Raw genomic sequence first — 72,089 nt, 5'->3', positions numbered from 1 at the left:
AGGAAAATATTTTCCAATTTTTCCATGTTTAGTTGGCTTAAATATTTTGAAAAATATTTCCCTCATCAACTCATTTTCTCCAAATTGGAGGAAAATATTTTTCCTATCAAGAGAAGAAAAAATATTTTTCAAATTGTATTTTCAACTTTCCCCACCCTATTCCCCATCCCCACCTACCCCCACCCCACCCCCTGCTCCCCTACCCTCGGACCCCATCCTAAATAGAAATATTATTAATAATACTTTATTTTCATGTTATAGAGAGATTTTTTTTATTTCAACAAATTAGTATTTTCTTTTCATGATATAAAAAAGTATTTTTTTATTTTAACAAAAAAAGTACTTTCTTTTCATGACGTAGAAAATGTATTTTTTTTTCATTTCAACAAAATGAGTATTTTCTTTTCATGATATAGAAAAAGTATTTTCTTTCGTTTCAACAAAAAAAGTATTTTCTTTTCATGACATAGAAAAATTATTTTTTTATTTCAACAAAATGAGTATTTTCTTTTCTTGATGTAAAAAAAGTATTTTTTTTATTTTAATAAAATGATTACTTTATTTTCATGTTGTATAAAGAGTACTTTCTTTTTCAACCAAAAAAAGAGTATTTTCTTTATAGTTATAAATTTTAACGTTGTTTTGCATAAAAAAAGTAAAACAACACATTAGTTCCTTTGGATTTTCGTAATTTTTTAATAGAATAATTAAATTGTTGAATAAAATAGAGTCTTGAAAACGTTGGATATTTGGGAGAGGAGGGGGGGAGCAAGGAAACATGGGGACTTAGGGGAAGGGGTGAGGAGAGTAGCATAAAAAATATTTTCTACTCTCTAACCAAACACTAGAAAATATTTTTCGGAAAACGTTTTTCACTCACCAACCAAACAAGGGAAAATAAGTGATAAAACAACTCACACTACAAGAAAAGTGCTAATTACATGGGGATTTTACCTGGGGATTTTATTCGCAGATACTACCTGTGAATTTTCATGGGGAATATTAAAATTTCTAAATTTAAAATATTTTACCTGCAAAAAATAATTTTCTAGGATAATCCGAAGATAACTTTGGCGCCATTATGCGCCAAAATATTTCCTGAGAAATTCACTGGGGATAGCATAAAAAAATATTTTCTACTCTCTAACCAAACACTAGAAAATATTTTTCGGAAAAAGCTTTTCACTCACCAACCAAACAAGAAAAAATAAGTGATAAAACTACTCACACTACAAGAAAAGTGCTAATTACATGGGGATTTTACCTGGGGATTTTATTCGCCGATACTACCTGCGGATTTTCATGGGGAATATTAAAATTCCTAAATTTAAAATATTTTACCTGCGAAAACTAATTTCATAGGATAATCCGAAGATAACTTTGGCGCCATTATGCGCCAAAATATTTCCTGAGAAATTCACTGGGGAAACAAATCGGCAAATACATTTCCGTAAAAAAGTAAAGCAGCACATTAGTTTCTTTGGGTTTTCGTAAATTTTTAATAGAATAATTAAATTGTTGAATAAAATAAAATCTTGAAAACGTTGGATAACTTGGAGAGGGGAAGGGGGAAGGAAACATGGGGACTTGGGGGAAGGGGGTGAGGAGAGTAGCATAAAAAAATATTTTCTACTCTCTAACCAAACACTAGAAAATATTTTTCGGAAAAAGTTTTCACTCACCAACCAAACAAGAAAAAATAAGTGATAAAACTACTCACACTACAAGAAAAGTGCTAATTACATGGGGATTTTACCTGGAGATTTTATTCGCCGATACTACCTGCGGATTTTTATGGGGAATATTAAAATTCCTAAATTTAAAATATTTTACCTGCGAAAACTAATTTCATAGGATAATCCGAAGATAACTTTGGCGCCATTATGCACCAAAATATTTCCTGAGAAATTCACTGGGGAAACAAATCGGCAAGTACATTTCCGTAAAAAAGTAAAGCAGCACATTAGTTTCTTTGAGTTTTTGTAAATTTTTAATAGAATAATTAAATTATTGAATAAAATAAAATCTTGAAAACGTTGGATGGGGGGGGGGGGGGAGAGAGCAAGGAAACATGGGGACTTGGGGGAAGGGGTGAGGAGAGTAGCTTAAAAAAATATTTTCTACTGTCTAACCAAACACTAGAAAATATTTTTCGGAAATTTTTTTCACTCACCAACCAAACAAAGAAAAATAAGTGATAAAACTACTCACACTACAAGAAAAGTGCTAATTACATGGGAATTTTACCTGGGGATTTTATTCGCAGATACTACCTGCGGATTTTCATGGGGAATATTAAAATTTCTAAATTTAAAATATTTTACCTGCGAAAACTAATTTCCTAATGATAATCCGTAGGTAACTTTGGAGCCATTATGCGCCAAAATATTTCCTGGGAAATCCACTGGAGAAACTAATCGGCAAGTATATTTCTGTAAGAAAATTCGTAGGTAAACAGATTAAGAAAATGGAAAAAAATCCTATGTTAATCTGTAGGAAAATCCCCAGGTGACTTTACATGCAATTTAGTTGAGGATATTTTCTTGGGGATTTACCTGGGGATATGCTTATTTGGGGAATTACTAGAGATATTGTTGTTGCGAATCTTAGTTGGGGGTATTTTCTTGGGAATTTACTTGGGGATTCTTTTAGCTATGGAATTACGTGGGAATGTTGTTGTTGTAGATTTAGTTAGGGATATTTTCTTGAGGATTTACTTAGGGATTCTCTTACCTGGGAAACTACCTAGAGATTATGTTGATGTGAATTTAGTTAGAATTATTTTGGGGGGATTTACTTATTTGGGGAAATTACATGATTTATCTTGTGCACTGTGTAATTTAATTAGAGTAAGTGTATAGTAGAGTCATAAGCAAGTGTCTAGTAGAGTCTTGCGGATCAGTATGATGACGTCCATACCTATCTTCGAAAGGCTACATGGCATTTAGGATAAACTTCTCGTCTTTCTTTCCTTATCGTGCGACATTGATTCAGCTTGAAGCGTAACTATTTGAATTATTTCCACGCATTCGTATGCGCATGCGAGCGCTCGGTATCGGCGGAGCATCGATGGCTTGTGAGTCCATGGATGAGATGCGAGATGTGATTCATGTGTGCTGATGATGGGTCAACCTGGAGGACTTGAGGCCGAGTTTTGACTGCAGCTTGAGCACGGGGATTTCGATTATGTGAGCATGTGCTTTTGGACTTATACGTCCGGTAGTGTCTCTATGAGTGGAATTTGTGGCAGACGAGTGGTTGGATGACTAAATGACGAGTAGGATGTGACTGCAGGCTATGTTCAGATGATTTGAAGGCGACGAGAAGAGTCTGCTTGAGGTGTAAAAAGGACTAATGGGTGCTTGATTTCTGTCTTGATGTGACGTATAGTCTCGAGTTATGAGTGTATTGAAATATTTTCATGTTGTTTAACTGTGGAACGAATTTGATTCACATGCCTCATTGATGAGTTCAGACTCAGGAAGATTAAGCGGTGGCATAGCAGTTGTGGCTAAAGTTTAAGATTTACATTGGATGGTGTCGAGACTCGCGGTATTTCTATATCATTGAGAATTATGAATTTCATTTACAGGAAGACTAAGTGGTGGAGGAAACGACCTTAGACTCACAGAAGGTCTCATCAGAGTGGGTGCCTCGGTTGTGGTACTTTAGGGTGCTAAGAGCAAATGCAGCAGCTTATGGGCCTTAGGGTGGTGTGGTTTTTATGTTAGAATCTCTTATGGCGAGCTTTGGGGGTAAGGATCATGGTGTTCTCGCAAGAAGGGGTATCAACTTAAGGGAAAATTGGAAGGAACTCGGAGGAAACATGACAGTTTGATAGTAACTTGGATCAACATGGTAATGATATGATCGGTTCTTTGGGTACTTACGATGTGGTGAGTCTCCACAGGTGTTTCGTGGCAATGCTCATGGGTTTTGGGCAACTGCGTGGCTTGGTTGAGTTATAGGGATTCAGTTCTGATAGCTTGGTTATGTGAAAATAGATTCCAAGGAGTTCTCGATAATTTTTATCACGGTTCGGGGTGAATATTTCTTACTGGTATAAGGAACATGTTGCGTATTGGGATTTCCTCCTGCATGAGATCAAATAGAAAGTTTTTGACTGATCGGGATTTAGTTTTGCATGTGCAAGGTCACGATTCAGTTTTGAAGGGAAGGTCATGAATTCTTAGACAACACGAACGGATTCAGATGTCTAGAGGGATGTTATTACTACTTTTTATTGCCTGAGAAGGGTGTACATTTCAGAAGGCACATCGTGTTTTGACTATAGGATGTGTCATTGATATTGCGGTGCACGCCTGGTTAGTCGACTGCTGAGAATCATATTTTGTTATGTGGCACAGAAGAGTTTTAAAAGTATTCCTCGTGGGATGATCGTGTTCGAGAGATGTGTTAGACATTTGGGCGGTGGAATTGGGATTAGATAGGGTGACTCGTGTGTTCTATGGATTAGATATTGGGAGTTCTCAAAAGCAGATTGATTCGTGGTTGTGGTTTGTGATATATGGCCAAAGTTAGCCAGATGATAATGTGTGTTATGGGTATGTCGTTGTGGACTTTTGGAGGGCTATTTGTCCGTTCGGGGATGACCGGAGTTGATTTGGGGACTCATTGGTAGGCCCAATAAGGATGTGTATTCTGTATCGGATCAAATTTGCTTGCTCCTGCGCAGCTGTTACTCAAGTATATCGTTGGGCGGAGTAGATGCTATTCGCGCGTTGGTCTATGTTATGTGTTCCTCTCTTATGCTATGACAGATTGTGAGGATTACATGGTTCTTCGCACGCATATTGTAATTTAGTTTAGGCTTCATGACACTATGGGCGAGATGGCCTTCGTGATGTTGATTTGCTTATTGCACCACAACTGTGCTTGTCCTTCTCAGTATTATTTGTTCCTAATAATTCTCCCACAGTTATATTTTGTGCACTTTATTGTGCTTGATACTGACGCACATGTGACCGGTGAGCCCGAGTATTATGGCTCGATGGGTACCCTATATGGATTGAAATGATGGGGTCGGGTTGCACGCCGCAACGGTACTGTGGTGAAATGTAGCTCCTGATGCTTACTTCGTGTATTTTGCTTTCACCTTGTTGAAAATAGTTCATAGGAAAATGCTAAAATTTCCCTGCCTGCTTAACTTGTTTAGTAGTCTTCTTATTTAACTCTCTTACTGTTATCTGTCATGTCTGAATTATTACTTGTTTGTGTTCGGGACCGTGTTGTGTGGGGCTCCATATGATCATTGTTGATACTTGTCGGTGGGGCTGCTTGTATTGGCTGAGATGAGGTTTCTAGGCTTGAGATTTTCACTATCGTATTGGGATGAGGAGCTTTGGGAGAATAACACTATATTTTGCTGAGGATTTGGGCAATGGCCCTGGTCAGACGAGTGGGTTTCTTAGTTTAGTGATCAGATGAGTGGTTAATAGGTTATGCTTGTTTCTTTCATCATCGACAGGGTATGAAGGTTTTGAACGAGGCTCTAATCGATACGAGGTTTGCTACCGGCACCGCATTTGTTTTCGGGCAGTAATGGTGGTCAGCAGTTCCTGCTTGTGAGCGTCTGAGTGATGGGTTGTATCATGTGATTTCATCTTGGGGCTATGGTTATGACCTAATACAGCTTGTTCAGGATTATACAATGTGTAGATGTGAGATTCGGGTTTTGTAATGAATTCTGGATGTTAGAGATTGGGTTCTAAGGTTTAAGGACCAAGGTTGAAGTAAGGATCTCTAGTTATGTTGTGTTGGCAGACTTATATGGAGCAGGGTGACGTGGGATCACCCCCGGGTATCTTCATAGTAAGGTTACACCGTGATTTGATAGCTTTGGAACGACTCCTGGCACGTTCGAGGACGAACGTATGTTTAAGTAGTGGAGGATGTAACGACTCGACTGGTCGTTTTGAGCACTTGCACTTTTCTCGGTAGTTTGAGGGCACGAGTATCCCCGCATGATGTATTATGTGATGAACCGATAGGTCATCTTATGTTTTAGAACCTAATTCTGTGTTTTGAAGCCTCAAATACCTCATTTTAGTTCTCCTCGATTTGCGTACATAGTCCGGGTATTTTTCCGGAAAGCTTTTATGTTAAAAACTAAAAAAATGAAATCTTTGCTTTAAAACCTATTTGAGTTGACTTTGGTCAACGTTTTGAGAAAACAGACTTGGATTCGTATTTTAACGGTCCCGATGGGTCCGTATCGTGATTTGGGACTTGGGCGTATGCCCGGAATCGAATTCGGAAGTCCCTAGCTCGAGTTACCACATTTTGTTGAAATTTGAAAGTTTAAAGGCTTAATGAATCTAAAGGTTTGATCGATGTTTGAAATTATTTATACCGGGTCTGTATTTTGGTTCCGGAACCCGGTATAGGTTCATTTCTATATTTATGACTTGTCTGTCAAATTTGGTGAGAAACAGAGTTGGTTTGACGTGATTCAGATGTCCGGTTGTTGCAATAGAAGTTTTAAAGTTTTCTTGAAAATTTCTTTTGATTTGGTGCTCAATTCGTAGTTTTAGGTGTTATCTTGGCGATTTGGTCACGCGAGCAAGTTCGTATAATATTTTTAGACTTGTGTGCACATTTGGTTTAGTGTCCCGAGGGCTCGGGTGAGTTTCGAATAGGCTACAGAATGGTTTAGACTTGGAAAAAATAGCTGGTGCATCAGGTCTGAAGATCTCGCATTTGCGAGGACTTGATTGCAAATGCGAGCCTCGCAAATGCGAAGTCAAGCTCGCATTTGCGAAGAGGGAGGGGGTTGGGTCAGCTTCGCTTTTGCGAAGAGAAGCCCGCAAATGCGATGGGGGCAGGGTTCGCATTGGGGGCAGGGTTCGCATTTGCGGGAATATTGTCGCATTTGCGACTGGAATCAGATCAAGGCAGACTCACAATTGCAAGTCAGAAGTTAGATTTTGCGAAGGACCTTGGCTCGCATTTGCGACATATGCGTCGCATTTGGAAGTTAGCAGGCTCAAATATTCTTCGCATTTGCGAGGAATTGAACGCAATTGCGAACCTTGTGTCGCAATTGCAATAACTGTAGCTGGGTAAAAGAAGGGAAAGACGAGATTTTTGTTCATTCTTCAAATTTTCAAAACTAGAAAACCCTAGATGCAATTTTTCAAAGAACTCTTCTCCCCCAATCCATTCATAAGTGATTCTAACCTATTTTCTTTCAATCTTTTATTACATTTCATTAGTTTTCAACCAAAATTCTAGTGTTTTCATGGTGGAAATTGGGGGTTTGGGTAGAATTAGGGCTTTTTGTAAAATTGGGATTTGGACCTCAAATTGAGGTCGGATTTCAAAATAAATTACATAACCGGGCTTGGGGTAAATGGGTACTCGGATTTTGGCCCGAATTTTGGGTTTGGACCAAGCGGGCCCGGGGTTTGACTTTTGTTGACTTTTTAGAAATTGAATAAAAATCACATCTTTATTAATTGAAATTATTTTCCCTTGCATTGTGTGGTGTATTTAAGCCGTCTTTGGCTAGATTTAACCGAGCGAAGGTGAATTTGTAAAGGAAAAAGCTAAATTGAGTATTGAGTTAGCCGAATTGAGGTAAGTGTCTTACCTAACTTTGTTGAGGGAATTTTTTCTACTATTTGACATTGTTTGCTATATGCGGGGGTGATACATATATGAGGTGACGAGCATATATGCATGTGCCAGGGTTAATCATGCTCGGGGGTAAATTATATTATAAATTGTGTCTTGTAGAATCATGTGACCTTCTTGCTTCATGCCTTACTTGACTCCTAGATACTAAGAACGTAGTATCAGACGTTAGAAACTAAGACTTAGCTTATTATAACTTGATCCAATTTGATGAGATTCTGAGAATACATTGATATGTCTAATTCGGTTATTACTATGCGTACTCATTAATACATTGCTACGGCCAATATCCTTGAGATACTAGATTTTATACTTATGTTGTAGATCATTTATGAGATTTGTTGAAATACTTGAATAATAAGGTTCTTGCGGGTTTATTGAACTATTGTTGACTTGGAAAGTTGTGATTGGGATTCATTTGGAATATTCGTTTAAACACTCTCCTTGATGTTATTTATGCTTCCTGCCTTATTTGTCATTGATATACATATGCCTGGTAAGGAAGAGTGTAAAGCACGAAGGGTGATGTCGTGCCATTGTTTATACATTATCATATAAGGGAGAATGTAAAGCACGAAGGGTGATATCGTGCCATATTATCTGAGAGTAAAAGCACGAAGGGTGATGCTGTGCTATATTATTGAGAGTAAAAGCACGAAAGGTGATGCTGTGCCATATCATTTGTGAGTAAAAGCACGAAGGGTGATGTCGTGCCATGTTATGTGAGTAAAAGCACGAAGGGTGATGTTGTGCCATTGCATTTATATTATCATGCTTTTGTGTTATTGCGAGTTCATGGCACGGAGGGTGTTTTCGTGCAAGTGAGGACGAGGGACATGCATTATGTTGTGATATCCTTTTCTTGCAGATATCTTCATGTCTTTACCTTGAATTGTTACTGACGTACTTACAGTTCTTATGTGACTTGTCCTCACTGTTCTGTCTTTATTCTCTATCTCAATTGTTATTGTGTTGCCCATGCCTTCTACTTGCTTAACTTGTTAATATCATGCCTACTTCCTGCTGTTATAATTGCATCCATGTTATATCTGTTTTGTTACACTTAGGTACATGACTTCTTCCATGTTAGTCATTCATGTCTCTACTTGTTAACCTATAAATATCATGTGTCTCCTTTCTTATTTTCTTGCCTCCACCATACTAGTTAGTTGAAGTTACATTCTTTTTCCTAATTATTGTCATTACCTTTATGCTTTCCGCGTAGTCTGTTACTGATGTCCTTATGTACATTCTCGTTCATTATTAGTACTTGCGTATTCCCTACTTTGTCATTTCTGTTATCAGTATTTCTGCCCTTCGGTTGGTACTGTTTTACGCATATTTAGTGAGGATGAGATAAATGCACGAAGGATGTTGCTGTGCTGTTGAATTGATGTCTTGAGTGTTTCTCTCACACTATGAAAGTTTTGAGGTGATTATTGTGGTTCATTGGGTTTCGCTCTAAGGAAAGGATTGGTCGAGATATTTGAAACTGTTGGATTGTGATATCTTCTAGTACTCTGTTATTGCTTTGTACATTCGTTCGTGTGCTTTATTTTGTTATACTGTAGTATAGTGCTATTGTTAGTTATATTACAAATTTTATCAGTGAGCATCTTTTAACTAAAAAGTATCGTCACTACTTCGACGAGGTTAGACAAATACTTACTAGGTACATGGGGTCGGTTGTACTCATACTATACTTCTGCACCTTGCGTGCAGACTTTTGGAGCGGAGCTGCTGGTGATGTCGAGAGCTGACCCTGAAGATGTTCGTGCATTCCGGATATAGCTACCACTTGTCCTTGGTAGTTTTAGATTTTGTTAATCTGTTTATGTAGCTTTCGAGCAGATCTTGTAATTATTTGTATCAGCTTTGTAAATTCTAAGTCTTAGAAGCTCATGATTCGTACTACTAATTCTTGGGTTAATTGTAAAAGTTCAGATAATTCTTCATTATTTTCTTACAATTTTATTTGGATTGTATTGACTGTTAGTTGGCTTACCTAGCGGGTCGAGTTAGGTGCCATCACGACTAGTGATTTTTGGGTCGTGACATCCTTATTACACCACACTAGAATAGAACTTATTATATTCGAATAAAAAATGTAAATATTACACTTAGATAAGGTCCCATTGCACTTATATCTGGCAACAAATTAACTCCTTGCTTCCAAGATTAAAAACAGCCTTTAATTGCTAAATTACTGCTCCTTGGCCTTTTTCCCCTCTAGGCACCAACTCAAACAATTATTTTTTTAAACAGTTGTATAACTTCTTCAAAAAAGAAAAAACCCCATTTTTTATTTCCGGGAATTTAAATAAGCAGCTCAGTTTTCGTTTTTTAAAACCTTTGTGAACTTTCTAAATACTAAATGGCTCATATTTTGAAGGAATATTTTCTAATGCGAGTAGTGATTTTCTATTTTAAGATTTAAAATTTCTTCTAATAATTAGACATAGATGCAGGGAAAAAACGTTAAATCTTCATTATACTTTTGGCCTAGTATTTTCAATTCATTAGGAAAAAGTTTTATTTTATTCTTGATCACTAACGTAACTCCAAGTAGAAGCGTAAATTTGAACTTTTCTTTACCTAGAAGTTCATGTTGGAGCTCCATTAATGGTAAGCAAATACAAGAGATGATTTACTATCAGCAAGTGTATGAATGACCAAAAGTAAAATTGAATAATTTTATTTGGACCTTTTTCCCAATTAAACTTAGCTTCTCATCAATTACATCACAGGGCGGCTGAACTATAAGGCAGCTAAAGCAATGGCCTGGGGCCCCAACTTTTTGGGGCTCCCATTTTTTTTCTAAAATTGTTTGTTATATATTATAAAAAAAAATAAAAAATCGTGCATATACTATTGGAAGCTAAGTTTTTTTGGAAGAAAGTAATTTTTTACTTTTTATGTGGGGTCCGTTGGTGTCTAATTTCTTACCTACTTATATCATACCACCTAACATAAGCCCACATGACTATTCATATATATTTTTGTCTCTTTCACTTATTCTTACTCTCTTATTAATTATTCCTATATTCCATTCCAGAAAATTTACCGTTGTGTGCTTACAAAAGATCAAAGTTTGCTTTTGGGTCTCTTCTTCAAAATTTCAAGCATTGCAACAAGACAAAAACAACATTTATTTTGAAGCAGTGCAATACTATTTCGATACCGTTATATCAACTTATCAAATTCTTGAGCCAGGTTTTATTATTCTAACCTTATATTATATTTTTTCATTGAAAATTTGTCATTATTGATATTATTACTTCCTAAGTATATATTCTTGTTTTAGTTATTATTAGATTTTATTCAATTTAAATATGTCAACTAGAAAATATGAATCCGGTTATGCAAAAAGAGAAAAACAAATGTGAAGAACTAATTAAATCCCAAAAGGGAGCCCTTGATAGATTTTTAACAAATAATAAAAAATTTGAATTAGAAAACATGGGAGGATGTTCTTCAAATGAACAAGTCACTGATAGAGTTGAGTTAGATGATAATAACATCCAAGAAGAAAATCTAGAAGAAGTTACTACGAAATCTGATATAGTTCCAGAAAATCAAGAACTCTTAAATGATTTGAATAACTGCATCTCTAAAAATATATATGACGATTTTTTTTTTTTAAATTAGGGCCTCTCTGTGAAGTTTGGCTTTAGGCCCCCAATCTTGTTGAGCCGGCCCTGTTACATCACAAGCAAATTCTTCAACTTCACAAACAATGCAAGCTAAAACGAGGTTAACGTAACTACTTTAGTGTATATATATTGGAAATCGCACAAGTGAATGAATGAATTGTTGAGTGAGAATAATAGCGCAAAACTTTTAAAATCTGCTTATTTTGATAAGTATTTTTTTCAAAAGTGATTTTCAAAAAATACTTTTGGTGAGAATCGGTTTGTGTTTGGCTAATTAATTTAAAAATTACTTTTGAGCAGCAATTAGTGTTTGACCAAGTTTTTAAAAGATGCTTCTAAGTGTATTTTTCTCAAAAGTGCTTATGGGGATAAACTATTTTTTTCTGCTTCTCAAAAACTACTTCTACTTCTGCTCAAAAGTACTTTTTTTTCTTCAAAAAGCTTGTCCAAATACCTTAACTTTGATAAATAAAAAAATACTTTCGACAAAAAAAATATACTTTTGGCATGCTATAAACCTACCTGCTAGTAGATTAGAGTCACAGGACAAATGGACAATTCCCTTCTAAAGAATTTACAAAAAGTTATTTTGTCTAAGGGTGTATTTGGTACGAAGGAAAGCATTTTTCGGAAAATGTTTTCCTCGTCAATTCATTTTCTCCCAATTGAAGGAAAATATTTTCCCTATCAAAAGAAGGAAAAATATTTTGCAAATTGTAGTTTCAACTTTCCCCACCCTATTCCCCATCCCCACCTACCCCGCCCCCTACTCCACCCCCATCCCCACCTACCCCCACCCTCTACTCCACCCCCATCCTCGCTCCCCATCCCCACCCTAAATAAAAATATTATTAATAGTACTTTCTTTTCATGTTATAGATAGATTTTTTTTTTCATTTCAACAAATGAGTATTTTCTTTTCATGATATATTTTTTTTTTAACAAAAAAATTACTTTCTTTTCATGATGTAGAAAAAATATTTTCTTTCATTTCAACAAAATGAGTATTTTCTTTTCATGATGTAAAAAAAAGTATTTTCTTTCGTTTCAACAAAAAAAATATTTTATTTTAATGACATAGAAGAAGTATTTTCTTATTTCAACAAAATGAGTATTTTCTTTTCTTGATGTAGAAAAAATATTTTTTTATTTAAATAAAATGATTACTTTATTTTCATGTTGTAGAAAGAGTACTTTTTGTTTCAACCAAAAAAGAGTATTTTCTTTATAGTTATAAATTTTAACGTTGTTTTGCGTAAAAAAGTAAAGCAACACATTAGTTCCTTTAGATTTGCGTAAATTTTTAATAGAATAATTAAATTATTGAATAAAATAGAGTTTTGAAAAAGTTGGATATTTGGGGGGAGGGGGAGCAAGGAAACATGGGGACTTGGGGGAAGGGGATGATGAGAGTAGCATAAATTTTTTTTTTTTACTCTCTAACCAAACACTAGAAAATATTTTCCGGAAAAAGTTTTTCACTCAGCAACCAAATAAGAGAAAATAAGTGATAAAACTACTCATTTTCCATGAAAACATTTTTCTTTGTACCAAACACACCCTAAATGTCATTTCACAAAATTTAAGAACCCAAATAGTAATTGGAAAAGGGGCCAAATATACCCCTCTACTTTCATATATTGTCTACATTTAACCCCCATTATACTATCAGACCAAATTTACTCCTACATTCAATAAACTTTTAAAAATACCCCTTGATCTGTTAAATAATCCAAAATCCCCCAAATTTCTTTTATTTAAATCACTTGTTGTTCTTCTTGGTCCACTATTTTTAAAAATTACTATTGATGTGAATGCTAAAGTTACTAGACTATACAAATTATTTATATTTTTTTTAAATTACCAATGCACCCATTTCTCTTTTTGTAATAAATAAAATTGGTTTAAAATTTTATTTATTTTCAATCATATACACACCGTAGAATTTAGTGGGTCTATTTATTGTGTATTATATGCAGCTAATCATCATGTATGTACAATATATTCAAATATATTTTGTCATTGCTTGGTTAGTATAGAGTTCGATCGACTAATTTAAGAGTGCACAATGTGTATGCATTTAATTAAAGCAAAGTTGAATTAGATAATGTAATGTAAAGTCTTTGGAACTTCAACTTCAATCACTAATACTTGCAAAGTCTCCATATATCTGGTGCAACAAATTTATTAAAATTGAGATGTTGTAAATACTTTTAGAATTTAGAAAAGCTACCTAATTTAGATTTTTCACTTTACTATACTTTGTTTATTCGGTTGTATTATTTAATATTTTTTCTCTTATTTTTTTTCTAATTCAGAAAGCGGGTAAATGCTAATTATTTTAAAAATAGTGGACCAAGAAGAACAATAAGTGATTTAAATAAAAAGAATTTGGAAGATTTTGGATTATTTAACAGATCAAGGGGTATTTTTAAAAGTTTGCTGATTGTAGGGGTAAATTTGGCCCGATAGTATAACGGTAGGGGTAAATTTGGCCTGATAGTATAACGGAGGTTAAGTGTAGACAATATATGAAAGTAGAATGGTATATTTGGCCCTTTTCCCTAATAGCTTGTTTGGATGGTTGTTACTCATTGTTTTATAATATATTGTATTGTGTTGTATTGTATTGTATCGTTTTATAAATACAATGTTTGGATAGATTGTATTATTTGTTGTTGTTAAATAACATTTTGCTGTTTGGTTTGACTGTATCGTACGGTACTGTAATTGATAAGTTTACTAAAATGGCCTCAATTATTTAAATATTAAATTAAACAAGAATTACACATAAAAATAATTTAAGAAAACCCATTTCTACTAATTTATAACCAAATATGTCTTATAAACAGATTAAACAATTAAATTCATATAAATTCTAACAAAATTAGTAATTTTACATTGGAGTTGGAAGCGACAGAAGTTACGGAAAAAAAAAGGGACGAAGACAAAGTAGATTATAGGTGTGAGATTTGGAGTTAAAATAAAAAAAAAGTAAAGGATAAAATAGAATTATAAAGTAATAAGTTAAGGCATAATTGGAAAGAAAAATAAAAAATAATCTCGCCACACCAAATCCATTGTTTCAAAAAATGAAACTTTTTATTGTTTCGTAACAATGAACTTAACAATAGATACAACCAATTTTAACGAAACAATCAAAAACACTTATTTTTTTGGAATACCAATACATACGGTACAAATAGTAACAACCATCCAAACAAGCTAAAGTAATTTCCAATTTATATCCCTTTCAGCTGATTGTTGAATCAAGAACCTTCCTTTTTCAGTTGAGGTTTAAGATCCCAAATTAGTAATTCCCAATATTTAGAAACTTTCATCAGAAAAACACGATTGTTGAATCAAGAACCAACCTTTTGCGGCTGGGGTGTTGAAATGGAGGTGGTACAACATAGGTGGAGGTTAAGGTGGTCATTCAAGAATGCTACAATAGTTGTCACTTTGTTCAATTTGATTGCTTCCCTTTTTCTACTTTACAGCTTTTTCTCTTCTTCATCTTCCAGCAAACCATCTTCAGGTTCCCTTCTCTTCTTGCCTTTTTCCTTTTAAATTTACTTCATTTTCAGTTCAAACAATTCTTGGAGTTTTTTTTTATTTTTTATTTTTTATATCTATAAATTTTGTTTTTTCTATTTTATTTTTGATGGGTTTGTGTTGAAATGAAGCAACATATGACAGATAATTGAAAAAGTTCCTAACTTTTATAAGACAGAGGTTTTGTTGTTTGATCAAGAACTGTAAATATGGTTGCTTTTCCTTTAAATTTGCTTCATTTTCAGTTCAATCAATTCTTCGATTTTTTTTAAAATCTAAAAATTGTGTTTTTTCTGGGTGTGTTGAAAGAAGCAACAAAACACAGAAAATTGAAAGTGCTTAATTTATTTAGGGTAGAGGTTTTGCTATTTGATCAAGAACTGGAAAAATGGTTACTTTGATTGGGAGTTGTTGCATTTGGTGTTCCAAATTTTCACTTTGGAACCATTTTCTGTGTAACTGAGAGCAAATGAGGCTAAAAAGTTACTGCCTTTCTCTTGTATTCCCTCTAATGTAAACTATTTAGTGGAATTTCTTGCTTAAATAGCACAAATAAGGAAATAGTGTCACATAAAAATGAAAAAGAGGGAGTAGTAGTAATTGCTGGCATGTAGCGAAATAAAAGGCGGAGGTGTAGATAGCCAGTTTTGCTCTTAAAAAGTTGTTTTAGGATATTTCATTTTCCTGTCAAATAACTATCACTAGATCTCCTAATCTTGGTGGCTAATATGGCATCTTGATGTTTGAACTGCAGTTGAAATGTATATAAAGGAAGCAGAAGAGATTCGCCGTGCTATGCTGCCTGTGGAGCTAATTAAAAGAGTGAGTACCGTCCTTTTTCTATGTTCTGCTGTAGCTGAATAGTTAGGACGTGTGCATCAATCGTACTAGAAATATCTAGTTTTCTATTTTGTGAGACTTCTGGAGAATACAAAATCTTCTGTCTTGATAGGTGAAGGAAATACGGAAAGAAGCATATGGCGAACCAGATCCTGTCCAACAGAAGGATGCAAAACAGACTGCTGCAGTAGACCTCATATCTAGACTGAACAATTATCGGTCATATTCTGATTCAGGCAGCGTGAAAGGTAAATATTCAACAACCCTCTGGACACTCTTCTTTCCTTCAGACACAAAAAGACCTCTATAACACTTAGCCATAAGTTGAGTCCATCAACTATGTCTTCTGCCATTACAGTCAGTCGTCAACTATGTCTTCTGCAGCTCTTGGTATCAGTAAAAGAGAAATTTTGGTGCTGATTGAAATGGCATAGCATGATTCAGTCAGTCGTATATCTTCTATGACTCACACTTATTGTTATATATTATATCAGTCATCTGATTTGGTTATGAATTGAGGCCATACAAAGGACAACTTAACATCAACTTTATCTGTTCTATTTCAATGCATGTTAGTCCTTGGAGAAGTAGTTTTAATCAGATGAGCTCACATATGTGTAGGACCCTAGCTTGATACTCTACTTCTACACTAGGTCTAACACAATATGATGAAATTGGTCGTGCCCAGAGAATATCCAACAATCTGAGTGACCTTCGTCTTTTTATATTGGAGCTCTTTTGATAACTGTGAATGTGGATTACTGAGTCTCAGTAACCTTTATATGGAGTTTGAAGAAACTGACCCTCTACACTTACTATAAATATTATCTGGTCATGTGATTGTGAAATAATTCAGTTTATCAATCAGTTTTCAAAATCTTCAGTCTTCCTGTGACTTCCCCTGGATTTGTTTCCTCTAGTGTGTCCGAAATAGACTTCCCTTGTAAGATGAGAATGTTTATCTTGGACTATGCTACCTCAATTCCCAAAAGGTACTTAATTTATTTTTTATTTTCCCATTCTTTGGCCTAAAGGTGGTTAAACAAATTCTGCTTGAGTTGAGATAAATACATTTATCATGACAATCACGAAGCAAGAAACTGAACGATCGGCTTCACTTCAAGCAGTGTTGTGAAGAGCGTGAAGCGAGGAAAAGCGACAACCCCCATTTCGCTTAAAGCGAGAAGCGAAGCACTCGCTTTTTTGAAGTGAAGCGGAATTTTAAAAAAAAAATTAAAATAAGGGGAAGGGCAGTATACCATTCTGTTAAAAACTAGGCAGCATAAAAACAATGATAGAAGAACTGGGCAACATTTCAACGGAGAGGAGAAGACTTAGAAAGAAGAACCGAAGGTAAAAAAAAAATATTCGCCAGCATTTCGTTGCTATTTGGATGCTTAAACAGTGAAAGGAGGAGGAGGAGGAGGATGAACACCCTTCTTTTTTAATTAAATAGGCCGGTAGCTCTTTAAAACAAAGAAGCACACGCTTCGCTCAATTCGCTTCGCTTCGTCGCTTCTCGCTTTTTAGTGGAAATCGCACGCTTTTGTCTACCTGAGTCGCTTCATATAGCAGAAGCAGGTAAGGGGTCGCTTCTCGCTTTAAGCGAGGAAGCGAGCGCTTTTCACAACCCTGATGTCAAGTCATCCCAAATTGTTGGACTGAACGACACAACTAGTCTTCGAGACCCCATAATATAAGAAAGTCGTGGAATGCATAAGCCTCTTTGGAGATAGGGGCGACTTTCTTTTATCCCATATAATGACCAAGCTCGCTTGCGCTCTCTCGTGCGTTATCCTATTCCGGTTCGATCAATGCCATTCTTCGTTGTATACCTGACAAATTTGGAGGTGTAGCCGCAATAGCATCAGTTTTTATGTCCGTTGGTCCACCAAAAAGCTGTGCGCCCCCTTCTGGATAATGAGCCAGAGTGAGAGCCCACAATAAGCTAATGGATGCTATCTCTGCGGGATAATTAATTCCCCCATTTTAATTCACGGATAGCACAGTTGAAAAGACGTAAAGGAATCTGCGAGCCTGCTTCAGTCCTTGCTACATTTCCCATCTCCTCTCTAGCCATCTCTACATCTGCCAGAATCAGAACATCGACCCAATTCTGGCATTTATGGTGGTGGACATACTCGATTGGAATGGGAAGAACTACTCATCCAACGAGTTGGCATACCTCTTAGCAATCCCTTAAAACCGAGCTTGCCAAGCGCAATGTTTAAAAAAGCGATCGCTTCGTCGCTTTAAGCGAGAAGCGAAGCGAAGCGACAACTCGTCGCTTTTATGAAGCTGAGGCGACTCGACCATCAAAAGCGATCGCTTCAACACCTGAAGCGAGAAGCGACGCAGAAGCGAGAAGCGAAAAAGCGACCGCTTCAGTCAAAAGGGGTCAATTTTTTTTTTAAAATAAAAGATTGGGTCTTTTCTATATTATACAAAACATAGACCCCAAAGTGAAGACATTTCTTCTCTTCTTCTATTCCATCGAGCATCGTTTCTGCTGCTAGGGTTCTAGAAGTCCGTCCAGCCTCCAGGTAATTTCTTCTTCTTTTTTTCTTCTTTCTTCTTCTCCTTTTTTCTTCTCCTTTTTTTCTCTCTTCTTTCTTACTCTTCCCGTCGACTGCTGCTAAGTGCTAGGGCAGGCAGCGATCCTTTTTTTTCCCTTTTATTCTTCTTATTTAGCCTTTATTTATTAATTTTTGTGTGTATTTCAGTTTATAAACTTAATTATTATATTTTGAAATGTTGCTGCTTTGCTGATTTTAGTATTTTAAACATAATTATAAAAAAAATCCAATTTTTTTCCTTTTTATTTGAAATGTTACTGATTTCAGTTGTTAAATTTAATTTAATTAAGGTGTTGCTGATTTCAGTTATATATATATGTTATATTTTCAGTTTATTTCATTATGTTTGTCTCTTTGCAAGGTTTACTTTATGTTCTTTAAGAATTGCGCTTCAATTCAATGAAGCGTGCGCTTCGTTTCGCGCTTCGCTTTTGAAGCGAGGCGAGCCCCTGTCGCTTTTTTGCGTTTCTCGCTCTCAAAAACACTGGCCAAGCGGTCAGTGATGCAGGTTGTTAATTGTTAGCTACCAAAGAGAATGTGTCACCCTAATCAAGGTCATAAATTTGAGTGTACCCTTTAACAATAGGCAAGCCTTCAGCCAATCAGTTTTGCATCTGGATCCACTTTCACAGAATAAATATAGTGGCACCTAGCAGCAAATTTGACCTACCGTCAATGGAATCAATTTCTAAGTGATATTGGCAAGGAAAGCAGTTATCTTCTCTGTGATGACATCTCGTTATCTTAGATATTCCAATGTCTCACTAATAGTCTTTTCTATAATAGCATTAGTCAAAGCTGATACAAATCAAAACATGAGGACATACAATGATAGTTCAGAAAGTTATAAATGTGATGTAAATAATGAGAAGAACAAAGACATTTGCGTATCACAATGGACAGAGTGGGGGTATCTGCTAATGTCGAGCGGGTGAGGGTTAAAGTACGAGTAATCAGGAGTTGCCAGCATACATGTTTCATGTGAAGAATTATCATGGGTGTTAGTAGGAGTACGAGAATGACATGAGTAGACTTGGAGAGGAGGAGGACTGACTTGTCATATAGGAAATATATGACTTAGTAGTTTGTCTTATCCAGTATTCTAAAAAGACACCAGCTTTTTAGTTTGTGATATATAAAATTCTGCATCTCTACTGTGAGCTTTTCGGTCCTCGTAAATGGAGCACCAACTGGTTTTTTCTTTCTCAGAGGGGTCTGAGACAGGGAGATCCCTTTTCTCCTTTCCTATTCATTATTGCTATGGAGGGATTGAATGATATGTTGAAAATATCTCAGACAAACAATTGGATAAGGGGCTTCAAGGTGAATTGCAGGGCTGATAGCAACATGATGATTTCCCACCTGCAGTATGCTGACGACACTCTGGTGTTTTGTGAAGCTGATAGAGAACAACTGAAAGTATTAAGGGTGATCTTCATTCTTTTTGAAGCCACATCTGGACTACACATAAACTGGCACAAAAGCTTCATTTATCCAGCCAATGAGGTAATGGAGTTACAAAGTCTTGCTGATATTCTTGGTGGGAATGTAGGTGAACTGCCTACTGTATATTTGGGGATGCCATTGGGAGCCAAGAGCAAGTCAAAAGGAATTTGGAATGGTGTGCTAGAGAAATGTGAAAAGAAGCTAGCAAATTGGAACAATCAATATCTATCTATGGGAGGTAGATTAATCTTGATCAACTCTGTACTTGATGCCATGCCTACTTATATGATGTCCCTATTCCCAATTCCTGCCGATGTAGTGAAGAGAATTGATGCGTTAAGAAGGAATTTTTTATGGGAAGGCAATAGTGAGAAGAAGTTCCATTTGGTTAAATGGAGTTCTCTTACTACTAGCAAGAAGACAGGGGGACTGGGAATTAAAAACCTGAGAGTTCAGAATCATAGTCTGATGATGAAGTGGCTATGAAAATTTGCAGCAGATGAACAATCACTGTGGAGAAAGGTCGTGAGGGAGAAGTATGGTGTGGAAGGAAGATGGACAACCAAACTTGTGAGAAGTCCATATAGTGTTAGTTTGTGGAAGTCAATTAGGAATTTGTGGCCAAAAGTTATTAACAAGTCCAAATTCAAAGTAGGAAATGGTATGAAGATTTCTTTGTGGGATGACAATTGGCTAGGCCAAGGACCCCTGAAGCTACTTTTTCCTGGCATATATATTTTGAATCAACAACAACAAGCATCATTAGATGAGGCATGGACTAATCAAGGTTGGAATCTTACATTCAGAAGACTACTAAATGACTGGGAGATTGACAGAGTAATAGAGTTTTACAATACTTTGGAGCTATTCAGTGGAATCAACTCTACTCAAGATCACATGATATGGCAAGGGAATAGGCATGAGAAGTTCTCTGTTAAGTCTACTTATAAGGAATTCAACCTTTCTAATTATCAGGTTGGATGTTGGCCATGGAAGATGATATGGAAAGTAAAAATCCCCTACAAAGTTGCTTGCTTCACACGGTTACTAGCAAAAGAAGCGGTTCTAACACAAGATAATTTAATCAAGAGAGGTTACCACTTGTGCTCTAGATGTTACTTATGTGGAGAGGAGGCAGAGACAATTAGTCATCTCTTTTTGCATTGCAAGTTCACTGTAGAAATATGGAGAATCCTCATCAGCTTAAGGGGAATTTTATGGGCAATGACGAGAAGATTACTTGATGTTCTAGCTTGCTGGAATAAAGAGGGCAATCTTTCTAATCATAAAGAGAGATGGAGAATTGTCCCAACCTGCATATGGTGGACAGTTTGGGAAGAGAAAAATCAGAGATGTTGACAAGTCCAGTAACATCCAGAAGATGAAGATGAAATGTCTAGCTCTTTTCTATTTTTGGTGTAAAGGAAAGTTTTTGCAGGATCATGAATCCATTTTTGATGTGCTAGATTCCTTGTGAGAAGACCAAGGATTATAAATGTTTTCTTTTTTTTTGGGCACTCCCTTTGTCATTATGGGTGATTTCACAATTTTAGTGAAGTCTATATTCTGATATACAAATATGTTACCTTGTCAAAAAAAAAAGTATTCTAAAAAGACACACTAGGAAGAATAAGGAAAGGATGATTGAGAGAATTGTTTAAGTTTGATTACTCCCTCAAGTTTGAATGGGCATTTATACTAAGTACTTAGATTATTGTGTCGGTAATTTACATATTTTTGGCAAAATTACATCTCCTAACCTAGGTAAAATTGCGTTGGTAATTTACAAGTTAGTTCTCATAAAAACTCAGGACTAATAGGAATGTATCAACTGGTCGCCATAAGCATCTTAGACCAGGGAAATCCATGAAGACATTGTTGTTTGTTTCTCACACGTGCTTGGAGCATGCAATAGAGTGACAGACGGTTTTCCAGGGGCTTCTCCAGTCCTGTATATTCTCCTTCATGAGTTATCCATCGTGCGGACGAGAACCAATAGTTATGAGAAATAAGCATGGCCAAGAAAATGGGTATGAGCTGACAATGTATCTATAACATAGATAATTTATTCATCTACTTCTTGCCAATGTTTCTGGCCCACAAACCCTCAGATCCCTCAAAACCTACTTTTCAGAAGAGGACTCTGGGCTCTTTTTTAAATGAGGAGGCCCAATTTCTTTTTTCGGCCCAGATTACTACACCTCACTAGAAAATAGCAGACCCATTAGTCGATGAAATAGAGGCAATCTCTCTCTCCCCTCTTAACAGTGCTCTATCTTCTGAAGTAAAAAAGAACGAAGAAAGAGAAATCCCTCTCTCACTCACACAGAAGGCTGAGCAGCATGCACATCACGAAGATGGTGATAATTATGTGGATGCCATGACTAATATTGACGGCGAGGGTATTCTAATTGATGGGGTGGGAGGCAGAAACGACATGCAAGTGACAGTGCAAATTGAACCTTAAAACTGGGCAATCGAGGAAGCTGAACCTCTGAAGATGCAATTGCAAAGTGACGATTTAGAGGGGGAGATGGACGCAACCTTATGGGTTCATCAGAATGTAATTAAGCTCAGCAAACAATTTGGGGTTGATTTCCAGGGATGCGAAGAGGATGCCTTGGCTTTATTCAAGAAGATTGACAGATGGAGGCAAGCGAAGAGGCAAGAACCAGAACCAGTAAATACGGTGACTCCTAAAAAGAAAGGCAACCGTGAGTTAAAGGGCCTGGTATTTGACATGAAGTTCAAAAGTTCTGGGACAAGGAATATGGGGAAAGAAATCTCAATCATTGATCAATGAATGTGAAAATCATTTCATGGAACGTGAGGGGACTGAATCGCAGGAATAAGAGAAGGGTGATCAGAAGCTTGATCCTTAACTGGAAAGCTGATGTATTCTGTTTTCAAGAATCGAAAATAGAAGGGGATATAGAAGGGATTATCAAAGAAATTTGGGGGGTCAGGGGTATTAAATACGGGCAATTGGAGGCTAGTGGTACTAAAGGTGGTATTCTAATGTTATGGGATAGTAAAGTTTGGAAAGGGGAGGTAGTAACCACGGGTGCTCATTCATTGACTTGCAAATTTGAGTCACATTCTCAAGACTTTAATTGGCACATGACAAGAGTTTATGCTCCTAATTGCATCAGAGAAAGAAGGGAAGTGTGGTGGGAAATAGGGGGTACTAGAAGTCTGTTCACAGGGCCTTGGGTAGTTGCCGGTGATTTTAACACAGTCAGATTTCCCTCTGAAAAGAGGAATTGCAGCAGAATAACCAAAACTATGACTGAGTTTTCTAATTTCATTGAAGACATGGACTTGGTTGATCTTCCATTAGAAGGGGGCATCTATACATGGGCTAGAGGGAACAGTCAGGAGACCATCTAAAAAATTGATAGGATCCTGGTATCGATGGAGTGAAATGAGTATTTTAAAAACATCAAACAAGAAACTCTTCCTAGAGTTTGTTCTGATCACACACCCTTAATGTTACAGTGTGGCAGCTGGGATCACAGTAAATCCTACTTCAAGTTCGAAAACTGGTGGTTGGAGACTGAAGGTTTTTCTGACAGAGTCCAGAACTGGTGGACATCCTTCATCTTTGAAGGAAGACCGGATTATATCCTTGCTTGCAAACTAAAAGCCTTAAAAGGTAAATTGAGAGAATGGAGCCTGAATAGCTATGGCAACCTGGAGAGGGGGAAAAATCTCATACTGACCCAAATAGTTGAGTTGGATGCTATCCAACAACAGAGGAACCTTAATGAGGAGGAGATGGCCAGGAGAACAAAACTCTCCATCGAATTTGAAGAATTTGCTACAAAGGAGGAAATTGCTTGGAGGCAAAGATCAAGGGCTTTATGGCTCAAACAAGGAGACAGGAACACCAAGTTCTTCCAAAGAACTGCTAATGCACATAAAAGATTCAACAACATCAACAAATTAGAGGTAAATGGGAAGAGTATTGAAGAACGAGCTGAGATCAAAAGGGAGATTATCGACTTTTATCAGAAACTGTACTCTGAAACAGAAGTATGGAGACCTACCTGTAATATGAACAATTGGCTGAAGTACAGACATTGCAAAATGTTTTCGAGGAGAATGAAGTTTTAGAATGCTTAAAGACTTGTGCAATAGACAAAGCTCCGGGACTGGATGAGTACACTATGGGCTTTTTCATCAAATGCTGGGACGTGGTGAAATCAGACATAATGGCTACTATTCAAAACTTTCATTCCCAGGAATTCTTTGAAAAGAGCTTCAATGCCACTTATGTGGCATTGATACCTAAGAAGTGTGGTGCCAAGGAGCTAAGGGACTTTAGGCCTATCAGCCTCATAGGCAACATCTATAAACTGATCTCCAAGTTACTCACTGAAAGATTGAAAAGGGTGATGCACAAGTTGGTAGACTCACAACAAATGGCATTTATAAAAGGGAGACAAATCACATATGCAGTTTTGATCGCAAATGAATGTGTAGATTCCAGACTCAAGGAGAAGAGGCCAGGAATTATGTGCAAGTTAGATATTGAAAAGGCATTTGACTATGTCAACTGGGAATTTTTGCTAGGAACTCTCCAGAAGATGGGTTTTGGTAGGAAATGGGTCAACTGGATCAGATTCTGTGTAAGCACTGTCAAGTTCTCCATCCTGATCAATGGAGCCCTTGAAGGCTTTTTTCCTTTGGGAAGGGGATTGAGACAGGGAGATGCCTTATCCCCTTTCTTGTTCATTCTTGCTATGGAAGGGCTAAACAATATGTTAAGAATATCACATGGCAATGGATGGATTAAGGGCTTCAATGTGGCAAGAAACCAAATTGACAGACTGGAGGTTACTCACCTTCAATATGCAGACGATACCCTCATTTTTTGTGATGCTGATGTGACCCAAGTAAAGTATCTAAGAGTGATCCTCATAATTTTCGAAGCCATCTCTGGGCTCCATATCAACTGGAGGAAAAGTTAGATTTTTCCGGTCAATGAGGTATCTAATATTCAGCTGCTGGCAGGAATTCTGGGAGGTGAAATTGGTTTTATCCCAACCATTTATTTGGGGATGCCTTTGGGTGATAAAATCAAATCCAAGGATATGTGGAATGGAGTCCTGAAAAAATGTGAGAAAAAGCTAGCAAGATGGAAATCTAACTACATTTCTTTGGGTGGTAGATTGGTCCTCATTAACTCTGTGCTAGATGCCCTTCCCACATATATGCTGTCCCTATTTCCTATACCTGCCAATGTAGAGAAAAGACTGGACACCTTGAGAAGAAACTTCCTCTGGCATGGAAACAAAGAGAAGAAGGGCTTTCACCTAGTCAAATGGAAAACATTGACCCTCAACAAAAAAAGAGGTCTGGGGGTCAGGAACTTGAAAATGCAGAATAAAAGTCTTTTGATGAAGTGGCTTTGGAAGTTTACCAGGGAGGATCAAGCTTTGTGGAGCAAGGTAGTAAAGGCCAAATATGGAAAGGAAGGATTCTGGATGACTAAGGAGGTAAACAATGCTTATGGTACTAGCTTGTGGAGAACTATAAGGAACCTGTGGACAAATTTTGCTGATAAACTTCAATTCAAAGTAAGAGATGGAAGGAAAACTCTTTTTTGGGAAGATAACTGGTTAGGAATTGGTTGTCTTATGAATCTTTTTCCAGACATTTATGCCCTGAATCAACAACATAGAGCTACAATACATGAACTTCGGGGTACACAAGCATGAAATATCATCTTCAGAAGACCTTTACATGATTGGGAGTTACCCAGAATTACAGATTTCTTTAACACTCTGGAGCTATATAATGGACTGCAGGAGGGAGATGATACACTTAGTTGGAGCCAAAACAACAGTGGGGTGTACACAGTCAGTTCAGCCTACAAGTACCTAAACCAAGATGGTGGACAAGTCAATCTATAGTCTTGGAAACACATATGGAGGGTCAAGATACCATACAAAGTGGCATGTTTTTCTTGGCTGGTAGTTAGAGAAGCAGTTTTAACACATGATAACCTGAGGAGAAGGGGAGTGTCAATCTGCTCGAGGTGTTACTTATGTGGCCAAGAGGTAGAGACAATCAACCATCTGTTTCTACATTGTAGAGTGACTAGTCAGTTATGGGACTTATTCATCAACCTCAGAGGCATTAGATGGTCAATGCCAGGAAGAATATCCGAACTATTGTCAAGCTGGAATGAAGGGGGAAGTGCACTGCTTCCAACAAAGACAGATGGAAAATTGTCCCTGCAACTATTTGGTAGACAATATGGAAGAAGAGGAACGCAGGATGTTTTGAGGATTCAACTAGTTCTATTCAGAAAATTAAGATGAATTGTATTCTTCTTTTTCGTTTTTGGTGTAAAGCAGAATATAGTGACGACTTAGAGTCGATTCTACATGTCCTGGATTCCTTGTAAGAAGAGCAAGGATTGTAATAGGGAGCTTTGTAGGCTTTTGTAAACTCTTTCTTTGTGCTGGTACCATAAGCATTGTTTACCTGCTTAGTCATCCAGAATCCTTCCTTTCCAAGACCATAGATTCCTTTGTGCTGAAGATTGATTAATACAAATTTACATGTTACATTGTCAAAAAAAAAATGTTTCTGCTGTCGTAGTAAACTTTGCCTGTGAAATACTGCTGCTTTAATTTCATGCATCAAACTCCATGACTGAAAAGTAGCATGCCTCTATTCTGGTAATAATTTCTAATACTCTCTTCTTGCTCTCAATATTTCATGTGCTCGATTAAGCTTTTCAACTCAATCGACAGTGCACTCCAGCTGGATGAGTGTTGCTTCTACCCTTGGCTTGGCGTTTATTTAAAAATGGTCTTGATTGCATTTCAGAACCATTAGATGTTAAGAATGCTAAATCTACTGTTAGGAGCTTTAAAAAACCACATGGGTGTCAATACCAATTTTCAGATAGAATTTGCTTCGAAGAGTGATTTTTCCCTCTCTAACGCACAAATCTTTATCCCTCGAAGATGGTACACAGTTAAAATCATGATTTTGTATGATCGTTTGTTAAGCACGTTCGTACAACAATTAAACTATTCTTTATTTACTGCAACTGTACAGTTCTGGAAGAATGGCGTAAGCGAAAGATGGAAAGAGCCAGACAACGTGAACTTGGAAAGAATGGAACCACCATCTGACAGTCATAAATCTTTGACGGGGTTAAAAACATGGGATCATTTGATCGTTAGAGCTCGTATTATGAGGTCTATCAACTGTATGTATGCTATCATTGATTTGTATATTATCCTGTATCCAGATCTGCAGCACTCAACAATTTTATGCAACATGTAAAGTTTTTCCCTTTATTATGATCTCCTAGACTTTGAATTTGGATTGTGTGAATGTTTCTCTTTTGCTAAATTATGTCAGCGCAACGCAATTTCTCGAGGGGAAATGCTCTCAGCTCTTGCTTTAGCTTAGACTTCACCAACACAAAGTAAGTTAATCTTATAGTTGTCCTAACGTTAAATAAAGCTGTATTATCCGTTCTCTAATGCTATAGTTATTTGTTTGTAGGGCTGGTGGGCATATATCGGGTAAAATCGATAGTCCGATCCGGAAAAAATTTATTGGGTTATTGGTATTGGGTTATTGGGTTATTGGTATTGGGTTATTGGGTTAACGATTCGGTAATGGTTTAGTGTTATTTTACTATTGAGTTATCAGTTCGGGTTACGGTTTGCCCAATTTATTAGGAAAAATGACACTAAAAATAATAATCGAAAAAATGTATAAAATTTATATATATTTTATATATATATATATACAGTCTGTATGTTATATATAAAAATTATACAAATATTATACACTTTTTCGGCTACCAGATGTAAATAGTTTTTTATGCGGGCTAAAAGTGATAATACCCCAATTTATTAACGGTTTAACCGATAACCCAACTTTATAAAAATATGGTTATACCTTTAAGCATATAAATACATGTAAGGTTTCATTTTTCCAGTTCTCTCTTCTCCCAATTTCTCTTAGGTCTCAGCTGCATTCTTCAAGACTCAAGTTCAAGTCTTCATCTTCAGAGACCGATAAACCAATTCTCCTAGCATCCCGTATTCACGCTGGATCTGGGAAGGGTCGCATCCCAAGGAATGTGATGTAGACAGTCAACCCAAATGCAATCATTAATTACTGCTTTTATATCTCATTGTGCAACTAATTTATCAAGTCTTTTAAATCAAGTCTATAATTATCCATTAAATTGACACATCACCGTCCATGTAAGCATTATGTAACTGTCAACTCAGCACCATGTCGAAGTTACGTTGTGCTAAGGGTGGTCGATTGATCATCATTTGTCTAAAAATTATATTGTGTATATACGTAAAATATAAGGATTTAGAGGTATATAACATATATTGAACGTCCTTTGTCGGTTTATTCCACTTCTTTCAAGTTTGAACACATTTGAAGAAATTCTTGGCTTCATGTTATTGTCCAGTTGGCTTCCTCGTCATTATCCAGTCAGTAATGATGCGTCATAAAATAGCTTCTTTCGATATACTTGACTTGATTTTCCAGATTTCTTTTACAAACTCAAGTTGATTCATTGCTTTAAATTCGAAAGGTTGTGTTGAAAGTCAAGGGAATTGATACAATTGTGTTTTAGAATATTCCATAAAATATAGGTAGTACTTATTTTATAATATTAAAAAATTAATTCTCCGGACAATAAATTAAAAGCTTTTGGCATTTTTTTCCCCGTAGTTTTATAAGAAAACCAAAAGGAAATAAATGTTTTAGAAGGAAAAGAAGAGGTGAAAACTTTGCCGCACGCCAAGGCGTCCAATGAAGAAGAAGATGATTTCTACAGGAAGAAATCCGTCAATTCCTCAAGAAATCATCTATGAAATATTCTCATGGCTTCCTGTTAAATCTTGAATGCGTTTCAAGTGCGTTACCAAATTTTGTAATTCCCTTGCATCAGAATCTGATTTTTTGAATATCCATGTACGTCGCTCTATGACTCGTCCTGGTGGAACAGAGTTCTTTTCGCAGGAAACGAGACCAGTTTTTTACACTACTGAACAAATAGAAGATGGAAGACCCTCTGCGTCCCTTCCTCAAATTAATGGACTCTATTACCACGCCCCTGCATATTCTGGTTTAGATTGCGTTAATGGTTTATTTTGCTTTTGGGGACCAACATTTGCTGGACCTGCAGCGATTTTCAATCCCAGTACAGGAGAAGTAAGATTTCTTCCCAACTTGAAGAATGATTTTGTTCAGTGTAACTATGCATTAGGTTTTGAATCAGAAGAAAAGAAGTACAAAGTTCTTTTGACAACTAAGCATGTTCAAGAAGGGTACAATAAATATTGGATTTTAACTTTAGGCATAGACAAATTATGGAGAGAGATTAAAAGTATTTCTCCTCGTGTTCTATGCATGCCTGGGGTTTGTATTAGTGGAGTTATTTATCGATTTGTTTACCATAAGAGTCAACTTGCTATAGATGCATTTGATGTTAAATCTGAAAAATTTAAAATTATTGGATCGTGGAAAAACTCGCATGATTACAAGTTGATGGAGATGAAGGGTAAACTAGCAGTCATGGATTATGAAAACACACATGTGGACACATCTTCTTGTGGATTTTAGAACATAATCCAACAAAACAATGGAAGAATCATATCATTCAATTTTCATGTTACGACATACAGTTTAGTACTATATCATCTTGCACGTCCCGTGATGGGAAGATTGTATTCATTATTAACTCAAGGCTGGAAAATTCTTATATGTGTTATGATGTCATGGAAAAGAGATGGAGAGCCTTAAGTATCAAGGAACTTCCCAAGGAGAGCTACATCAAACGCTTTTTAAATTACATAGAAAGTCTCTTCCCCTTAAGAAAATTTGAAATACCTGTTATTTTAAACTGGAAATCATTTTAACTTGTGTATTCGATTTGGATTATACGCCTATGAGATCCTAGCATTTAGTGTTAAATTAGTCTCCCCATTGCTTTTGAGTTCTTGTTTTTATGGAATATTTTTTTACTACCTAAGCAGTTCATTTTTTTTTATTCCTCTCCCTTGTAATTCCCTTTTGATCCCCTTAGTTGGAGCTATATTGCTTTGACTCGAACTCATGACCCTGGATTGTAGGTGGGGGGTGCTGACCATTTTGAGCAACCCCTCTTGTCGTTCTAGTTTTTATGGGATTCTTAATTTTCTAAAGAATCTGCAGCAGGCAATCAATCTCACAAGCTAAGCAAGCTAAGAAATTCGTTTCTTATGCTATAGTTATCGGTTAGTCCTTTTATAGCTTATCCTATTAAGTTGAAAGCATCAATCAAGCTGCTAATTAAATGCCTTTTGAAATTTCTATCCATTTAATTTGTTTATCAGGAGAAGTAAGAAAAAGATGAGTCAGAAACATGTCAATCATACTTGTGTTTAGGAATGCAAAATTTACAAAATATGTGAAGTATCTTTCTGACAGAGGCGGATGCATCCTTATAACATCGGGGTCATTTGAATCTGTACTTTCGATGCAGCGTATAAATTTGTGTGTAAAAATTCACTACGATTGTAGTAAATAATAGTTCTGAAGTCTGAACCCATATTTTTAAAAATATATTAGGTTCAATACTAAGCACTTATTTTTAGATGCTCGAGTGGGCTTTCGTATTGATCAGCTAAAGTTTGCATAAATGTTGTCCAATGTGATCCACTTTTTATACAGAGATCAATCAAATGAACCCTTTCTGCAGTCTTTTAGCAAATACAGCAGGTTCTAAATTCATGACAAGCTCTTCTTCGTCATTAGAATTCTTTTCAATATCTTCTTCTCTAGTAGTTGGAATTTTTCCCATCTCCCTATCAATTCTATGCTGAAGAGCGTCAGCGAAATAATACACAATTCTCTGGACTGGAGTACCTGTAGCAGAAGCAGACTGGTTACACAAGTTTAGAAATAGCACGATCAAACTTTCGAGTGGCAACCAGTTGAGCAGAAGCTTGAAGTAGTTCAGCTAAGTCCAAATCCTGCTCTAGTTCAGGAGACATACCAGAATAATTAATGATAAGGAATAAATCAAGATTCAACACGACAAACTGTAAAAAAAGTAACACTACAAGTAAGGGAACAAGTACGATAAGGAAAGACGTCGTAGGATATCTCTTAACACCTCATGTATATGTAGTTTATCCAACTACATCTCAATCCTAAACTAGTTGAAATCAATTATACGAATCCTCTATGCTCACTCCGTTCCGCATGTAAGTAGGAAACCTTTTTTGGAGAGGGGTAATATATATCTTACCACCCCGTTACAGATGTTACTGTTATTCCCGGTCAATATTGTTGTATTTGTAAATATTAATTCTGCAAAATATAAGTTAACGTAATGAAACAATAATAATAAATTCGAGCCCACTGAATTCACAGTGTTTCCTTAAGGAATTTAATCCCCTCCTAGTACCCAAGGTAATGGATTATTTCCTCCCAGGATAGAACGAATAACACACTGGTGTAGCGGTACTTCAAACCCCAGTGTTTCGGCGAACACAAAGTTCGGTAGCAAATCACACTTACAGTTGCTTTGTTTGAAGTTAAAAACAATGCAGAACGAAGGAGTATATACTCAGAAAAACGTATGGAAGTTCTGAGAGGAAGGAGTGCAATGTATAGCCAATTTGTTGAGCGAATTGTATGTTGAGTTTTTTGTATTTCTTCAACATTTGCTGCTCATATATATAGCAGCCAAGAAGGAGTGCAAGACCAAACGTCCACCCTTCATGGTGGATCAAGCATTACATATTTGTGGAGCAAGCACTTCATATTTGTGGAGCAAGCACTTCATGGTGGGAAGACCATTATCCGGCTGCCAAATTATCAATACACGGATTGGAAAATATCCGTTTACAAATACGGATAATCTTACGTTAATATTTACTATTAACAAATAAATTTGGTCCAAAAAATTAATCAATCAATCGATCATTTGACCAAATCCGAATCCGAAGCCGAAGCCGAAGCCGAAGCCGTAGCCGAAGCCGAGCCGAGCGAGCGACGACGACGACGGCGCGAGGCTTGCTTTCTTCTTAACTCTTTAAGAGCTACAAGAAGAGCAATTATATATATACCCACCAAAAATGTCTTCCACTTCCAATATGGGACAATGTCTCATTGTTAAGAGGGGGAAACTTAAAATTTTACTCAAAATTTCATTTTCCCTCCATTTCCCATTCACCCTCATTTTAAGAAAATTAATCAATCAATCGATCATTTGACCAAATCCGAATCCGAATCCGAATCCGAAGCCGAAGCCGAAGCCGAAGCCGAAGCCGAAGCCGAAGCCGAAGCCGTAGCCGAAGCCGAGCCGAGCGAGCGACGACGACGACGGCGCGAGGCTTGCTTTCTTCTTAACTCTTTAAGAGCTACAAGAAGAGCAATTATATATATACCCACCAAAAATGTCTTCCACTTCCAATATGGGACAATGTCTCATTGTTAAGAGGGGGAAACTTAAAATTTTACTCAAAATTTCATTTTTCCTCCATTTCCCATTCACCCTCATTTTAAGAATATTACATCTTAAAAATAAAACCTCAACAATCCCCCACATGAATGGGGAATGGCTATATCACGGAAGTATGCATGAAAAACTGTGTGATTTACAAACAAGGATTAATTGCATCTGGATAAGTAGGTTTCCCTTTGAACTTTCCGTAGTAAACTTATGTCGGATATACTCGGTCAATCGGTAGATTTGATATCTTTGAACCGTCGATCTTTGGTGTATACCTAGACAACCATAAGTCACACAATCAACCCTTAACCGTCTTTGGTTCTCATTGTTGTGTTCGTTTCAGCCATGAACACCGCCTGGTTTCATAAGTGCGTAGAGAACTGGCCTTACAAAGTTCTCCTTGAAGCGGCTCACACTTCACACTTAAATAGGTGATTCCTAAACGTGTCATCCTGTAGATACACTATTTGATATACCCCGTATCAAATTTAGAAATCATTAAAAAGCCTTAATGCTTTATCCTTGGTACTGAACATTGTCTCATCACGAGAATGGACTAAAATTTTATTTGACAATGTTGAACCGTCATTAATGACTTTGTTTGATCTCTTTGAACCTAGATCTTGGGATCTCCAGTCTTCTAGGTAGAGTTACCGCCACAATGACTTGTTCTCGGCCATAGCCCTATTCCCCTTGATGATTTCTCAACTACCTCTCTAGTTAGGCCTTTTGTAAGTGGATCCGACACATTATCACTTGACTTTACATAGTCAATTGTGATAATTCCTCTAGAGAGTAATTGCCTAACGGTTTTATGTCTTCGTCGTATATGACGAGATTTACCGTTATACATGACGCTCCCAGCCCTTCCAATTGCCGCTTGACTATCACAATGTATGCATATTGGTGCCAACGGTTTGGGCCAAAATGGAATGTCTTCCAAGAAATTCCGGAGCCATTCAGCTTCTTCACCGGCTTTATCTAAGGCTATGAATTCAGCCTCCATTGTAGAGCGGGCAATACATGTTTGTTTGGACGACTTCCAAGATACCGCTCCTCCACCAATAGTGAATACATATCCACTCGTGGACTTAGAATCAGTTGAACCGGTGATCCAATTTGCATCACAGTATCCCTCAATCACCGCAGGAAAATTACTGTAGTGCAATTCAAAGTTCTGGGTATGTTCTAAATATCCCAAAACTCGTTTCATTGCCATCCAATGAGATTGGCCTGGATTGCTCGTATATCGACTCAGTTTACTTATAGCACAAGCTATGTCTGGTCGTGTACAATTCATGATATACATTAAGCATCCCAATACACGAGCATAATCCAATTGTGATATGCTTTGGCCTTTGTTCTTTGCTAATGCAAGATTCACGTCAATTGGAGTCTTTGCAACTTTAAAGCCCAAGTGCTTGAATTTTTCAAGTACTGTCTTAATATAATGAGATTGTGAAAATGCCAGACCTTGAGGAGTCTTATTGATCTTAATTCTCAGAATTAAATCAGCAACTCCCAAGCCTTTCATATCAAACTTGCTATTGAGCATACGCTTAGTAGCATTTATGTTGGCAATGTCATTACTCATTATCAACATATCATCCACATATAGGCAAACAATGACTATGTGATTTGGAACATTTTTAATGTACACGCATTTATCACATTCATTTATCTTAAAACCATTTGACAACATTGTTTGGTCAAATTTCGCATGCCATTGTTTGGGTGCTTGTTTTAGTCCGTAAAGAGACTTAACAAGTCTACATACCTTCTTTTCTTTACCTGGAACCACAAACCCTTCAGGTTGTTCCATGTAAATTTCTTCCTCCAACTCTCCATTTAAGAAGGCCGTCTTAACATCCATTTGATGAATTTCAAGACCATACACTGCAGCTAATGCTACTAACATCCGTATGGACGTAATTCTTGTAACTGGAGAGTATGTATCAAAGTAGTCTAGACCTTCTCGTTGTCTATACCCTTTGACTACGAGCCTTGCCTTGAATTTATCAATAGTGCCATCATCTTTGATTTTTCTCTTAAAAATCCATTTAGAACCCAAAGGTTTATTTCCAGGAGGAAGATCAACCAATTCCCATGTATGGTTGTTCAATATGGATTCTATTTCACTATTGACTGCCTCTTTCCAAAACAATGATTCCGAAGAAGTCATAGCTTCTTTAAATGTTTGAGGCTCATTCTCCAATAAGAAAGTCACAAAATCTGGTCCAAATGAAGTAGACGTTCTTTGACGTTTACTACGTCTTGGATTCTCCTGATTACATGTACTTTCTTTTGTTTCTTCCCGAGGTCGTTTAGATCCTTCACCAAACGACTCACATTCCTTTTTATACGGATATATATTTTCAAAAAACTCAGCATTATCTGATTCTATAACCGTATTATTATGAATGTCGGGATTTTCTGATTTATGAACCAGAAATCGATATGCTTTACTATTTGTCGCATATCCTATGAAAACACAATCAACGGTTTTCGGTCCTATCTTTACCCTTTTGGGTTTAGGAACTTGCACTTTTGCCAAACACCCCCACACTTTAAAATAATTCAAGTTGGGCTTCCTTCCTTTCCATTGTTCATAAGGAATGGATTGTGTTTTGCTATGGGGCACTCGATTTAATATTCGATTAGCCGTAAGAATGGCTTCCCCCACAAGTTCTGTGGCAAACCAGAACTTATCAACAACGCATTCATCATCTCCTTTAATGTGCGATTCTTTCTTTCCGCAATCCCATTAGATTGGGGCGTGTAAGGGGCTGTTGTTTGATGAATAATTCCATATTCTAAACATATTTCTTCAAAAGGAGATTCATATTCACCACCCCTATCACTTCTTATCATTTTTACTTTCTTGTTAAGTTGCGTTTCAACTTCATTTTTGTATTGCCTGAATGCGTCTATTGCTTCATCTTTACTATTCAGTAAGTAAACATAGCAATATCGAGTACCATCGTCAATAAAAGTTATGAAATACTTCTTTCCACCGCGAGATGGTATTGACTTCATGTCACAAATATCTGTGTGAATTAAGTCTAAAGGATTTGAATTCCTTTCAACTGACTTATAAGGATGTTTAACATACTTACATTCCACACATATTTGACATTTTGATTTTTCGCATTCAAACTTGGGCAGTACTTCCAAGTTAATCATTTTCTGCAAGGTTTTATAATTGACATGACCCAAACGTACATGCCATAAATCATTTGACTCAAGTAAGTAAGAAGAAGCTGAAATATTATTATTATTTTCAACAACCATTACATTTAGGTTGAAAAGGCCCTCGGTGAGGTAACCTTTTCCCACAAATATTTCATTCTTACTAATTACAACCTTGTTGGATACAAAAACGCACTTAAAACCGTGCTTAACAAGAAGTCCAGTAGAGACTAAATTCTTTCTCATTTCGGGAACATGAAGGACATTGTTCAAAGTCATGACCTTGCCAGAAGTCATTTTTAGAAATACCTTCCCATATCCTTCAACTTTTGCTGTTGAAGCATTTCCCATATAAACTGTCTCTCCGGGTTCAGCAAGAGCATAGGTAGCAAAAGCCTCTCTAACTGCACAAACATGGCGAGTGGCTCCTGAATCAAACCACCACAGTTTAGGATTTCCCACCAAGTTACATTCAGAGAGCATGGCACACAAGTTATCAACATCATCATGGTTTACTACCATGTTTGCTTGACCCCTTTTCTTGTCTTTCTTCGGAGCACGACACTCCGTAGATTTGTGTCCGGTTTTCCCACAGTTGTAGCAGTTTCCACTGAACCGCTTCTTGCTTGGGTTGTATTTCGGACCAGAAGCCTTCTTCCTCTTTTTGTTAGCTTCAACAATATTTGCTCCCATTATTGTTGAATTTCCACGGCCTCTCCTTTCAGCAGCTTTATTGTCCTCTTCGATTCTCAACCGAACAATGAGATCTTCAAGGGACATTTCCTTTCGTTTGTGTTTCAAATAATTTTTGAAGTCCTTCCACAACGGAGGCAACTTCTCAATCATTGCTGCTACTTGGAATGCTTCGTTGATTACAAGACCTTCAGCAAGTAGATCATGAATAATCACTTGCAATTCCTGGACTTGAGTAATAACAGACTTGCTATCTATCATTTTGTAGTCCAGAAATTTTGCGGCAACAAATTTCTTCATCCCGGCATCTTCAGTCTTATATTTCTTTTCAAGCGCATTCCACAATTCTTTGGATGTCTCCATGCTACTGTATACATTATACAGATTATCATCCAGTCCGCTAAGAATATAATTCTTGCATAAAAAATCAGAATGCTTCCACGCTTCAATCACGAGAAAGCGTTCATTATCTGGAGTTTTATCCGGCAGATCAGGAACATCTTCCTTGATGAACTTCTGTAGACATAACGTAGTTAAGTAGAAGAACATCTTCTGCTGCCAGCGTTTGAAATCAATCCCGGAAAATTTTTCGGGTTTTTCTGCCGGTGCCAACGCCGGTGTTCGGCTTGTCGTTGCGTTGGCAGTCGCCATCGGAACAGCTTGGTTTTCGTTTTCAGTCATCATCTTTTCTGTAAAAGAATGACACAAACAAACGTTTAATACACGTTTTCAAACTGGAGTAAAAATCACGTAGATTTTAATATCCAACAAAACGCCACGAAGGCTTAACTCTCCAAAACGGGAGTACACAAACCACAAAGGTTTTAGTTTGCAGAATAATAAGAATAACACAAGTACAGAAATAAATACTAAATTCCTTAAGATTGTTATTCCCGGTCAATATTGCTGTATTTGTAAATATTAATTCTGCAAAATATAAGTTAACGTAATGAAACAATAATAATAAATTCGAGCCCACTGAATTCACAGTGTTTCCTTAAGGAATTTAATCCCCTCCTAGTACCCAAGGTAATGGATTATTTCCTCCCAGGATAGAACGAATAACACACTGGTGTAGCGGTACTTCAAACCCCAGTGTTTCGGCGAACACAAAGTTCGGTAGCAAATCACACTTACAGTTGCTTTGTTTGAAGTTAAAAACAATGCAGAACGAAGGAGTATATACTCAGAAAAACGTATGGAAGTTCTGAGAGGAAGGAGTGCAATGTATAGCCAATTTGTTGAGCGAATTGTATGTTGAGTTTTTTGTATTTCTTCAACATTTGCTGCTCATATATATAGCAGCCAAGAAGGAGTGCAAGACCAAACGTCCACCCTTCATGGTGGATCAAGCATTACATATTTGTGGAGCAAGCACTTCATATTTGTGGAGCAAGCACTTCATGGTGGGAAGACCATTATCCGGCTGCCAAATTATCAATACACGGATTGGAAAATATCCGTTTACAAATACGGATAATCTTACGTTAATATTTACTATTAACAAATAAATTTGGTCCAAAAAATTAATCAATCAATCGATCATTTGACCAAATCCAAATCCGAATCCGAATCCGAATCCGAATCCAAATCCGAATCCGAAGCCGAAGCCGAAGCCGAAGCCGTAGCCGAAGCCGAGCCGAGCGAGCGACGACGACGACGGCGCGAGGCTTGCTTTCTTCTTAACTCTTTAAGAGCTACAAGAAGAGCAATTATATATATACCCACCAAAAATGTCTTCCACTTCCAATATGGGACAATGTCTCATTGTTAAGAGGGGGAAACTTAAAATTTTACTCAAAATTTCATTTTCCCTCCATTTCCCATTCACCCTCATTTTAAGAATATTACATCTTAAAAATAAAACCTCAACAATCCCCCACATGAATGGGGAATGGCTATATCACGGAAGTATGCATGAAAAACTGTGTGATTTACAAGCAAGGATTAATTGCATCTGGATAAGTAGGTTTCCCTTTGAACTTTCCGTAGTAAACTTATGTCGGATATACTCGGTCAATCGGTAGATTTGATATCTTTGAACCGTCGATCTTTGGTGTATACCTAGACAACCATAAGTCACACAATCAACCCTTAACCGTCTTTGGTTCTCATTGTTGTGTTCGTTTCAGCCATGAACACCGCCTGGTTTCATAAGTGCGTAGAGAACTGGCCTTACAAAGTTCTCCTTGAAGCGGCTCACACTTCACACTTAAATAGGTGATTCCTAAACGTGTCATCCTGTAGATACACTATTTGATATACCCCGTATCAAATTTAGAAATCATTAAAAAGCCTTAATGCTTTATCCTTGGTACTGAACATTGTCTCATCACGAGAATGGACTAAAATTTTATTTGACAATGTTGAACCGTCATTAATGACTTTGTTTGATCTCTTTGAACCTAGATCTTGGGATCTCCAGTCTTCTAGGTAGAGTTACCGCCACAATGACTTGTTCTCGGCCATAGCCCCATTCCCCTTGATGATTTCTCAACTACCTCTCTAGTTAGGCCTTTTGTAAGTGGATCCGACACATTATCACTTGACTTTACATAGTCAATTGTGATAATTCCTCTAGAGAGTAATTGCCTAACGGTTTTATGTCTTCGTCGTATATGACGAGATTTACCGTTATACATGACGCTCCCAGCCCTTCCAATTGCCGCTTGACTATCACAATGTATGCATATTGGTGCCAACGGTTTGGGCCAAAATGGAATGTCTTCCAAGAAATTCCGGAGCCATTCAGCTTCTTCACCGGCTTTATCTAAGGCTATGAATTCAGCCTCCATTGTAGAGCGGGCAATACATGTTTGTTTGGACGACTTCCAAGATACCGCTCCTCCACCAATAGTGAATACATATCCACTCGTGGACTTAGAATCAGTTGAACCGGTGATCCAATTTGCATCACAGTATCCCTCAATCACCGCAGGGAAATTACTGTAGTGCAATTCAAAGTTCTGGGTATGTTCTAAATATCCCAAAACTCGTTTCATTGCCATCCAATGAGATTGGCCTGGATTGCTCGTATATCGACTCAGTTTACTTATAGCACAAGCTATGTCTGGTCGTGTACAATTCATGATATACATTAAGCATCCCAATACACGAGCATAATCCAATTGTGATATGCTTTGGCCTTTGTTCTTTGCTAATGCAAGATTCACGTCAATTGGAGTCTTTGCAACTTTAAAGCCCAAGTGCTTGAATTTTTCAAGTACTGTCTTAATATAATGAGATTGTGACAATGCCAGACCTTGAGGAGTCTTATTGATCTTAATTCCCAGAATTAAATCAGCAACTCCCAAGTCTTTCATATCAAACTTGCTATTGAGCATACGCTTAGTAGCATTTATGTTGGCAATGTCATTACTCATTATCAACATATCATCCACATATAGGCAAACAATGACTATGTGATTTGGAACATTTTTAATGTACACGCATTTATCACATTCATTTATCTTCTGATGAGTTTTTGTATGTAAAATCCTCCACATATTGGTATACCCTTGTGGTGAACCTAAAACCAATCAGCAATAGCACTAAAGTAGCTAAAGACTCGTCGAAAGAATCTATATACAATTTGGTAAATTTGTGATTGCTATTGGCTCAATGACCACCATTATGAAAGGATTGAGACTTTTAATAACCTCCATCAAAGCTTCCAGGTTCTCAGCCCAAGCTAACATAGTCCAAAGCATTGTGTTTGAGTATACTGCGACCACTTCATTAGCTCTACTTCAAAGGAATCTGTCTTAAGATTTTTTAGGTCTGAAACAACTGTTTTGAAGCAAAAAGAAATGTTTAATGTCTCAGCAGCAAAAGCTGACAATCTATATTAAGGTGTAATTTGTTGTCAGACAGTCATTTCATAAGTCATTATACAACAACATGAGCAGTATAATAGCAAAGAGGGAAAGCCAAATATACAATGATTCAAATATGTTTAATTGTTCATTGAATTCGTAAAAATATTTTCGAACTGTCAAATCTGTTTTTGGTATTCTTTTTTAGTGTATCCATAACTCTTGCACAAAGATTCTTATCTTTTTAGTGTATTTGATGGGATTTCTTATTTCTTTTATTTTTTTCCGTCAACAAGTAATCTATTTTCGTTGTTTCGTTCTATTTGTCATGACTTGAAACCGAAAAAATCGAACCGATTAAACCGAACCGAACATGAATAAACCGAACCGAACCGAAGTTATTATGGTTCGGTTTTGGTTATTAAAATCACAAACCGAAAACCGAATAAACCGAACCGAAATTCTACAAAACCGAACCGAACCGACCGATGCCCACCCCTAGAAATAATACACATTTTTCTGGACTGGAATACCAAAAATATGCAGAAGAAAATTTTGATCAGCATATTCACTTCACACTGTCTAATAAGACTCTGAATTTGTTTTTTTGGGAAAATTCTTTTTTATTGTAACCTTGAATGAATAAACAGAAATGACAAAGAAGGCAAAGGGGAAGAGCAACTAATATCTCTTTTCCATCTGAATATGACTTTTCTTGAAGCCGGCCTGGTGGTAGAATAAATTAAAGATTACTCTATTCCAAACTGATGAAGTCCAGGTCTCCTAGCAGAAGTAAACTATTAAAAGAACAAATTCAGTGGTTAAAAAGATGAAGAAAAATAAGACTCAACACTAGTAAAAGAAGATTTGTGCTAAAAGTATGGATGACCAAAAAATATAAATCTTGGTTCAAATAATTAAATTTATGTGATTAAGGATTAATTTTAGAAAGCAGTAATATCCCTAGATGAAGTTTTCAAAGATACGGTAAATGTTAGATGGATCCGGTCAGACAGTGACAATAACATGTAATAATTGTTCTAGAAAGCAAAAACAAGAATGTAGCATTCAATAATAATAAATGACAATAAATGATATTGAAGTAAATAGGGGGAATGATTCACCTAATAAAGGATGAAATATGTGGATGTTCCTCCTGACAATAATGAATGACAGACAAATCCTTGAATCTTTTGAGTTATTCTCGGATCTGACAGAATATTATGGACAAGAATCTTAGTAAAAATGTGGTGTTTGTATCTTAACAAGAGAGAGAGAATCTTTTAGTCAATGTGTGTTCTTTACAAATGAATATCACATGCCCGTATTATTGTTTCTTTTTTTTTTATTTAGATGAGACATATTCCTAAGAAACCCTAATAGTATAAGTGCAGAGAATATCCAATAGAATATTCTCTTTCAACATCCTATCTTAAAAACTAGCCGTTACAACTCTATCAATGATACCCGACCTCGACCTCGACCTTTGTTGACATCTCGACTACAACTCTCGTCGACTCTTCGACCATGGATTTTGCTGCTTCTTGGGCCATCTCGACTGTAATGACCTGACTAGTCATTTTACTTTTTAGAACCATGTTCCCCTAAATAAGACTCTCCGTATGTACTTTTACTGCTCAATACTAGGCAAGCCGACAATCTCAATAAAACCACAATTTCTTTTGAGTTTGAAAATATAATATTTAAATTCCATAGAAAGAAAACTCAAGATTACAGATACAAAATACTCCCAAAACCCGGTGTCACTGAGTACATGAGCATCTAAATGATAACAAGTCTGACTGATAAAAACGTTATCTGAAAATATAGAACAATACAATAACTAAAAGGAAGAGAGAGTCAAGGTCAGCGGACACCAGGCAGCTACCTTGATAGTCTCCAACTAATAACATTCTGAGATCTAACAGTCACCGTGTCCGAAAGTACCTGGATCTGCACACGAGGTGCAAAGTGTAGTATGAGTACAACCAACTCAATAAGTAACAAGACTAACCTCTGGGCTGAAAGTAGTGACGAGCTCCGCAGGTAAAGTTCAGTATATAAATAACGGTACAAAAATGTAGGCATGCTTTCAAGTTCAACAGTTAAACTCAGTACAAGTAAGATAGATCAATACTGCATGATATGAGGGATATGACATCTCAATGGAAAACCTCGTGTACTCCTGATCACTAATCGCTCAGTCACTCGGTACTATATATATATATATATATATATATATTGACAATCAATCACTCAGTACCGTATAAGACCAATCCAGCCATGGGGCAGTTTATCCCCAAATGTAAATGTTTCTGACAAGATCCATATTCAGGAAAATTCATCACGACTATAAATAAGTAAGGCAAGTCCATGTCCTGGAAAGTTCACCCCGTATATATAAATCATCTACGCTCACTGTGGGAGGTGCAGACTCCAGAGGGGTTCCTTCAGCCCAAGCGTGATATAAAGCCGATATGGCCTACCGCATGCGGGCAGCCCCAATCCATATAATGATAAAGCCGATATGGCCTGCTGCAGGCGGGTAGCCCTGATCCCATAAATATTCTCACAATTTATGAACATGACTAAGTATGAAATGTATATTTTAAATTCAACAGCAACACGACCCTATGGGTCCTAAAATATATGCACGTAGCCTAAACGTGATCTTTAATACGAGTCTCAGCTCAATTTCTCTAACACGTGGAGAATATTCAAATAATAACATGATTCGTTTACAACTCCATATAATTTATTTAAGTCACAATTTCTATGGTGCACGCCCACACGCTCGTCACCTAGCATGTGCGTCACCTGCAACAATTGATATAACACAAAATTCAGGGATTCATACCCTGAGAACCAAGTTTAGAAATGTTACTTATCTCAAACCATGTAATTCTTTACTCCGCTATGCCTTTACCTCGTGAATTGGTCTCTGAAAGCCTCATATCTAGTCATAATTAATTCAATTCAGTCAATACACCAACAAAATCCAAAATTTAACTAAAAAATCGCTCATGGAGCCCACGTCTCGGAACGCGACAAAAGTTACAAAATATGAATGCCCATTCAACCACGATTCCAACCATACAAATTTTACCAAATTCCGACATCAACTAAACCTCCAAATCTTAAATTCTTATTTTGAAATTCCTAGGCCCAGATCCTCTAATTTCACCTTAAAAATACCTAATCTAGTCGAAATACTCAATGATAATCCAATATTATTGACTAAAAATGATTACAAGTGGCTTACCTCAAGATTTTCCCTGAATTCTCTCTGAAAAATCGCCCAAAACCGTGTTGAAAATGTTTAAAATGACACAAATTTCCGAACCCTCTGTTTCTGTACACAACCCAGAGGTTCCGCTTCTGCGACTGCCTTCGCTTCTGTGGACAAGAAGTTTGCTTATGCGGACTCTCTTCTGCGAAGAAGCGTTCGCTTCTGCGTTGCCAGTCCCCCTTAGCCCAGTCTGCATCTGCGACCATTTTTGTCGCTTATGCGGGCTCGCATCTGCGATCCAATTTTCACAGGTGCGATTGCATCAGTAGGCAGTAGCAAGTTTCAATTGTTCTGAGTCCAAATTTGATCCGTTAACCATCCGAAACTCATCCGAGTCCCCCGGAACCTTAACCAAATATACCAACAAGTCCTAAAACATCATACGAACTTAGTCGAAGTCTCAAATCATATCAAACAGGCCACGAATCATACCCCAATTCAAGCTTAATGAAACTAAGAACTTTCAACTTCTATATTCGATGCCGAAACCTATCAAATCAAGTCCGATTGACCTCAAATTTTGCACACAAGTCATAAATGACACAACGGACCTAAGAAAATTTCCAGAACTAGATTTCGACTCCGATATCAAAAAGTCAACTCTCCGGTCAAACTTCCAAACTTAAATTTTCTACTTTTGCCATTTCAAACCTAATTTAATTACGGACTTTCAAATAATTTTTCGGACACACTCCTAAGTCCAAAATTACCATACGGAGCTATTGGAATCATCAAAATTCTATTCCGGGATCATTTACATATAAGTAAATATTCGGTCAACCTTTTCAACTTAAGATTCATCTTGGAGATTAAGTGTCTCAATTCATTTCAAAACCTCACCGGACCCGAACCAATTACCCCGGCAAGTCATACAATAACTTTAAAGCATGAATTGAGTAGTAAATGAGGAAACAGAGCTGTAATACTCAAAACGACCAGCCGGGTCATTTCATTCTCCCCTACTTAAACATATGTTCGTACTCGAACGTGCCAAGAGTTGTTCTAGGCCTTTAAATCATTGTTCCACCTTACCATGCACATACCCGGGGGTGATCCCACGTCACTCTATTCTATATAGGCCTGACAACACAACATAACTGAAAGTCATTAATTTAACCTTAGCCCAAAAACTTAGAACCCAATTTCCAACATCCAGAATTTTTTACAAGACCCGAATCTCACAATTACACACTGTATTAGTCTGGACAAGTTGTATCAAGTCATAACTATAACCCCAAGTATAGTCACATAACATACTATACAACTCGCATACTCGCAGCACCATTTACGATCACAGTAACTACTCAAAACTAACCCGGTACTAGTATTAAACTTCATACCAAACAAAACATCGTTCCAAAACCTTCTTACACTGCTGATAATGAAAGAAATACGCGGAATCTCATAACCACTCTTCAGGTCAACAAGTCAGGAAGCTCTCTCGCCCCAACAAGAACCATAATCACTTTCTAAGTTGACTTTCAATATTATCCTCCCAAATATACCGTAATCAAACCTAATAGTACCCATTCTAGGTCCGATGACCTTATATTATCAAACACAACTATTTCACAGACACGCCCCACCGATATAACTCAAGCCACAAAATGCCCAATCCGTGTACCCCAAAATGAAAAATGTCTCAAAGAAGAGAACCGTATTGTAAGTTCAACAAGCACCACCATAACTGCAATGCTATAAGCTCATCATATATAGTAGAACCAAGACACGTGAATCTAATAACGATATCCAGCTCTTCTAGATCTCAAATTAACATCAACTGCACGGACAACTCACATGCTATAATATCAATATCTGGACCCGCACTGATAACTCATGTGCCAATAACATAAATGTCTGGACCCGTATAGATAACTCACGTGCTAATAATATCAATCGTCTGGCATGGTCACAGGCCTCCAGTCCAAGCGTATCATACATGAACAATCAAATAAGTACACATTTATATGATAACTAAAATAAAATTTGCATGCTCCTGGACTAGTATAAATAACATGCCATAGAGTAGGCATGTGCAAAGCGTGCTATCACAACTCAAATCGGCAAGTTAACACAGAAATAGTAACTACCTAGCTTATTCAGGGAATTAGCCTCTTTGTAACCTCAAGTATAGCCCAGATAGTTCTCAATAAAGGTACGAATACGAGAAACATTATAACTTTACGCTTAACAGTCAACTCTAGGCATATCATAGCCTAAGCATTCTTTCGAGTATGAATACTTGCCCCGATGCCCGCACATGGGCTCAAACCTTACATATATGCGCACTCATAGGGCATAGCTATCACAAATAATTAACGCAACTAGTGCCTCCACTGAGTTTAAATAAAATACTCACCTCAAACAGGTCGCAACCCTGAAACAATATGCTTCTGAGAACTCCCAGTCTCCAAATTCATAGAACACATAAATCACCGTAACCAGTCCCAACTCCAGCACTCGAATGACTAACACATCTTTCATGCACGATTCTCCCACTAGGAATACTTCCAAAATTCTTCCGTGCCACATAGCAATAATTTGAATATCAGCAGTCTATCGACCAGGTGAATACTGCAATGCCAATGAACATCAATAAGTCAAAACACAATGTGCCTTCTGAAATGCGCACCCCTCTCAGGGATTACCGAGAAGTTATAACATTCATCTAAATATCTGAAACTGACCATGTTGTTCGAAATTCGGGATCTTCCTTTCAAGAATGAACTGCCACCTTAAACATGTAAATCTAAATCCAGCACAACACACCACATCTATCATTTGAAAAGCACGAGAATCTCATTATAAACTCTGAGTCACCATCAAATTACATACCCGGTTAGTTAGAAACCTTTACCTTGCTTCTTTCCAGGAGGAAATCACAATACACAACACGTTCCCCACATCGGTAGAAAATATCCGGCTCAAACCATGGTAGAAACTATCAAGAACACTTTGAAATCCATTTGCACATAACCAAGCTATCAGAACTAAATTCCTCTAACTCGACCAAGCCACATAGGTCACCAAACCCAAGAATATTGCCACCAAAACATCTGTAGAGCCTCACCACATCATAATTACCCAAAATAACCGAGCATACCATTACCATATTGGTCTAGCCTACTACCCAGTTGTCCTATTTTCTCCAGGTTTCTTCTGAATTACCCTCAAGTTGACACTTCTCCTTGTCAGAATACTACGATCCTTATCCAAAGCTCACTACAAGACATCCTAACATAAAACGACACTGCCCTAAGGCCCATAAGCCATTGTATTCTTCTTAAGCACCCCCATAAGTACCACAACCAAAACACCCACTCTGAAAATACATTATGTGAATTTAAAATTGTTCTTTTACCTTTCTTATGCTGGAATGTAGAATCCATAGTCATACAGAATTACCGTAAGTCCCGGCACCATCAAATACAAATCTTAGATTTTATCCATACACAAGTCCGGAAAAATTTCTTAATTGCTATATATAAATTTTGAACCCATTAGAACCTTCTCGGGAGTCACCTAGTTTCCTCAAATCTAAATTGCACTACCCAAACGGGCCGAAAGAGACGTGCCTTATTAGCAAAATAACACTCAAAGAAGTAAACCTACCTTAACACCACTGATCAAGTTCATACTCCGTGCGCACTACATACTTCGCAAATAATAACTCACCCCTCCTATGATTTTCATATACTCATAACGTACAATATGACCCTTATCCTGGAATTTTCTTACTCGGCTCATCCTCCATCTCAACCTCTGCAAAGTCATAGCTAATCGACATGTATGCCTCAGACCAAAACCAATACAACACATAATCGTTCAATCAAATCGTAGATAGCAGACTCCCCCACTTAGCTCAAAGCCATATAACAAAACATCTGATAACTCACCATACCCATACTCTATTACTGCCATAATACTACAGTCAGTTCAACAAAAATTCTTCACAAGCTCAGGTAACACAAACCATAAAATACCTCAAATAATCTACTAAGCCTGCCTTCATTCTCGTGAGAGTCAGGTCGACTTCCTTGACCATTTCAAATTCAAATCTCCATACATAGAACCTGATGGTAGAAAAGAAATTCTCCACATAATATTGTAAGGACCACACATCCGTAAATTACTTCGCAAGATATAATCCACCTGCTTAGCCTAAAATTGGCATCTTGATACGCCCTTCCGCAGCCACAATTACTATGGAATTGCTTAATCTCCCTGGGTCTGAACTCACCACAAGACATGAAAAATCTACTTCGTTCCACAATTAAACAACATGAAAAAACAATCTTTCAACACACTCATATCTCGAGACTATACGTCACATCAAGATAGAAATCAAGCACCCAATAGTCCTTTTTACATCCCAACAAACTCATCCCGTCATATCCGAACCATCTAGACACATTCCGCAGTCACGTCATACTCATCATATGGTCATTTCAATGCTCATCGAGCCACAAATTCTACTCATAGGGACACTTTCGGACATATGAGTCCAAATGTATAATTTCATACAACTGAAGCAACTGAGCCTAAGCTGCGGTCTAAACCTGGCCTCAAGTCCTCCAGACTGGCCCATCACCAAAACACAGAATACACATCTTGAACCCCGTTCATGGAATCACAAGCCGGCAATGAACAGCTGATACCGAGCGCTCACATACGCACATTAATGTGTGGAATGAATTCAAAGAGTTATATTTCAAGCTGAATCAATTCCGCATGATAATGAGAGAAAGATGGGAAGTTTATCCTAAAATGCCATGTAGCCTCTGGAAGATAAGTATGAGCATCATCATACCGATCCGCAAGACTCTACTAGACACTTTCTCATGACTCGTGAGACCTATGTAACCTAGGCTCTGATACCAACTTGTCATGACCCAAAATATGCATGTCGTGATGGCGCCTATCTCAATACTAGGCAAGCCGACAATCTTAATAAAACCACAGTTTCTTTTGAGTTTAAAAACATAATATTTAAATTCCATAGAAAAAAACTCACGATTACAGATACAAAATACTCCCAAAACTCGGTGTCACTGAGTACATGAGCATTTAAATGATAACAAGTCTGACTGATAAAAACACTGTCTGAAAATATAGAACAGTACAATAACTAACAGGAAGAGAGAGTCAAGTCAACGGACGCCAGACAGCTACCTTGATAATCTCCAACTGATAACACTCTGAGATCAAACAGTCACCTTGTACGGAAGCACCTGGATCTGCACACGAGGTGAAGAGTATAGTATGAGTACAACCAACTCAATAAGTAACAAGACTAACCCCTGGGCTGAAAGTAGTGACGAGCTCCGCAGGTACAATCCAGTATATAAATAACGATACAGAAATGTAGGCATGCTTTCAAGTTTAACAGTTAAACTCAGTACAAGTAAGATAGATCAATACTGCATGATATGAGGGATATGACATCTCAGTGGAAAACCTCGTGTACTCCTAATCACAAATCGCTCGGTCACTCGGTACTGTATATGGCCAATATAGCACAAGGATATTCCATCATATATATATATATATATATATATATATATATATATATATATATATATATATATATATATGAGAGAGAGAGAGAGAGACTGATAATCAGTCACTCAGTACCGTATAAGGTCAATCCAGCCCTGAGGTAATTTATCCCCAAATGTAAATATTTCGGACAAGATCCATGTTCAGGGAAATTCATCACAATTATAAATAAGTAAGGCTAGTCCATGCCCTAGGAAGTCCATCCCGTATATATAAATCATCTACGCTCACTGTGGGGGGTGCAGACTCCGGAGGGGCTCCTTCAGCCAAAGCGTGATATAAAACTGATATGGCCAAGGCAGCCCCGATCCATATAATGATAAAGCCGATATGGCCTCCTACAGGCGGGCAGTCCCGATCCATATAATTATATATGTATATATATATATATATATATAGCCGATATGGCCTGCTGCAGGCGGGCAACCCCGATCCCATAAATATCCTCACAATTTATGAACATGACTAAGTATGAAATGTACATTTTAAAATAATTAAATTCAACAGTAACACGACCCTATGGGTCCCAAAATATAGGCACGTAGCCTAAACGTGATCTTTAATACGAGCCTCAGCTCAATTTCTCTAACACGTGGAGAATATTCGGATAATAACATGATTCTTTTACAACTCCACAAAATTAATTAAAGTCATAATTTCTATGGTGCACGCCCACACGCTCGTCACCTAGTATGTGCGTCACCTCCAACAATTGATATAACACAAAATTCAGGGATTCATACCCTCAGAACCAAGTTTAGAAATGTTACTTACCTCAAACCATGTAATTCTTTAATCCGCTATGCCTTTCCCTCGCGAATTGGTCTCCGAAAGCCTCGTATCTATTCATAATTAATTCGATTCAGTCAATACAAATTATAGGAATTTATTCCATATGAAAATACTAATTTTCCAATAAAATCCGAAATTTAACTCAAAAATCGCCCGTGAGGCCCACGTCTCAGAACCCGACAAAAGATACAAAATATGAACGCCCATTCAACCACGTGTCCAACTATACAAATTTTACCACATTCCGACATCAACCCGACCTCCAAATCTTAAATTCTTATTTTGAAATCCCTAGGTCCAAATCCTCTAATTTCACCTTAAAAATACATAATCTAGTTGAAATACTCAATGATAATCCAATATTATTAACTAAAAATGATCACAAGTGACTTACCTCAAGATTTCCCGTAAATTCTCTCTGAAAAATCGCCCAAAACTGTGTTGAAAATGTCCAAAATGAGACAAATGTCAGAACCCTCTATTTTTGTACACTGCCCAGAGCTTGTGCGGACTCGCACCTGCAAGCCAATTTCCGCAGGTGCGATTGCATCAGTAGGCAGCAGCAAGTTTCAATTGTTCTAAGTCCAAATTTGATTCGTTAACCATCCGAAACTCACTCGAGGTCCCTGGGACCTCAACCAAATATACCAACAAGTCCTAAAATATCATACGAACTTAGTCGAAGTCTCAAATCACATCAAACAATGCTAAAACCACGAATCATACCCCAATTCAAGCTTAATGAAACTAAGAACTTCCAACTTCTACATTTGATGCCAAAACCTATCAAATCAAGTCTGATTGACCTCAAATTTTGCATACAAGCCATAAATGACCCAACAGACCTAAGAAAATTTCCAGAACTAGATTCCGTCCCCGATATCAAAAAGTCAACTCCCCGGTAAAACTTTCAAACTTAAATTTCCTACTTTCGCCATTTCAAGCCTAATTTAACTACAGACTTCCAAATAATTTTTCGAACACACTCCTAAGTCCAAAATCATCATACAGAGCTATTGGAATCATCAAAATTCTATTTCGAGGTCGATTACATATAAGTAAATATTTGGTCAAACTTTTCAACTTAAATTTCATCTTGGATACTAAGTGTCTCAATTCATTTTAAAACCTCACCGGACTCGAATTAATTACCCCGACAAGTCATATAACAACTTTAAAGCATAAATTGAGCAGTAAATGGGGGAACATGACTGTAATACTCAAAATGTCCGGCCTGGGTCATTTCAGGGGTTGATCAGTTCGGGATTTGGAAGGGTTCGGGTTGAAATCGGAACACTTGGTTCCTAAAGGTTGGCAAAAAGGGCTAAGTTTGACTTTGGTGAATGTTTTGAGTAAACGACCATGGAACCGGGATTTGATGGTTCCAATAGGTTTGCATGATGATTTTGGACTTAGGCGTATGTTCGGATCATGTTTTGGATGACCAGGGAGCGTTTCAGCGCCTAATATTGATAGTTGGCAACTTGAAGGTTTTAAAGTTCTTTAAATTTGGTTTGGCGTATGTTTTTGTGTTGTTGAGGTCCATTTGGGATTCCGAGCCTAAGAATAGCTCTGTATGGTGATTTAAGACTTGCACGCAAAATTTGGTATCATTCGGAGTAGTTTAAGTACGATTCGACGCATTTGGAGTAAATTGGAAGAACTTGAAGTTCATAAGTTGATTCGATTTGGTTTGGGATGTGATTCTTAGTTTTAACTTTTTTACGCCTTTCGAGGGTTCGAGCGAGTTCGTTTTATGTTTTTAAACTTGTTGGTAGGATTGGGCGGGGCCTCGGGTGTTAAGCGGACTAGGCTCCGACCAAGTTTGGACTTAAGGGAAATGGCTGAAGCTTCCAGCTTCTGGTGTAACCGCACCTGCGCATTGCCAGCCGCAGGTGCAAGTTCGTAGAAGTGAGCCAGTAGCCGCAGAAGCAGTCCAGCAAGGGTAGCTCAAAAATCGCAGGCGCGAGGAAATTGGCCGCACCTGCGAGCGTGCAGGTGCGATAGAGGAAGCCACAGGTGCGGTGCGAGCCTCGCAGCAGCAAACTCGCAAAAGCGGGCTAGTGGTACGCAGGTGCAGAATTTGGCTCAACTGGAGAGGACCGTATCTGCGAGGAGTTTTTTTGCAGATGAGGCACCGTAGAAGCGGCCATACCTCCGTGGGTGCGAAAATCGTTGAAGGCAGAACCTTCATATATGTAGGGGTTTGAACATTTTGGGGTCATTTATTTCACTCTTGGGGCGATTTTGGAGCTGGTTAGAGAGGGGTTTTCACTAGCTATTCGAGGTAAGTAATGTTTTCCTAATCTGAGTTAAATACATAGTTTATAGGTAGATTTTAACATGTAAATTGTGAAAAATTATGTGTTTAGTTGAAAAACCTAGGTTTTAATAAAAATGGGATTTAACTATGAAAATGGTTAGGGAATTGAGTGAAAATTATGTATTTGAGTTCGTGAGGTTGGGTAACAACTTTCTTTGAAAATTTCTGAAATCCGGGCACGTGAGCCCGGGGTGAATTTTAGGAATCCTTCAAACTGGGGTTGGGTAATCACTCTAATAGTTTGAATATGAACTTTTGAACATGTATTGATTAATTTATATAATGTTTGGCTAATTTTGGATATTTCGGCACCGAGTTGAGACTTTAGAGCAGAATTTTGACCGAAAAGTGAGCCTTGAGACAAGTCTCTTGTATAACCTTGTAAGAGGAAATTTACCCCATAGGTGATTTAAATTAATATTTGTCTCTAATTGTGGGAGCTACGTATGTACGAGGTGACGAGAGTCTGTGCGTAGCTACTATTTATGTTGTGTCCGGGTCGTTTAGAACCCAAATCATGAATTCTTAACAAATGCCGCACCCTATTTGTTAATTAAAGTGCCTACAATATATTAGAACTTGTTAGAGGAATTGTGAAAGATTGTTAATGGAATTTGTACTACATTGTGTGCTAGTCTTTAATAACGTTAAGTCAAATGCTTACAAAGTATCCTCTCTTCTTGTGGAGCGGGCCGAATACCTCGGTAGTAGATAGATGCATTTATGGTTCGTGCCGCTCGACCCTCGACAGTATACACATTATTTTAGATCTGGCCGTATGACCTCGGCATAATCGTGCGTGTTAATACTCAGAGTTTAATTATATATTTGATATCATTTCATGGCTTGAAAGGTTAAAAGTATTCATGGTGGAATTAATCTGGGACTTACTATGTGTGAAAGAAATTCTTTGCTCCCTGCTTGTTATTTAGTTATTATCTTGATTACATAATCCATGCTATTTAGAACTTCTGTACTTTCATTGGTAGCCCATAGTAAGTGTCGATGTCGACCCCTTGTCACTATTTCTTCGAGGTTAGGCTTGATACTTACTGGATACATGTTGTTTATGTACTCACGCTATACTTCTGCACTTACCGTGCAAGATCTGAGGCAGGTGCATCTGGCGGTCCTACCGACGCGCGTCCCAGATATCCCGAAGCCTAGTGGTGAGCTACTTCCTAAGCCGTTCTGCAGTCTCTAGCGTCTCTCTTTGTATTTATATTCTGTCTATTTATTTCGGACAGTAGTTAGAGTTTTGTATATTCTACTAGTTGCTCATATACTTGTGACACCAAATCTTGACACACACTCTAGTAGACTTTATCGTTTTGGGGGTATTTACATATTTATGCTTGCATTCAGATATTTTTATTTTAATCATTTGACTCTCTATTTCTCAAATTTCTAAACAAATGGGAATTAATCACTTGGAAATTGTTTAAAGGAAGAAATCACGTAGTAAATTCATCATAGGCTTGCCTAGCGGCGACGCTAGACGCCATCACGACCTATAGGAGAAATTTGGGTCGTGACATTGACCAACGACGACTTGAGAACTCGTTCCTTAGTATTATATTGTCTTAAATATTCTAAGGGCATATTTTGACTCATATAGTTAGTCCCTCTGCTTATTGAGATCGTGCCCACGTACGAGGTCGGTGAGCGGACAATGTCGTTCATAGTTGGCAGGGGTCGTGGTCGAGGAGAAGGGGCTATATGGCTTTTGGGGTCCGCATATTTTGAATTTATCAAATTGCCCGGGAAGCCAGTTGGAGTTACCTGGGCTAAGAAAAGTGACGTCATGGCATCGTGCGTCATAATGACACCGTTTCCCGATGCATTGCATCGATTCTGGTGAAACTCTTGATTGGCTCTCTCGGTTCGATTTTTATGCTAATTATGTCCCACGCGGTTTCGATTCTGGTGTCTCCCAAACTTATAAATAGGGGAAGATTTTCCAATTCTGTAACTTTTCAAACTCCTTCTTCTCCTCTAGCACCAACTTATCTTATTTTCCTTGGAGAGCATTCCTTTTTCTCTATTTCTGAGACTCATACCATTCCTCATTCTTCTTCTCCCTTCGAAACCCTTCTCTTACTGAAGACGATGACTAACATGCCTTCTGAATCTGGTGAGGGGAGTCATGTGCCCCCCTTAGCAGTGGTGTATCCTCCTAATGAGAAGGGTGTTCCTGCCATCGCCGATGACAGAGCCTTACTGTTGGTGGAAGAGATAATTCCACGCAACCCCGATTCCCGGTCTGATTTCACCAAGTCCCCCGATGCCAAACTTGGGGCTTTCTGGTCAGTGATGACGGTGAAGGAATTGGAAGATCTTAGGGCTAAATTCAGTATTGCCAACCATGTTGAGTTGATTTTGGCGGGGTGGGACGTTGTGCAGATTCACCGTCCTACGTACTGCGCCTTCTACGCCTACCCATTCCAAGTCGTCTACACTCTCCCTCTTCTTCCGTTGGTAGAAGAATTCTGCCATTATTATGGCATTTTCTCGGCTTAGCTCGCACCGTACCTTTACAAACTTATACGGATGCTCACCGAACTTGTCGAGCTAGCCGGGGTCGAACTGACGTTGCGACATTTGATACATTATTTCGCCCCTAGCTTTTATAGGGGGGCAATGGTAAATCTTCGCCACCGAGGAGGTAAGTGCTTGGTGGTGAAGATGGATGACAAGGCCAATCGCCAATTCTGGTTCAATTTCTTCTTTGTCAAAATCAAAGACGTGGTGGCCAATGTCGACGGTTTTCCAGAGGCTTGGAATTATACCCGTAAGTATTCAATCTCCTTATAGGTATTTGATTTTTTTTTCTTGTGCCCGGTCGTGGGTATTGACTTCTCATCCCTTACTCGTGTTGCCAAGATTTTGCATCCTCCTTTGGTCGCCGACATTTCTGATTGGGTTGGTCGACTTCTTCCTCATATTGTAGAGATTCGTGAGTGGCCGGGTTTCTTAAAGAAGTTTGGACCTACTCCTCTTTCAACTGGTAAGTTCCTCTTATTATTGGCATCTCGTGTTTCTTTTACTTTTGTTCACCTTTGCTGACTTTCTTCTCTCCTTGTGTTTTTCTCAGCTTCAGCCAAGAGATCTTCAAGGAGGTTTAGATCTCCCGCACCCTCCTTCCGTAAGAGAAAATCTAATGCGTCCTCGTCTCCTACCCCTTCTATGATTGCGACTGATCTTGTTTGCGTCTCAGTCCCTCCTGTTATTGCGCCGGTGTCTATTTCTTCTTCAATTGTGGAGACTTCGGCCACAGAGCCTTCAGTTTCTCCTTTGTACCATCTCATAGATGAAGAATACGAGTTGTTGCCTTACGATGAGGACTTGATGCCTTGTAAGAGGAGGGTCGTGGATGTTGTGGGAGTGGTGTCGACGGCTACTGATGTAGGATATTACATCTTTGACCTTCAGGAGATGGCCACAATGATCATCGGGGATAGCCCAGAGGTTAATCTCAAGGTCGTTGGGTTGGAAGATACAGATGTTCAACCTACTGAGGGTGCGGTCGAAGATTTGATGGGCTGTCATGGCCCTTCTGTTCCAGGACATGATGAGGCCTCATCTTTCGGTGTTGCGGCGGATGCGCCTCCTTTGGAAGATGATAGAGGCGAGGTCGTTACTGATGAAGATGTCGGATCCAATTCTGACATGGATGCAGAAAAGCTGAGGATGATTGACTAGGGGATCACTCAGCTCGAAGTGAGGTTGGAGGGGTTTTGAGAACTATTATGATCCCAATGGACCGTAATCTTCTCGTGGATACCGAGAAGATCATCCCCTCCCTTATCCCTCTCAGTTCTGATATTAAGGGAATGACCCTCCATGTATAAATGACCGCGACTTGTCGAATAATATTGTCGTCCTCACCCTTCGAGTAAGCATCTCTTGCTGTTGGTTGTTTTTTCTTGGTTCTGCTCTTTTATAGTCTCTTAATTTTTCGTTGCTTGTTTTGTAGAGGGTTGTCCTAGAGATTAAGAGTGCTCGTAGGGAGCATAGGCACAAATATATATATATATATATATATATATATATATATATATATATATATATATATATATATATATATATATATATATATATGTGAAGTTAATGGACAAGTACTTCAGGGTCCCTTAGAAGTATCGGGAGCTGCTCCGTGAAGGCGGCGATGTGCGCCAACTGAGGAAAGATTTGAAGGCCAGGGACGAGGAGCTAATACGGATGGTAGGGAAGTGTAGGGTCCTGTAGGGGACACTGAGGAGAAAAAAAGAAGAACTCAAGCTTAGCAAGGGGGTTGAGATTTAGTGCAGCGACCTCCAAGCTCAGGTAGTCGTGTTGCGCGACCAGCGCGAGGAGTTCTAATGCAGGGTGGAAACCCTTGGTGGTGAGGTCACCAAAAAAGTGGAGGAGCTGGAGTCGGCACAGTCGGAGGCTCTGAATAAGGCGGAGTCCCTTGAGGTGGTGATTCATACTTTCCATTATGAGTGGGAGAATGATTTAACGATAGCCAGGATCAAGGAAGAATGACCCGATGAAAGGATCAAGAGTTGGAAAGAGAGAACTCTGTTATCCATGATCGAATGGTTGCTTTGAAGGCCAAGAAGGCCGAATTACTGGCACAATCGTCCTCTTCTCGTACTTCGAATTTTGCTAACATTCCTCGGGATTTGTATGAGGAGTGGATTCATGCCGAGGCCCAGTTAGATATCTTTTGAGATTTGTATGCGGCAAGGTCCGTCTCTGATGCTGCCCTTGAAGGTGTTCGCGTGAAGGCTCATGAAGTTCGAGTCCATTGTGGGTATGATCCTACTACGCCTGAGGACGACGAAGGTGACGATGAGGGTGTAGATCGGCTTGATGAGGATGCCTGGTATAATACCGCTTATCCGGAGGGTGAAGGCGACAATGGCGAGAGAGATTAAGATGGCGAGGGCATCGGTGGCCAAGGCGGTGAAGGCATAGAGGATTATGATGGTGGTGATCAATATTTTTTCTTCTTCTTTTTTAAACGTTTGTGTAGTTTTGCCAGTGTCTTCACGAGCCTTTGTAAAAAATGTTTAATTATGAAATGCCAAAGTTGTTCTCTGCATGTTGTAAAAAATGTTTATTTTCTGTACTTGTATGTTTTTTGCTTTTGTTGTTTGGCTGCCTTTGCTCTTTCCTTCGTTGGTATTGACTTTTTGATGGTCGTGGCCTTGGAGCTGATTACGCGTTGTTTGCTTCCTTTTATCCTTTTTTGCGTGTTAAGATATGGCCGAGGGCATTAAATGGTTTGGTCGTGACCTTTCGTTATATTGCGGCCGAGGGCTAATAGGTGTTTGTTCGGCAAGGTCGAACATAAAATTTTATTTAATTTGCGGCCGAGGGTCGGTAGGTGTTAGTTCGAGTGAGGTCGAACATTATCTTTTATTTAAGTTACGGCCGAGGGCTGGTAGGTGTTAGTTCAAGCAAGGTCAAACATAACCTTTCATTTAAGTTGCGGACGAGGGCCGATAGGTGTTAGTTCGAGCAAGGTCAAATATAACCTTTCATTTAAGTTGCGGTCGAGGGCCGGTAGGTGTTAGTTCGAGCAAAGTCGGGCATTACCTTTCATTTAAGTTGCGGCCGAGGGCTGGTAGGTATTAGTTCGAGCGAGGTCGAACATTACCTTTCATTTAAGTTGCGGTCGAGGGCCGATAGGTATTAGTTCGAGCGGGGTCAAACATAACCTTAATGCGAGAAATGTGTGTTGATAAGTGTAAAGTTTATTGCCTTGACATTGTTGCTTTTGTTACATTCTTGGAGAAATTTACAGATTTTTGGGTATTGGCTGGCGTTCCAGTCCCAGTCCCGGTCTATCTGGTCCCTTCATTGGTCAATCTGGTGAATAGTGAGAGGTCGAGCAATGAAATAGTAAACGTCCCTACCATCATGTACTTCGACTCAAAATGTTCCCTTCACCGCCTCGTTAAAAACCTCCTTGAGAAAACCCAAATGGGACAAAACTCAAGTGAGGGAAAAAAGAATATGGCTTGGGGGACGCTTTTTCTCTCAGAAGTTAAAATATTTGAGGTGGATGGTATTCCAATTGTTTGGTAGTAGCTTTCCTTCCATTGTCTCTAATTAGAACGAACCCTTGTTTTCTTCGGCTGTGATTTTATATAGGCCATCCCATTTTTTCCCAAATCGCCTTCCCTGTGATCTTTGCTCGCTTGGGTTTTATCCTTCAGTACATAGTCCCTAACTTTGAGCGGCCTGATCTTTGCTTTCTTGTTGTAATAGCGTTCTGCTTGTTGCTTTTGGGTGACCATTCTTATGTAGGCCATATCTCTTCGTTCGTCGAATTCCTACCTTATGCTCTCATCGTTACTCATGCCACTCTCATGGGAGTACCTTAGGCTGGGTTCTCCGACCTCGACTAGAATTACTACCTCAGTCCCGTAGACCAAAGAGTAGGGCGTCTCTCATGTGCTTGTTTTCAAAGTAGTTCGGTAGGCCCACAATACTTCTGGTAGTATCTCCGACCACAGTCCCTTGGCGTCTTCGAGCTTCTTCTTCATGATGTTTAGTATTGACTTGTTGGATGATTCTGCTTGTCTGTTACCATAGGGGTGGTACGGGGTCGAGAGTATCCTCTTGATATGCCATTTCTCGAAGAATTCGACGATTTTCTTTCCTGTGAACTGGGGTCCGTTGTCACAGCTGATTTATTTGGGAAGGCCAAATTAGCAGATGATGTTTCTCCATATAAAGGTGATTACCTCCTGTTCCCGTATTTGGGCGAATGCTACTTCTTCCACCCACTTAGAGAAATAGTCAGTTAAAACCAAAAGGAATCGTACATTACCTCGCCATGTTGGTAGGGGGCCTACGATGTCCATTCCCCATTTGATGAACGACCAAGGGGATGTGACTGAGTTGAGATGTTTGCCTGTTTAGTGAATCATTGAGGCATACTTTTGGCACTACTCTCATCGCGTTACGAAGTCTGCAACATACTTTTTCATGGTGGGCCAGTAATATCCTGCCTATATGAGGCATCTGACCAGTGCCCTATTGCTGAAGTGGGCCTCGCAATGGCCTTCGTGAACTTCTTCAAGGATGCGCTGAGTTTGGTTCAGGCCCAAGCACTTCGCCATAGGGCCGTCGTATGTTCTATTGGGATTACTGCGGAGGATACTACACCTGGCCATTTGCATTCTTAGTTTCTTGGCCTCTTTTTTGTCGCTAGGGAGTGTGTCGTCCTACATGTATGCGACAATATGATTGCGCCAGTCCCAAGTTAAGTTTATGGTTCTTACCTCGACTTGGTCTAGTGATGAGTTGAGGAGGTAGACCACGTTTTTGTCTCTGATTGTGATGCTTTTGGTGGTTGCGGCTAGTTTGGCGAGGCCATCTGCCTCGACATTCTATGCTCGTGGGATTTGGTCGAGCTGACATTCGTCGAACTCAGGCAGTAGCTTGCAGATTTTGGTCTGGTACTTTTGCAACCTTTGTTCCTTGATTTGGAAAGTCCCTGTGACTTGATTGACTATGAGTTGGGAATCGCAACGCAGTCTCAATTGTTTTGCTCCATATTTGAGTGCTAGTCTCAGATCTGCAATTATTACCTTATACTCGGCCTCATTATTAGTCATATCCGGGCATCTTATGGACTGGCGAATCACTTTGCCTGTCGGGACTTTAACTACGAGTCGCAGTACGAACCCCGACGCATTGGATGTGCCATCGGTGTATAAGACCAAGAGGTCTTGTATTTGGAGGGAGGTTTGGACGGCTTCCATTCTGACTTCAGGCATTATCTTTGCACTGAAGTCGGCGGGTACTTGTGACTTTATCACCATTCACGACTGATAAGTGATATCGTGTTTACTCAAATCGATGGACTACTTGTCCAGCCTTCCCGATAGTTCGGGTTTATGTAAATTTCTTCTAAGGGGGAAGGTCGTGATGACCGAGATGGGGTGACATTGGAAATATGGTCTAAGCATTCGTGAAGCTATGACTAAGGCCAAAGCCAATTTTTCGAGCTCTGGTACCTAGTCTCAGTGTCGATGAGTGTTTTGCTAATGTAATAGATGGGAGATTGCGTACCTTTGTTTTCTCAAATTAAGATTGCGCTTACAGCTACCTCGGATACAGTCAGATAGATGAGGAGACGCTCTCCCGTCTTGGTTCAAATCAGAGATGATAGGTATGCCTTTAGTTATCGTAGGGCCTGGACGCATTCGGAAGTCCATTCAAGGCTGTTATATTTCTTGAGTACGCCGAAGAATTTATGGCACCTATCCGACGACCGTGAGATGAACCTCGATAGAGCGGCGATGTGACCGGTCAAACTTAGGACTTATTTCTTGGTGGTCAAGAGTTCTGGTATCCCCTCGATAGCTTTGATTTGTTCGGGATTGACCTCGATCCCTCATTGTGATACCAGAAAACCCAAGAACTTTCCCAAGGCTACACCAAATGCGCATTTTTCTGAGTTCATCTTCTTTCCGTACCATCGGAGTATGTCGAAAGTTTCTTTCAAATGATCGATGTGATCTTCTCCCCTTTTGGACTTGACCAGCATGTCGTTTATGTATACCTCCATGTTTTTGCTGAGCTGGTCTTTGAACATCTTTGTCACCAACCTTTGATAAGTAGCTTCTGTGTTCGTTAGTCCAAAAAGCATGACCCTGTAGCAATACGTTCTTTGGTGGGTGATAAATGTGGTTTTTCCTGATCTTTTTCTTCCATAAGGATTTGATTATAGCCTGAGTAAGCGTCCAAGAAGCTTAGTAGATCATGCCCGGTCATTGTGTCGATGCGTTAGTCGATATGTCGCAATGGGAACGAATCCTTCGGGCATGCTTTGTTCAAATATGTGAAATCCACGCACATTCTCCACTTCCCATTCTTCGTTTTGACCATCACTATGTTAGCGACCCATTTGGGGTACTTCGATTCCCTTATGGAACCATTTTCCAGCAGTTTTTCCACCTCCTCGTGCACTGCATCATTAATAATGGAGTTGAATTTACATCTGAGTTGAAACTAGGGGGTGGAGTGGGTCGACATTTAATTTGTGTGTGGTGATTTCCTTTAGTATTCCTGGCATATCTGCATGGCTGAAAGCAAATAAATCAGTGTTAGTTGTTAAGAATTGACTGAATTTACCTGGTTCCCGAAGCTTGCAGTAGATATAAGCTTCGGCCGTGTCAGGGTCCTTTGTGACGTTCTCTGTTTCCTCTTGCTATGACCTCGACCTTATTTATTTCTATGCCTCCTTTTCTTTGTCTTTTCTCTGTTGGGTGGCCGTGCCGTCTAAGGCAATGCAGTAGCATTCTGGTGATGTGCGTTGTTCTCCTCGTCTACTGAAAATCCCCCATGGAGTTGGGAATTTAATTACTTAGTATAAGTTGGAGGGGACGACTTTCATGGGATGTATCCATGGTCGTCCCGCTATGGCGTTGTTCTTGGTGGCCTGGTCCATGATGTGGAACGTTATCTTCAGAGTTATGCCGCCGTCCAAAACCAGGAGTGTAAGTTCCCCGGATGTCTGTTCAACTGCATTGTTAAAACTAGTTAGCGTGATGCATCGCGACTCTATCTTATCTTCGAGTCTCATCTGGGTAAACACTCGGGGATGGATAATGCGGTCATCTATCATAATACGTTTAACATCAGTATCTAAAATACATAAAGTAATAATGAGGGCATCATTATGAGGAAAGGTCAAACCGTCGGCATCCGACTTATCGAAGATGATACTTTCTTCGAGTTCGTCGTACCATTCGTAGGTGATAGATCACTTGAGTTTGTGGGTAGTGGTGAACTTCACGTTGTTGATAGAGCGTCATCACGGTCGCTGATGATCATATTTATGGTACGAGTTGGTGAGGGTGGTTTTGGCAATCCTTGGTGTTCGCATCCTCTGGCGAAGTTCATTCTTCCTCTTTCTCTTAGTAAATCTTTGAAGTGCCCTTGTCGTAACATGTTTATGACTTCTTGCCTTAGGGCAATGCAATCTTCAGTTTTGTGTCCTCATTCCTGGTGGAACTCACAGAGGGCGTTGGACTTTCTGGTGTTCAGGTCCGATCTCATTTTCGGCGGCCACTTCACTTTCGGTCCGAGTTTCTCTAGAGCGTAGACTATATCTATAGGTGACACACAAAAATTGTGAGCATATAACAGGGGATGCATACCTCTGTCATTGCGATAGGTTCCCGTCCTTGGTCTAGACAGACCTTCTTCATAGTGGGGGGAGGGCACAATGGCCGTGCTGATATATGGTTGATGTTGTTCCCTCTTAGGTAGTGGAATTGGATGATCTTTTCTGGCATTGTCTCCTGATCTCTTCTTCATTCAGCTTGTACCGAGGTTAGTCAGTGAGTTGGTCCATTGAGGTCATCCTCATCTGCACGAGCCTCAACACAATAAGCATTGTGGATTTCGTCCCAAGTGGTTGGGGGATACTTCATCAACCGACTCAATAGTTTTTTAGTTGCTATCGAACCATCTTTGCTCAAACCGTTCTGAAAGGCTGCGACAACCATCCTTTCCGACACGCTTGGCAGAGTCATCCTTTTTCTGTTGAACCGGGTGAGGAATTCCCTTAGTCCTTCTCCCAGGGATTACTTAATAGCAAATATGTCGTTCACTCTTGTCGCGACCTTCTTGGGTCTGGCATGGGCCGTTACGAACTTATCGGTCATTTTCTCGAAAGTTTCTATGAACTTATCTAGTTTGGCGAAATCATTTCCTTTTACAGCGGTAACGTAATGAGTCACATGATCTTCAGGATTTGTCGTGCCGTCATATATCCTGAGGTAGGGAGGCATTTTGAAGGTCTTTGGTATGGCATGTGGGGCTGCGTTATCATTGTACGGCTGCTCGATGAACCGGTCGGCGTCCCTCTTCGGCAATAGCTTAGGAGCGCCCGGTATTTTATCGACCCTTTCTTGGTGTTCTTTCATATGATCTCGGAGAACCTTATTCTCCTTCTCCATTTCTTCCATCCTTTTTAGAACTACTGCGAGGGCATTATCACCTGTACTATTAATGACATTGTGAGTGATGCATGTCGTTGGAGGAAAGGGTTGGTTGCATTGCTCGTCTGTCTGTTGTATCGTGCAAGTCATTGCATTTTCTGCAGTCGTGCCCTGAGTAGGCTTGTTGAGGATGCTTATTAGCGTGTCAGTTAGCCACGCTTCGAGGAGTTTTTCACAGTTAGGGGCTTCCCTTCCTCCACAGATGTGGATGCTCATTTACCATGGGATTTTGTTATGCTGTTGTGTGGGGTCCCTCATCTACCGTTTCACAGATTTCCTTGATGACGTTCATGAGGTTGGTTGGGAGGTCACTAGTTATTCTCATCCTTTCTTCTCGGTTACCTACCATGTTGGATTTTGTGTGCACAAAGAAAGGAGGCCTTGTTTTTTTGTTTTTACGTTAGTGACCTGTGCTAGTTGTAGATCTAGAGAAATCTAAAAGTTTAACTAAGAAATCCCCACAGACGGCGCTAAATTGTTTGACCCAAAAATATAGATCTTGGTTCAAATAATTAAATTTATGTGATTAAGGGTTAATCTTAGTTAGCAATAATATCCCTAGATGAAGTTTTCAAAGATGCAGTAAATGTTAGATGGGTCCGGTCAGACAATGGAAATAACATGTAATAACTATTCTAAAAAACAAGAACGAGAATATAGCATTCAATAATAATAAATGGCAATAAATGACATTTAAGTAAATAGAAAGAATGATTCATCCAATAAAGGGTGGAATAGGTGGATGTTCCTCCTGACAATGATGAATGACAAATAAATCCTTGAATCTTTTGAGTTATTCTCGGATCTGACGGAATAGTATGGACAAGAATCTTAGTGAAAAGGTGGTATTTGTATCTTAAGAAGAGATAGAGAGAGAGAGAGAGAGAGAGAGAGAGAGAGAATATTTTGTCAAGGTGTGTTCTTTACAAATGAATATCACATGCCCCTATCATTGTCTCTTTTTCTGTTTATATGGGATATGTTCCAAAGAAACCCTAATTGAAAAAGTGCAGAGAATGTCTGATCACATCCACAACACACCTCAATAAGAGATATGACACGGTCGTATGCAATAATAATTACCCAACTAGGAGTCGGGGTCGAATCCACTGAAAGTTATGATGGGAGTTAGGAGTATATATTTGAAGTAAGCAAATGGGTTATCTAGATTGCACTTCCACAACAAGGTTTGGTTTCCTATTTCTACGGTTAATCTAATAAATGCAAGATAAAGAAAATAGACTAGAGATAAATGTTTTTAATATTTTTTCAATTGGGTAAAAGGTTTAGGGATGTGATCATAACCTAGGTATTTGCCTAATTGGGTAAAGACGTTAATGCTTGTTTTGTTGATTGGGGTGTATTATAGCTCACAACTCTACACTACCCACTCAATATCTCTCGACCAGAGAGTGGTTTTGCCTAATTTGGATTTCTCAAGACGAAAAGGGTGTCAACCAAAACAGTTGATAAGAGCTCAAGTCGGGTTATTACTATCTCTAGGTTACCCTTTAATTGGGTTAATTAATCTCTCAACTGACTCAATTCCTTGTTAGCTAAGTTATTCTAGACTAGGTACCTCTTTCTCAAGTAGAGACTAAGTCAAATAAGCATGAATCAATGTTTGCAATTATTAATTCTAAAATTAAAGCATGAACTAAGCTAAATAATCAACACCCAATCATAAACAAGCACTAAATTAGATATCCTAAGGTTTACACACTAGAGTTGGGTCATAGCCCTAGTAAGAGTTTAGCTACTCATAATGGGTTTTGAAGAAAATAAAGAAGATAAGATAATTAAACTCATAATGGAAGATTAAAATGATTAAATCTAATGTAAATACAATAAAATAATGTAAAACTTCCTAAAGTAGTAAAGAAAAATGCTACAACAACTTTAGATGTTTAAACTTGACCTAATTTTGTGAAACTCGTCTATTTATACAGGCCTGAAAATCTCGAACAAAAATGCCCCTCAGGAGGTTCTGCAGCCGCACAATTCCACGTGCGGTCCGCAGATTTATTCAGCTGGCAGGAAATAGAGTTCTGCGACCGCACATTTCTGAGATGCGGCCACAAGGCAATCTTCTGCAACCGCACATTTCTCGACTGCGGACGCAAGGCAATCTTCTGCAACCGCATAATTATTGTGCGGTCCGCAATTCACAAAGTCTCCTGGACTTGGTATTTTTGCATACTCTCTGATCTTTGACTCTTAGCCCAGTTCTGGGGCCGCACAATTCATGTGCGATCCGCACATTGCTCAAAGTTATGCTAAATTCTCCTTATTGGTTTGCGGCCGCAGATGGAATTCTGCGGTCGCAGAATTCCTTCTGCAGACCGCACATTTGTGCTTTTGCACCCTTTATTGCCTTGTGCTTCGGAACACTCTTTTTTGAGTCGGATTTCATATCAGGAGACCAAAATTCCAGCATTCCTGCAATTTTCACAATTTTATTAGTTTCGGAAACAAGAGTGGGGTAAGGTCTGCGTACACATTACCCTCCCCAGACCCCACTAGTAGGATTATACTGGGTTGTTGTTGTTGTATTAGTTTCAAAAACACAATTCAATACTTTCGAACTAAAACAAAAGTTAAAAGGTGCTAATAAGCAGTCAAAATTTCCACTTGTCAACTCCCCTAAATTTAAGTCTTTTCTTGTCCTCAAGCAAATAAATTAGTTCCCACCTCCAAAAGTTAAGGGTCATTTCAGCGATTCAAAGGTGAGCCATCCACACATCAGTTGGGACCAACAATTACCTACACGACTCATGTATTATCAACAAGGCGACAAGTTAAACATTCATGCACATATAGTTCTAATGTGACATTTGAGCTTCAAGAATTGACTTTACTCACCAAGGACTCTTGCTCTATTATGTAGGTCATGGCGGACTCCAAACTCTTCCTCCTCTACTTTTCATTTGCCTAGCTCACTTAAAAAATTTATCACTCAATCCAAAGATTTATGAAAGGTTCACTCATCTCTCTCAAGAGAATCTCACAAGTACGGCTTCAAGTACCATAGGCTTGCCCCTCATGTAGATCGCCACTAATGTAAGCTCACTCGACTTGAAATCAAGTAGGACTTCTTTCGAGATGTAATGAAGGATTTTGGATTAGGGTCGGATACCGTATGGGTGAGTGGTTACACCTTTCCTTAAGCACTCCATTTTTCATTTCTCAGCTCACACTTTGCCAATTCTTAGAGGCACTTTCTTTTTATTGGGGACTAGAGAGACTTAACATCACTCTTTCTTGATTATTTCATTATTTTTCTCCCCTTTTGATTTCTCCATGTTTGGGATCATTACCTCTCTTTGAATCTCTTCAACTCTTCCACTTATTCACTTTTTATATTTTTCTTTTTGTTCTTTTCTTTTGTTGCCTTTTCTTCTCATCATTTCTTTTCTCTTTTTGTTCCTTTATACCTTTTTCAAGTTCCCCGTATCTCCCCCAAAACTTATGTTTTGAGCCATTTGTTTCACAATAGTGTTAAGGAAATCCCGGGTGCCAAGAGAGGGTCACGACAAAATAGGTAAAAGCTTGTAACATGGTTATCAAATGAGAAAGGCTAGAAGCTCAAAGGGGTTGACTAGGTATAATGATATTGGTTGGCAATAGAAAACTCAAACGGGCCAAGGAGAGCCTACAATCACTTCTCATACCAAGCAAAACTTAGGATTTCTCTTAAAACATATTTGGGGCAAGTTCTAGACCCTTCGCACGGATACTTGGACTAGCAACAATTCATATCACCCCTCATGCAACCGGATTGTTAAAGAGGACAGAGTCGAGGGCCCACGACGACCACATTTAAGTTTAAATATCACTATGCTCCAATTAAACCACTCCATGATTGCCAAAGTCAACACAAGAGTCACAAAGTCACTAACTAGAGATATTTCTTTCAAACAAAGCTTATCTCTAACCATAAACACATAGTTAAGTGTGTTGGTATCAATTGAAGCATGGTTGACTCTTCGAGCATGACTTAATTAGGTCTTTTTATTTATTACTACTACTATTATTACCTAAACATAAAAACAGACTCGTTCCCTTAAGAAGGTTGTCACGCCATCCATCATTGGGACGAGTCACCCAGTTCACACAACAACTTCCTTTGGAAAGAACCGTGGCATTAAGAAAACCAAAGGCTTATTATCTACTAAAACATAAAAAGAAGCTACTAAATCAAACACAGAAGGTACTAAGCAAAAACTATTGAAGATAGAATGAATATACATAATGAGAGAAAGAGGGAGAATATATACATAATAAGAAAATAGAGAATAATATCAAGTTATTACAGGCCAAATGTCTTAGAATGTATCAAATATGATCAATAAACTCCACACCTCCCCCCCCCCCCCGCGAATAAATATAAGCATTTTCCCCATTGCTTAACAAAATAAAATTAAAAGAGGGGAAAGAGTGAAGAAAACTCCCTATGGCTCCTTGGACATCTTTGTATCCCCAGCAATGTCACTGCCCTCAGTCTCATCCAACTGAATCTCATCATCCTCAACTCTGAGTATGGCTGAGTTGGTGAACATCTGATGCACTGCCTCGGCAGTATCGACATCAAGGTCTGGCTCCTCAGACTGGTCAGCTGGTGCCACCGGTGCTGTTGGTGTTGTAGGATCTGGGCCTGAATGGTGTGGTTCAATCAGCATGTCAAATGGAAGATCTCCGGCTGTAGCAAGCCTGGTCACCTATCTCCAGAGCTTGTCCACTGACTTCTTGCTGGCCTGGGACTTTCTCATCTTCTTCACTTCTTTTCCCAGCTCTTCGATCACTGACTCGTGTTGTATTAAGGTAGCCATAATAGTGTTCTAGTTCTCAAGGAGCTTCTTCAATGTCTCTTTAACTGTCGGGGGAAACTGAGGTGCTTGAATAGAAGACTGTGCTGCAATAGTACTGGATAAGTCAGACATCTTTGCAGTGGCTATCTGCATCCAGTTGTTGAGGCTTGCCAATATCTGGGAAACTCGCAGCGCAGAGAGTGGGGTAGTAGGAATGGGCACCGGCTTGAAATCCGAGGTGGGAGCTGTGGAAGGAGCTGCAGCAGGGGTTGTGGATGATGGCAGAGGCATATTTGCAGCACTGGAGGAAGGCTTGGCCGAAGTAGATGGAACATCAACTGCCTCAGCAGCTACCATAGCTGGATCATCAGACTGGCCCACAGTGGTAGGAGGCTGAACTTTCTTCTTCGGATTTTTTGCATCCATAAGTGAATACCAAGTAAAAGGCTTCTTTGGCTTCACCTTTATATCATAATCCCTCGGCTCTACCCTTGCATCTGTGAGGTATTATGTGATAGTGTTGGGATACGGATAGGACGAGTCATCTTGCCGAGCAATCACTGAGATGTTGGTAGACATCATGACCCCCACATTGATAGGGTACCCCGGCCATAATAGAAGCAACCAGAACTGCCTGAAGAATCAGAAGGTAAGTCCCATTCTGACATGGGTCCAGTCTGTTGGAGACAAAGTTTTGCCACCCCTTCGCCTTGAAACTGAGAGTGTTTCGGTGGATAGGAACCCCAGCGGCAATCCATGGAGGTGATTGCCCCGGTGCTGCTAGAATCTCTGTTAACCAAGGTCGGGATGCGTCTCCCAATGCATACTTCTCCAAATATTTCGTTGGCTCAACATCTTCGAAGCCCAAGTACGTGTTGAGTGTATGTTGATCAAATCTCACTTTCAAGTTACGTACTTTAGTCACTTTTGTGCCCTTGTTGATGTGAACCATATTTGCACAGAATTCTCGGACCAGGTACTCTTTGGCGTCCACTACACTTTGAGTGAACCACATCCACCCATTGTGTTCCCTGAACTGTCTCAACACTGCTGGGTTGTACCTCTCCAAACCTTTTAATAAAAACTGTCGCTCGAGAGTTAGCGACCTCACTGGCCACTATGTACGTTAACTGGTGAAGGCGGCCAGGCTGATAAAACGGTCCTCCCAGACTTCTTTTTTCTTTGACCTTTCAAGGTCGGGTATCTCCCCCTCTGCCATCATCGGGGATATTATGAACTGGTGTATCTTGTTCCTTAGGTATAGGTGTAGTCGATGGCTCAGAAGCCTGACTAGCACTTTTTGATCCCTCGAAAGCGCTATGAGATGAGGACGACTCGTCCCTGAGTTGGTATCTCCCTTCCGGCCTTGACTGTAAGGCTGGCTGCTCCTGAATAGAGGTTGTGTTTCCCTCTGATGCTTCCCTAAACAGGACATAATAGCTCATCTCGGAGAGATCTTCACCTCTCCCTCTGTCGGCTGTAGCTTCCTTTGTAATTGTCCTTTGTTGGCCGAGGGGTAAGGCACTTTTGCCTCGACCCCGAGAAGGTTCAGCCCTCCCTTTAGAAGTGTCACCTCTACCTCTAGATCAAACAATTATCTGTATCAAGCAAAGGCGATTGTTAGTTGCAATTCAATGTTCAGACATACAAGGATATACACAAGTATACACCAGAAAACACATTGAAGTTCACAGTTAAAGTATGCTTGCAGGATAAGGATCTGCGGTTCGCACAATTTTCTTGCGGCCACAGATGAGGCCTTGCGGACCGCACAATTTATTTTGTGGCCGCAAAAGTGAAGTGCAGTCCGCACAATTTCACTTGCAGTCGCATCTCAAAAATCCAAAATATGCCAACTCTCTGATGACAGAGAATTGGCTGATGTGCTGCCGCAACATAATATTTGCGATCCGCACAATTAGATTTGCGGCCGCACATTTGAGTCACAAAGTGTAGACTTTATTATGACAGTAAAAGGATTATTCTACAGCCGCAATGTGAATTATACGGTCCGCATATTTTACCTTGCGGCCGCAGACCCCTTCTTCACTAATGATGCCCTAGAATTGATTTCTGCGGACCGAACAATTTCAGGTATGGCCGCATAATTCAAAAACTTCGAATAGTTTAGTTAGGTCATTCTAGGTTTTGCAATTTTGTGCACAATTTGACATGGTAACATCATAGAGGCATGAAAATATGTTTATCCAGTCCCCATAGAGCATGTATTAGTTAACCCACTACAGATTTACCCCCACATGGATACACAATTGAATTCTACTGACAAATGGCCTAAAATGACTAAAAATCTACAAATTAAAAGAAAAGGATTGACAAGATATTGAAGCATACCAGATGGATGAGTGACTGAACAAAGATGTTGTGTGTGTGGACAGATAGATTCACCAAGAAATTTCAAGAGAGTGTTATTTTTGTGCTCAGAGAGTGAAAACTGTAACTCTTGCCCTGACCTACTATTTATACTTATGGTCTATGAAAAGGGGAAGAAGGTTGAGTGTGGCCGCACATTTTCATGTGCGGTCAACACTCTGTTACATGCGGCTTCATTTTTGGTTCTCCATCTGTGGTCCGCAAAATTCTGCGTGTGACTGCAGATTTCTTGTTGAGGCCGCAGATTTCCTCTTGCAGTCGCACATCGACCTTTTCTCTGACACACTAAACTTCAGAGAGTTTGCATTTCCAACTTTTCATTTGTGCGATCCGCAAGATAATTATGTGGCTGTATTGCTCTTTTGCTACATCACTCCAAATTGTGCAGTCCGTACAAATCAACTGCGGTCCGCACTTCTTTCAACATAGACATATTTTTGTTCATAGTTCTTGTAAGTCACACTCAGCCCTATAGCACACTTCAAATCAAGTTAGCACAAAAATAACACATAACTACAAAAGAAAAAAGGAAAAGAAACATGGGTTGCCTCCCAAGAAGCGCTTGATTTAACATCGCGGCACGGCGCAAAATACCATCAATTGAAATGAATGACCACCATGACGTGGCTATCTCCAACCTTTCCCAAATAGTGCTTCACCCTATGACCATTGACTCGGAATACCTCATTATTTTTGTTCTTCAAATCTAATGCCCCAAATGATGTCACTCCCACAATTTCGGAAGGACCACTCCATTTAGACTTTAGCTTCCCGAAAAACATCCTCAATCTTGAGTTAAATAACAATACAAGATCGCCCATATTGAACTCGTTGTTCCAAATGTATTTGTCATGAAGATATTTCATCTTTTCTTTGTACAAGGACGAACTTGCATAAGCATGGTACCCGAACTCATCCAATTCATTCAAATGTGCAACCCTCAAGTTAGTGTCTACATCCCAATCAAGATTCAACTTCTTTAGAGCCCACATGGCCTTGTGCTCAAATTCCACAAGAAGATGACAAGCTTTTCCGAACACTAACCGGTATGGCGACATTCCGATAGGTGTTTTGTAAGTCGTCTGATAAGCCCATAATGCATCATCAAGCTTCTTGGACCAATCTGTCTAGTTAACATTCACTATTTTAGACAAAATACTCTTTATCTCCCAGTTGGAGACTTCCACTTGACCGCTAGCTTGTGGATGATAGAGAGTCGTGACTTTTTGAGTAACACCATACTTGTTAAGTAAAGTGTCAAAAGCCTTTTTGCAAAAATGTGACCCCCATCGCTTATAATTACCCGTGGAGTACCAAACCTTGTGAAAACATTCTTCTTCAAGAATGCCACCACACTTCTCACCTCATTGTTGGGTAGAGCAATGGCCTCAATCCATTTGGACACATAATCAACTGTGACCAAGATGTAGGTGTTACCACAAGAACTCACAAAGGACCCATGAAGTCAATACCCCACACATCAAAAATATCAATCTTCAAAATGGTAGTGAGAGGCATTTCATTTTTCTTTGAGATTCCACAGGCTCGTTGACATTCATCACATCTTTTCACTAGCTCACTAGCATCCTTGTAAAAAGTGGGCCAATAAAAACTGCAACTTAGTACTTTGGCCACCGTTCTTGCTCTACCATGATGACCACCATATAGCGAAGAATGACAAGCACCAAGAATTTCACATTGCTCATCTTCCTGTACATATCTTCTAATAACCCATCTGTACAAATCCGGAAAAGATATGGTTCATCCCAATAATAATCTTTACAATACCATTTGAGCTTCTTCCTTTGGTTTGAAGAGAACTCATACGGGATGATTCCACACACAAGGAAATTTTCTAGATCTACGAACCATGGCACCTCTTTCATTGAAATAGCCAAGAGTTTCTCATCGAGGAAGGAGTCATTTATTTCAAGGCCATCATGCATCCTCCCCTCCTCATCCAAACGAGATAAGTGGTTCGCCACTT

At 38.8% G+C, this 72,089-nt stretch overlaps 1 protein-coding gene and 1 pseudogene across 2 annotated transcripts; both read left to right on the top strand.

The window, feature by feature from the left end:
- The first annotated feature begins 14,542 nt into the window (after window positions 1–14,542).
- On the top strand, window positions 14,543–28,132 carry LOC104107487 (uncharacterized). 2 transcript variants are annotated; one of them, XR_011411054.1, is made up of 6 exons: window positions 14,543–14,847; window positions 15,619–15,686; window positions 15,817–15,952; window positions 26,804–26,957; window positions 27,113–27,179; window positions 27,260–28,132. XR_011411054.1 is itself a non-coding variant. In XM_070185816.1 (4 exons), exons 1-4 carry the CDS (start codon window positions 14,706–14,708, stop codon window positions 26,878–26,880), a joined length of 423 nt encoding a protein of 140 aa, XP_070041917.1. In that variant the 5' UTR covers window positions 14,543–14,705; the 3' UTR covers window positions 26,881–27,072. The 2 variants fall into 2 exon arrangements, 1 of the variants encoding a protein (XP_070041917.1); XM_070185816.1 differs by lacking the exons at window positions 27,113–27,179; window positions 27,260–28,132 and having other exon boundaries at window positions 26,804–27,072.
- Window positions 28,133–28,452: 320 nt separating this feature from the next.
- Window positions 28,453–29,780, top strand: LOC104092568 (putative F-box protein At4g38870; annotated as a pseudogene).
- The last annotated feature ends 42,309 nt before the right edge of the window (window positions 29,781–72,089 follow it).

This window comes from Nicotiana tomentosiformis, chromosome 9, assembly GCF_000390325.3.
Source record: "Nicotiana tomentosiformis chromosome 9, ASM39032v3, whole genome shotgun sequence".
NCBI classification, from domain to species: Eukaryota; Viridiplantae; Streptophyta; class Magnoliopsida; order Solanales; family Solanaceae; genus Nicotiana; species Nicotiana tomentosiformis.
Note: the sequence above shows the minus strand (reverse complement) of the source record. Positions and strands in the feature narration are given on the sequence as shown.

Bases quoted from the DNA above. Each gene is read 5' to 3' on its own strand.
- LOC104107487 (XM_070185816.1), top strand. From the start codon at position 14,706: ATGGAGGTGGTACAACATAGGTGGAGGTTAAGGTGGTCATTCAAGAAT. The intron at 14,848-15,618 runs GTTCCCTTCTCT...TTTGAACTGCAG, and splicing joins TTCCAGCAAACCATCTTCAG to TTGAAATGTATATAAAGGAA. The intron at 15,687-15,816 runs GTGAGTACCGTC...CTGTCTTGATAG, and splicing joins CTGTGGAGCTAATTAAAAGA to GTGAAGGAAATACGGAAAGA.